The following is a 72,089-nucleotide window of genomic DNA, read 5'->3' as shown; positions in this document are numbered from 1 at the left end:
CATTTTTTCGAATAAAGACATGGCAAACTATGTAGGAATATTCTAGTATTCTGTCAAGAAAGAACTAATTAAAGAAGTAAAATCAATCTAACATCTGGTGCAACGTTTTGGTAATATGGACTGTTTTCTGATGGCTTTGTCGTATGTAGATAACATGAAACAGTTCAGGTAGATCATAAGTATAGACGTTTTGAGACAGAATTTTCATATAATTTGCCAAAATGAAGATTTTACTATGCTTTTTTTCAAAAATATAATAAAAAGTATGGGTCACGGTGCTATTTTTAAAGCTATGACTCATTGAGTCGTTGAAAATTGCCAAAATTTGGTTAGTTCATGAAAAAACACATATGTGTGCATAAAAAAATTCTATGAGATAGATTTTTGAAATAAATTGTGAGAAGATAGGGTTTATTATATGTTTTAAGAAAATAAAAGAAAAATTGGTGTCACTTGTTTTCTTGCTACAAGTAAAAATTAAAACAAATCTATATTATTCCAGTATATTTTTTTTACTAAAAGAGTTATCTCCCCTTAAATTGCTCATTTGAAAAAATGATTCTAAAAACAAACAAAAATTATATTCATTTAAATATTTTGAATATTTCAATAATCACAAAGTTTTCTTTATATAAATAAAAAGTCTAACCATTAAATTGAAAATACGTCTCCAAATTTGTAGATATGGGCAAATAACTAGATCGGTTTTGTACTGTGATTGTACAATCAAAGATGGCGGTATACCATGAATATACCTTAAATTGGTTTCTAAATTGCACCACAATGTCGTACCAGAGTAGGTAACCATTCGATACATCTTGCTCTCTAGAGTATAAGTCAGTCACCTGTAAATACTACTAGGGTGGTGTTTAACTACTTTGGCTTCCAATGGGGTATCGCACTGTTGGATCTGAAAATAGTCTATTTTCAACTCTTGGAGTAATGCATCCGTGTAGCTATATTTTATTATTAATTCTGTGTTGTCTTAAACAATCGTTATTTTTTATTCATCATTATGATGTTTAGTTAGTATTATGAGTGTTTTATTTTCTATTCAGCCTTATGGACAGGGACCCCCACCACAGTACGGACAGGGACCACCCCCACCACAGTATGGACAGGGACCCCCTCCGCAGCAGGGATACTACCCTCCTCCACAACAGCAACAGCAACAGTCAACCACCGTCGTAGTAGCCGGGGGTCAAGGAGGATCTACAGTAGTACAAGTACATAAAGAACGGTAAGATCCATGGAGGTACAAAACTGTTAAAGATGGTCAGATATAAACTATATTAGTAAACGTACATAACTATAGTAGTAAACGTACATAAGGAACGGTAAGGTACACTGCAGAAAAAGGTAGTCAAGTAAGACATACAGTAGTGCAAATACATAAAGACCAGTAAGATTCGTGGTAGTAGCAGATGGCCACATAAGAACAAGTACATAAAATACGGTAGGATCCACGATAGTAACAGACGGTCAGGTAGGGGCGACAGCAGTACAAGTACATAAAGAACGGTACCATCCATGATAGTAACAGATGGCCAGTCAGAACCTACAGTAGTACAGGGACGTAAAGAACAGTACCATCCATGATAGTAAAAGATGGCCAGTCAGGACCTACAGCAGTACAAGTACATAAAGAACGGTACCATCCATGATAGTAACAGATGGCCAGTCATAACCTACAGTAGTACAGGGACGTAAAGAACAGTACCATCCATGATAGTAACAGATGGGCAGTCAGGTCCTACAGCAGTACAAGTACATAAAGAACGATACCATACATGATAGTAACAGATGGCCAGTCAGGACCTATAGTAGTACAAGCACATAAATTACAGTAAGATCTATGATTTTTATAGCAACTGATGACCATACATGACCTACATTATTACAAGAACATGAAGAACGGTAGGTTCTATGATAGTAACAGACGATCAGGCAGAACCTTTAGTCGAACATGCGCAAAGTAAAATTAGTGTTTTAAATGTTGACATGAAACCAAAGAAAATGTCAAAATTAAGAGATAACTGTATTGTATTTGAAGCTTTAAGGACGTCCATCGGTAGTTTTACTGTCGCAAATTTAGTTTACCTGGAGACGCGGAGCGGAGACAGGTAAACGGGTATTTGCGACAGTAAAACTACCGATGGACGTCCGCAAAGCTTCAAATACAATACAGTTATCTCTATTCTAATGCAAAACAAGTTCATAATTAAATTTCAATCATAATTTCAGTGTAAAATCTTCATTAAAAAAAAATCCGCGAAAAAATGTTATCTTCTTTGGTCCCTGCACTACGTGACGTCATAGGTATGCTTCCGGCGTAAAACATAAACAACGGGCGTTTTCTGGCTTCTGTGCCGCTTCAGAATGTAATAAAATTTGATAAAAAGAAGATTTTTAGGCGCAAGAAGTGAGTTTATTGTTTATTATTGTAGAAATAACATGTCAATACATTCCGAAATTCAAAATGTCGGCTTCCTTAGTTACAGACAAGGAGATAGAGAATTTTACGCTTGCTGTCATCCAATCAGAAAAATTGTTACAAAATAATTGCATTAGAATCATTCATTTACTTCCATTTAAATTTTATTTGAGATTTAAAACTTACTTATATGTTTACTGTAAGTTTAAATCATTGTGTTATTGTAATTTGATTTCAGGTGTGCTGACAAAATCTGTCTGAATATCTGCCTCACTATCTTCTGTCCATTTTGGTTGTTTATTTGGTTATGTTTGGTACGTAGAAATAAACATATTACTTTTATTGTTGGATTGCGGGAAAATACATAACTTCTATGGAAAACTAAAAATCCGTATTTAGTGCTTTTTGCATTTTTCAATTATCTGTCTTTGAACATATTTATATCCAAAAGAGGGACGAAAGATACCAGAGGGATCGTCAAACTCATAGATTGAAAAATAAACTGACAACGCCATGGCTAAAAATAGAAAGACAAACAGACGAATAATAGTACAGAAGACACAACATAGAAAACTAAAGACTAAGCAGTTCGAACCCCACCAGAAACTGTGGGTGATCGTCTGTATACTTATAATTATATACTTGTTCGTGGTACATTTTGTGTACTTTTGAACAGGTGAATTAACATTTTAAACATCGAGAATAAATGCACTATAAAACACAACGGATTTGGGCTCTCGGTACAGCAGATGACATGGAAACATAGATTAAAATGTTCTCTTCACCTTAAACAAATCATTGTATTGCAATTACAATTGGAAAGTCTGAAACCCAGAGAAAATCTGCTGTATACGACAGAGAGAAAAATGTTTATAGTAACAACAGGAACAGATATTTAATTGTATATGCCGTACCGTTAGCCTCAATTAACTGTATTTGATACGTTTATCTGTTCTTTGATTATTATATTGGATATATAATGAATATGTAAATATTGAAAACTGAAGAATATTTCAGTACAAATCAATGAGACAGCAGATTCAAAAAGACAAATAAAAGTCGTGTTGTCAACATTTTGTCTTCAAAAACATATTTCTTGTACAATCAATATAACATTTCAACCTCTAAATCGTCTAGTCTTAAAAGGTTACGGTAATATGTATGATCAAGGAGTTTATAGTTATCTAATATAACCCCCTTGGTATGATAGAGACAACACAAGATAATTAGTTACTAGATATGATGGTGGCTGTTGTTTGATTTTCTAGAACAAAGTCTAGAACAAATAAATTTATATAATATCAAATATAATTATATTAAATATTTTCATTTCCAGTGCTGTTGTGAAAAATGATTGGTGGACAATGGACATCGCTTAAACATTTTATTTTATGTTTCTCTATTAATTATGATCATGTTACAAAAATGAAAATGCTATGAATGCTCATACATATATATTTTTTTTTTTAATTTGATTGTTTTTGTGTTTCGTGGATATATAATATGAGGTAGCAACCCAAAATAATTATCAAAAGAACTCTGTAGAATATGTGAATGTATGAACACACAAGCCTTGTAATCAACAAAACATTGTCAGATTTTACCATCTATCCACCTTTTGTGATGCCCACTGCACCGGTTCCAATCATTAATAGAATTGAATGCATTTGAGTAACATTGTTTAAAACCATGCAGTTTGTCTTCTTTATCTTTAATCGGTATCCTTAGTGTATGGTGCCTTCTTTCAGCAATTGTCTAGTTGATATTTAATCCTTAGTGTTTGGTGCCGTCCTTCAGCAGTTGTCCAGTTGATATTTAATCCTTAACGTTTTGTGCTGTCTAGTTGATTTTCAATCGTTAGTGTTTGGTGCCGTCCTTCAGCAGTTGTCTAGTTGATATTTAACCCTTAACGTTTTGTGCTGTCTAGTTGATTTTCAATCGTTAGTGTTTGGTGCCGTCCTTCAGCAGTTGTCTAGTTGATATTTAATCCTTAACGTTTTGTGCTGTCTAGTTGATTTTCAATCGTTAGTGTTTGGTGCCGTCCTTCAGCAGTTGTCTAGTTGATATTTAATCCTTAACGTTTTGTGCTGTCTAGTTGATTTTCAATCGTTAGTGTTTGGTGCCGTCTTTCAGCAATAGTCTAGTTGATCTTATACCCTCAATGTTTGGTGCCGTCTTCAGCAATTATAGTCTAGTTGATCTTATACCCTCAGTGTTTGGTGCCGTCTTTCAGCACTGACCTTACTCTAGTTAAGCTTCAATCCTCGGTTCTCCGCGCTGTCTTTCAGAAATTGTCTTGTTAAGTTTTAATCCTCGGTGTTCAGTTCCCTCTTCCAGCAAAGGTGTAGCTGATCTCCATTTTCTCAGTGTTGAGTGTCGTCTTTCTGCAATTTGATTATACAATGTATGTTACGATAAGTTATGATCAATATAGAATATCTTATTACATTTAATGACATCTTTGTTAAAATAATCTTCATGAGCATGACATACTAGTTTTGTAAAGGTAAATAACCAAACTTTTTTTTATGAAAGTTTAAAGGGTATTGTTTTTCCCGCCATAGTATATGCTGTATATTGCTATATTCACTGCTTTATATACTGTTATAAATGTTTAATCTTGTTCTTACTTTCTTTAATAAAAATATTGTCACGATTGTATTGTATATCGATGCCTATCAAGTTTCTAGTTTGTTGAACTCTTAAGGCTAGGGGGTAATAATTAGTGTATTGGCTATCGTATTCGTTAATATGAAATTTAGAATGGGAAAAGGGAATATATCAAAGACAACAATCCGACCAACGAGCAGAAAACATCACAAGACCACGAAAGGGTCTTCAACTCTACTAGATAATCCCGAACCCGGAGGCGGGCTTCAATCATTTTTATTATCGTTGTCTTATATGTAAAAACAAATTCATAGCTGAATATAAACAAAAATGATCTACTGAGGTCCGTGTATATCTGCGTCCATTCGTTTTTCGTTTTGAAATATCAAAAACAAAAAACAAAAAACGAAAGTGTTTTCATTTTTCGTTTTTGATTTCATAAAAACCAAAATGAAAAACGAAAGTGTTTTCATTTTTCGTTTTTGATTTCTTAAAACCCGAAACGAAAAACGAAAGTGTTTTCATTTTTCGTTTTTGATTTCTTAAAAACCAAAATGAAAAACAAAAGTGTTTTCGTTTTTCGTTTTTGATTTCACAAACAAAAAACGAAAAACAAAAGTATTTTCATTTTTCAATTTTGATTTCTCAAAAACTAAAATCGAAAAATGAAAGTGTTTTCATTTTTCATTTTTGATTTCACAAAAACAAAAAACGAAAAACGAAAGTGTATTTATGTTATCTTTCCAACACAGTTTAATTGTCATTCAAAAAATGACAATGTTGTCATTTGTCATTCATTTAAAGGTCGTTAAAGTATACATGCACAGCGGTTGTCAGATCAATACTACTTTAATCGAAGATAATGTCGACGGATGCAAAAGTCTTTAGCAATCGGATCAATATGGGTGCGTGAACTTTATTACTTTTATGTTTAGAAAGGTCGATCCAAGATTATTAGAATTGATGACCAAGATCCATCTGCCAGTATTTTACGAACCACGAGGACGATAATGTATTTTGCTTGATCAAATTTTCAAAATTTCCGCAATTTCACAATTCAAACTGGGATATTAAATTGGTTTGTCATTAGGAGCCTATAAGGTATTAATTTTGCTTATTTGTGAAGACTATAAGGTGACATTTTAAAACTAGAGGTCGTTGATGGGGGATTATGGAATTGAGAATAGTGGACAAAAAATATAAATAATAGAGACAATGGACCAAGAAATAAATAAAATAGCTAGAATAATGGTGTTAAAATGTAATGATAAGAGAATAATTGTCAAAAAGTATAAAGAATAGAGAAATACGGCATAAAATATCAATGAATACAGAAATTAAGAACCCCGAATCCAGACCATCATACTAGTTGCCTTAATGAACGTTAGTTTGTCTCTGGGAGATTGCTCTTTGCTATCATATGGTTTCTCTTTATTTCTATGTCTATTAATTAAGAAGCATGCTTTCATTATTTACCAACATTTTACATATCACATTATAAAAAAAGACTATTATTTTGCAAACTACCATAGATTTCCGGTAATTGTTCTGCATAGACCACACCACATTGGAGTCCCTGTAAAAAAAAATTTAAGTGGACCTCAGTTACCCACCCTACCCCATCATTACATAAAAGTTAATAAACAAATGTTTACGGAAATACTTCTGTCCGAACAATGTGTAAAGGGGAGCTTGGAAGCTGATGTCTGCTGGAGAAAAAAATCAAGGTTGCTGTTTAGCTTATTTTTTGTCAAAGATAGGTCCAAAGTTGGAGTCGAACACCGAACCCCATCCTTACCGAAAATGTAATAAAAATTGTCCTCACTAGATGCAAAGGGAAGCTGGGTAGCTGGGGTCTACAGTAGAAAAATCCAGGGTGTTGTTCTGCTTAGTTTTTTTTTCTAAAGTAGGTCTAAAGTTGAGGTCGTATACCCTACAAAAACCCTTACCAGACAGTTAATAAAAAAATTCTGCGGCAATACTTTTATCTGCTCTAGGTGAGAACGTAAGCTAGAGATCTAGGGCCTACTTGATAAAAATTACAAGTTAATTTATAGCACGGATCAATCTTTTTTAAGCTAATAAATAATTTTCTTGCCCACCATACTTTGAATACAAAAAATAAACCTTTTGTCCAGTCATATTTAAGCGAAATCCACTAGTTCAGAGGTAGAATGTTTTGTAAAAACAGTTTTGTGTGGCAAAAAAAAGTTAAAGCACGAGTGCAACTTTCTTTTCTTTTAATGCAGAATTATTATTACTTTTCATGAACTATTTGACAGGATGCCGATAATAAGGAAAGCTTTTTCACCCAATAGTGCAATTTTGCCATCATTAAAAAAAATCATAATTATTTACGATTCTATAAACACTCCAAATGTTGACTATTTAAAATGTAAAGCGGGCAGTACGCTGTGTAATATATCGAAAGCGATTGATTTTGGCTTTATATAACTAATAATAACATAAGATGTATATTTCATTATAATTCGTTATTCTGATTGGCTAACTGCACATCTCATGTTACATTACACAACGAAAATCATTATTCATGATGACACGAGGTCCCACAATAAAGTGCAAAGGTGAATTTAATAAAAACTTGATAAAAATCGTGTTTTCATGATCCTAGCTGAAACATGTAATTATAAATATTGAATGCTTCTTTTTGTAACTTCATAGGGTTGTAAAAGCGTTGACAGTGCGTACATTTTCAGAATGAAGCGCTTCCGCTTTTCATACAAAATGTATTTCGGTCATCGCTTTACACCTCAATGAAGTAACAAAAAAAAGCATTCAATTCTTAAATAAACCAGAAATGAAATTTTAAAATTCATTGAAAAGTGTCTTTGACTGCTTAATTATATTTTAAAAACTGATGATATAGTGGTTATATATTAATAAAAACATTGTAAGTACGTTTGAGTCTCATGCAATATTTGTTTTTATATATTTGAAAACTGACTGCTACCGACTGGTTGCTTGAGCCTGGTCTCACAAACTCCGCATTTTCATTACAGCCGATTACATTGAGTGTGTAGACAAAGGTTATATCTTTGGATCGCTTGTTTGTTAGCTGAACTATGAAGTAACTAGGTAAGGTATACAACCCGTAGAAGGAGCCTAGTCCTACAGACAGATTGATTGGCTATTTGTCGAAATAGTCTACTCTTAAAGGAGGGTAGTTTACCTTACCTAATAATACAAGCAAGCTAACCAATGATAGGCTACCTTTGCCTACACACTCAGTGCAATCGGCTGTAACTTTTTTACATTACAGGTTGCAACACCTTGCCAAATCATTAGGTTCCAATAAATGTTTGGAAAATTTAGTTAATGTGCTTTCCCATAGGGTTTTATGCAGAACAATTACCGGAAATCTATTATGGAAACTTGCAAAAACAATATCAAAATCGAAATCTAAATGAACAATGAAGTGACTCACATTAAAAAAGGTTGAGACATTAAAGGCCAAATATGTTTTTTTATTCTTGCGTGTCTTATTATAATCAGACGGTAATTTTAGAGTTTACACAGACATTTAATATTAAGACAAACATTAATGTCGAGTTTCATTGGTGAAATTAACACTACAATACAAATAAAGGATTCTCAAATGATCATGACTTTTGCTTGTAGTAAAATGATCAATCAATCAATCAATCAATCAATTGATCAATCAATAAAATTGAGAATGGAAATAAAAAATGTGTCAAAGAAACAACAGTCAGCCTAACCAAAGAGCACAGCCGAAGGCCACCAATGAGTTGTCAACAAAACGAAAAAATCCGGGCTTCAGCTGGTCTCTAAATAAAAATATATACTAGTAATGTGAAAATGGACGTCACACTTTACTTAGACAAAAATAAACATAAAAAAGTAACAAAGATCAGAGTCTACTGTCTTGGGACAGGTGCAAAAATACGACGGGCTCAACATGCTTTGTTAGATATCAACCCTCCCGCTATACAATTATATCTAGCTCATGTAGAATAAACAAACACACAACAATATGCACAGAGAAACTCAGTTTAAAAGAAATCCGAGTCCGATGACAAAATAGTAAACAAAAGAAACTACACAAAACGAATATGATTCATAAATTAACAAAGAACTACTAGCAGTAACTGACATGCCAGCTCCAGACCCCAATCAAAAAAATCGAAAGAATATATAGATAAAAGAAGATGTGCATGGTATGAGTGCCAATGAGACAACTCTCCATCCAAGTCACAGTGTGTAGAAGGAAACTATTATAGGTTAAAGTACCCTCTTCAACACGAATCATTGGCTCACACCGAATAGCAAGTTATAAGGATCCTCCAAAATGACTAGTGTAAAACCATTCAAACGGGAAAACCAAAGGTCTAAACTCTATATATAACTAGAGGCTCTGAAGAGCCTGTGTCGCTCACCTTGGTCTATGTGTTTTTGGTGATGGTGATGTAGATCTTACTCTACAAAACATTGTTGATGCCTACAATTATCTCTATCTATAATGAACTTAGCCTAGTAGTTTCAGTGGAAAATATTTTGTAAAAATGTACAAATTTATGAAAATTGTTAAAAATTGACTATAAAGGGCAATTACTTCTTAAGGGATCAATTGACCATTTTCGTCATGTTGACTTATGTGTAGGTCTTACTTTGCTGTACATTATTGATGTTTACAGTTTATCTCTTTCTATAATAACATTCAAGAAAATAACCAAAAGCTGCAAAATTTTCTTAAAATTACAAATTCAGGGGCAGCAACATAACAACAGGTTGTCTGATTCATCTGAAAATTTCAGGGCAGATATATAATGACCTAATAAACAATTTTACCGGACACATTTGTTATACTAGATATCCCAATGATGATGGTGGCTAAGTTTGGTTGATTTTGGCTCAGTAGTTTCAGAGGAGAAGATTTTTGTAAATGTTACGACGACGGACGACGGACGCCAATATATAAGAAAAGCTCACTTGACACTTCGGGCCAGGTGAGCTAAAAAACGAGAAGCGAGAACGACAACTACTGTTTTTTGTGTGATTTTTTTATTACTAGACCAAATATTTCATGATTTTATATTATCTAGGACTGTATTTTTGATTAACAATTGATAACCAAGTTTAATAAAAGCATATGTGTACATAGCAAACATATTAACTTTGGCTTGAAAGACGTCTATTTAATTGTTTTCGACTCGCTCTGCTCGGTCGGGAAAATTGACAAGAATAAAATCCTAAGATTGAACGCGTTCGTTCAACAATCTTATTAAAATTAATATATATATTAATTTTCTCATACATATAAGTATTACGAAATCAGAAATATACATTTTGATTAGATTAGTTCGTCTAATTTACAAATATAGTGTTATCTGTAGTAAATTTACTGACTTCTTTAATAAAGGATTTGAATAAGAATGTGTCCATACCACATAAATACCCCACTCACACTATCATTTTCCATGTCTAGTGGACCGTGGAATTGAGGGTCAGAACTCTATATTTGGCATTGAAATAAAAAAGATCATATGATATAGAATATGTGTACTGAGTTTCAAAAAAAATATATCTGTACATTAACTTCACTTTCAAGTATAGAGATGAGATTTTTTTCTGAGACAAGTGCTTGTGACAATCCAAAAGAACTTGCAGTCATTCGATGTTCAGTACTTCAGTACTTTGATTGTTTGAAAACGAGGTAAAAAATACCCTGCCACATTCGGTATGTGTTTTTGTTAGACCTTTTTTTCCTTCTGTTTTGTATCGATCTCATACGTTAAGCCCTTTTCCACTGACTTGTATAGTTTGTTCTTATGCTGTGCTGTAACAAAACTGTCCCGGCTGTTTACAAGCATGTTAAACGCCACAATATATTGCATGTGCCTGCTCCAACTCAGGAGCATGTAGTTCAATGGTTTTCGTTTGTTGATGTCTTTTATATGTGTTTTTCGTAATTCATGTTGTTTTAAAATAGGCTGTTATTTTTCTCAATTGAACTGTTTCATATTTTTCAATTCATGGACTATTGTAGCCGACAATACCGTATGTTTTTTCTCATTGTTGAAGATTATATGGTTGCCTATATATAATTGCTTACATCCACTACATTTGAACTTTGTTGGATAGTTGACTCATTTGCATTAATACCAAATCTCCTTATTAAAAGTTGAGGGGTGTGTGTGTTTCTTTGGAAAATTTCAATGTTTTTCTCCCAGGTCACCCAGTTTGAATAGAATATTTTGACATTTTGCTGTGCTCTTAGATTTGAGTTAAGAGCCAATCAAAGCTCACGGCCTGTTGGTGAGTAGTTGATGACTATATGGTAAGCTCTGGATGTCTTTTTGAGTATTGCATACGGTGATTTGGTGATGTCTTCATGCCATGCATTGTCCTATTACTTTATATAGACAGCTTATCAGTCAACCTGATCTATCAAGTAGCTCTCCTCGCCTTTTGTATAGTCAGACGAAAAACAAGATATAAACTGACTTAGCTTGGTATATACATGTTTATTTAATATACTCATATAAATATAAAAAAGAAGATGTGGTATGATGATTGTCAATGAGACAACTCTCCACAAAAGACCAACATAACACAGAAATTTTCAACTATAGGTCATCGTACGGCCTTCAACAATGAGCAAAGCCCATATCGCATAGTCAGATATAAAAGGCCCCGAAATGAAAATGTAAAACAATTCAAACAAGAAAACTAACTTATTTATGCACAAAAATTGAACGAAAAACAAAAATGTAACACATAAGCAAACGACAACCACTGAATTACAGGCTCCTGACTTGGGACATGCACATAAATTTTGAATGTGGCGGGGTTAAACATGTTAGCGGGATCCCAAATTCCAGTCAAATTGATATTTGAAAACAACATAAAAGTTAAAAAGTGTAAAAAAAAAATATTTTAATAAATGTTGAAAATATTATTGTGTTTGTGAGTGGAAAACTACTTAAAATTGTAGAAATATTCAAAAGTAGCTCTCGCGTTTTTGTTCTGTGGCTACGTTAACGGAACATCAATCAAGTAATCGATCTTCATGACTATGGCTTCAATATTTAATGGTATAAAATATCATATTCTGCTTGTCGTAGACTCAAAAAGACTTCAAGTTGGAATAGATCTACGAAGACTAAAGAACGTTCATGTGTGGTTTAGCAATTGTACATGCCCACGAAACCGACGTCCAGATATTGTTCGGAAGATGTTTTGGGAAGTTCCGATGCGACCGGACAAGTAAAATTAAACTGTTACAGTATATTACAGAACACAAAACTGGCTATCTTTGCTGTAAATACAAGTTAAAAACCTGACATGGTTTACATTAAACCTAAAAATCCCAATCCCACGGCATCAAATAATTTAAAAAAAAACATATGACCTTTAACATTGGAGGTTTAAAATAGCATTGATCCGTGTCCAGGTCCGAAATAGAAAATAAAGAGATATGGAGTAAATGTACACGGGACAAAATCGCACACAATATATAGAAAAAGTACAAATTATTAATGAACAGGGCTTTTATGCCTGTTCTTCATCTTGAAAGGAGCTGGAGGGTCTTCAACGAGGAACTAGACCATTGATCCTCATTATACAAAAGTAACATAGGTTAGTGCATCGGACTATACAAAAACATAAGTTCCTGGTTCGATCACCGTTCCGGTGAGAAAATTCCCAATCCACTATTAATAAATATGTTTAAACTAACAATAGCCACACACTTGACTTTGTGGATTACATTATTTTTTTCATCATCCTACATATGTCTTTTGATATTGTTCATACATGTAAATACTAAAAGTCTTACACTGTATCTATACATTTTGCTCCGAGACCAGAACGTAATAAAATAGATTAATTAAAACATGCGCTTTAGATTAAGAAAGGGTGTGAAAGATTTTGTATCATTTTTTCCAGTTCTTCTGGAGTCCTTGAGCCCTTCCCTCGCCAACAATATATAGTTTGCTTTATTTGTAAAAGAGGCTAGTTGCGCTACAATATTATCATCTTAGATTAACCTCTCCAAACTTAAAAGTAAAGATCACACACCATTATTGTTTAGATTGATAAAAACTTTTGCATCCGTCGACATTATCTTCGATTAAAGTAGTATTGATCTGATAACCGCTGTGCGTGTATACTTTAACGACCTTTAAATGAATGACAAATGACAACATTGTCATTTTTTGAATGACAATTAAACTGTGTTGGAAAAATAACATAAATACACTTTCGTTTTTCGTTTTTTGTTTTTGTGAAATCAAAAATGAAAAATGAAAACACTCATTTTTAGATTTTAGTTTTTGAGAAATCAAAATTGAAAAATGAAAATACTTTTGTTTTTCGTTTTTTGTTTGTGAAATCAAAAACGAAAAACGAAAACACTTTTGTTTTCATTTTGGTTTTTAAGAAATCAAAAATGAAAAATGAAAACACTTTCGTTTTTCGTTTTGGTTTTTAAGAAATCAAAAACGAAAAATGAAAACACTTTCGTTTTTCATTTTGGTTTTTATGAAATCAAAAACGAAAAATGAAAACACTTTCGTTTTTTGTTTTTTTGTTTTTGATATTTCAAAACGAAAAACGAATGGACGCAGATATACACGGACCTACTGATCAGTGTAAAATATCGAATACTCAGTTTACAGTACTAGTAGATATGGTAGATATAAGAAAATGTGGTAGGAGTACAAATGAGAAAATTCACAATCCAAGTCACAATTTGTAAAAGTAAACCATTATAGGTCAAAGTATGGTCTTCAACACGGAGCCTTGGCTTACATCGAACAGCAAGCTTTAAAGGGCCCAAATAATGACTAGTGTGGAAACATTCAAACTGGAAAACCAACGGTCTAATCTATACAAAAAATTAGAAATGAGAAACAATTGTGAACCACATCAACAAACGACAACTACTGAACATCAGCATCCTTACTAATGACAGTAGCAAAACTCAGCTGTTTTAAAAGATACCAACCTTCACCTTATCTGAAAAATAGTGTAACATCACAACATAGAAAGACGCACCATGATTATCAGATACATCAAATGAAATGGCTTAACTCAATCAAAAGACATATTAATGTAAGTACAAAATCTGTAAAATAAGGGGTGAATAGATAAACACAACATTAGTATACCGCTGTGAGATGTTATACAATTACAGAGAGAAAAAAGCAAAAGCATTGAACAAAAAGCCGCCAAAAAAGAATAATGTACACAGGTAAATAAAAATAATTGTGCTGTAAGGTATATTAATATTGGACAGATAAATACACTTATCAAGCTTGCTTTCGTCAAGCGTAAAACGGTCTTAGGGAGAGGAAAAAACACAATTTATAAAACGATAAAAAGATAATCGGGTTTTCTACGTATAGATCGTAAAATATCAGCCGCTCGACACACTGTGAAACTTTTTAGCTCGTTCGCTACGCTCACTTGCCAAAAAGGTTCACATTGTGGCTCGCGGCTGATATTTTTATTTCAAACCTATTCTTGAACTATATCCTATTTTTTTATAAATTTACCTGTGACGTCACTTTTATGCGTCTCTGGTCGGGTGACATATAATGCGTGGTTCGGCTGAGATGTTTTTATGTGCTGACCTAAGTTGTTTACGTGTTCGTTATTATTTTGTAGTTAGTCACTACTTCGGTGTTGACATGCATATCAATGATATAGTCATTTTTATAATTTTACAGTTTGAAAAAGTATGATATTCTAAGTACTAGATTTTCTTATCCCAGGCAGATAACCTTAGTCGTATTTGGCACAACTTTTTGGAATTTTGGATCATCAATGCTCTTCATCCTTGTTTGTCTTTCATTAGTATTTTGACCTGAACATCACTGATGAGTCTTGTGTAGACGAAACATGCGTCTGGCGTATAAGTTATAAGCCTGGTACCTTTAATAACTATATATACATGTATTATCATGTCGTAATGTTCTGTTGTATTGTTTATTTGTATAAATGGTGTTGTCCTGGATATTATTTGATGATACCGATATTTTCTAGAACAATATTGCACATACCGTTTCATAGAGGGACTTTTTTTAAGGGTTTCTACCTTGATCTTCAGTCTATATCATTAGTGTAAATATCATTGTATGCATTGTTTTTAAGTTAACCAAATATTTTTTGAAAGCTAAATTGTTTGACAGATGACCAGGGATATGTTCAAATTGTTGTTGTCGTAACTATAAAATTTCGCCCCTTTTCCGCGAATGTGACCTACCGCAATATATCACTGGGTGTGTAATAACATGAGCAACACGACGGGTGCCTCCTGTGGAGCATGATTTGCCTACTCTTCCGAAGTTTTGGTGGGTTTCATGTTTCTCAGACTACAGTTTTCTATGTTGCGTTTTGTTTATTAATGTTTTGTCTATTTGTCTTTTTCTTTTTTAGCCATTGGGTTTTCGGTTTATGTGTTGTTTATGAGTTTGAATGTCCCTTTGGTACGCTTTTTCAACTCTCTTGTACGATTGTACTTATTGGAGATTTGAATGCTGATAAATCCAATCTCTCTAGACTTTATTTTCCATTATAAATTTTCATTTGTACATTAATTGGGATTATATCAAGTATTCATTACTGCTAGAGGCAATATATCATGTATTAATCATGACTTTTTGTATTGAAATTGATCTCGGAGATTCACTTACCAATACATGCATAAAAGTTGGGTACACGGTTATAACTGACAGGAAACTCAAATTTATATTAAATTTGATAATTTAACTATGATTTTTCATGTGGTAATATCAACTCTATTACAAGGTAAGTTGTTGTCAAGGCTGTTTAACAACTTTTAAAATTTATGTTTAAATTTGCTAATCCATTTTTAAAAATGAAGAAAAACAATTGTCATATGATAAATGGTTACTTTCAAAATCAGGATTTGAAAAAAAATTTAAAACATATATCTCGATTCCTAATTGCAACGTCTGCATTTGATTTTTTTTTCTAAATCGAAAAAATAATTTAAAAAGACGCACACATCATTCTGACATTGTCATGAACACGTTTTTGTTAGGATGAAACTCCCTCCTTTACATAACGATAAGTATAACAAATAATTATATATTATAACATGTTTATTCAATAATAATTAGTAGTGGACGGGAACTTTCAAGACAGTAACTATTCTTCTGATTTTTATTTTTGTTGTGCTTTTCACTCGGAAGAAACTTTTTTTTTAAATGAAATGAAAATCAAGCAATTATTCAATAACATACAAAATTCATTTTTTTTTGTTTCAGTGCCGTTTTGAAAACATTTTGTTTTATAGATGCAGATTCTATAACTATTTATTAAAAAAAAAACAAGCACTTACAAGAGATGAACGATCCATGTTTAATACATGTACATTGATGACTAACGTAACGATTGAGAAACTAAAATACAGAAGGATTCAAAAGTCATATATCATGAAGTCAGTGTTTAACTTTCATGACGTCATATTATGCTTACTAGTATTAGGCCGCATTTCTTTTTAACACAAACGATGTAAACGGCTAAGCTCGCACATGTTTTGATCATTTCTTTCAAACATGCGTTTGCAAAAATTACATAAACTTTGACAAACTATGCACACGCTAAAAATGCGTCTGCAGTTTGTCGTTTGTCGTTTGTTAGTATAAACGTTATATTTGTTTCTAGCTTCAACCTGATTAAACGAAGTACTTCATTCTACGTTTGTAAAAATTCTGTCTCCCAACAACATGTGCATACATTGTTGAAAGTTCAAACAGGGTCAGTAAAGACGTATTAAACGATGTATTTGTTTCTACTTTTGTAGCATTTAGAAAACAACAACAAATGTGACACAACGTTTACAAAATTTTGGTTAGAAAGAAATGCGGCCTTAGTCTGTGTTTTATTTTCAGGAAGTTATATTGTATTAGTAATTAGTCCGTGTTTTACTTTCAGGTAGTTATATTGTATTAGTAATTAGTCTGTGTTTACTTTCAGGGTGTTATAGTGTGACTACTCAGTCTGACTCGTGGACGTATGAAGTGGTAGAAGCCGATTTTTCTTGGGAAGAAGCTCGTAAAATCTGCCAACAAAATGTCACCGAACTAGCCGTCATCAAATCTTATAAAACTGACTCCGAACTAAAGCAAATTATGATAGATTATGAAACGTAAGGTTTTTTTTAGCATCATTTTTGTATAGAGTATCTCTCTATATATATGTTGGTATCCTAGAATTCTAAAAGTATTGCAATTTATGGTAAGTTAGTTAAACTTTTTTTACGCGGAGTAAAAAATGTTGGAATACATTTGTAGTTGTCCTCCACAGTGACTATGTAGTCGAGTGGTTTTCTTGTAATAGTAATAGGTTCACTTTGGTTTTCTTCCAACTATCAGTAAAACGTTACCAAAGTGGGGAGTTCATTTGGATACATGTGCGTTATATACAAGTACGCAGCTACGTCCGGCGAGACTGTTGTTTGTTTGTTAAATCCGAAGTCCCGTGAAAAAGGAGTTCCACGCTCTCGTCATGTTGGGAAACTTTACAGGAAATCTTTATAAATATAAATAGTCGTCAACATAATAATAACATATTTACATACGATATTATACGATTAATCACATATTTGTTACGAATACGTCGGGTTTTGCATATATATATATGTAATAACCTCAAAATTGCCCGGTGCAAAAAAGAGGTTATTGGTTATTGTGCCCTGACGTCATTGTATCCTTAACGACACTTTTGGATAAAATGTTAAAGAATTTTACCTGTTAGTGTTCATTAAATTGTTATAATTGAAATTTGTTTTCTCTTTTCCGCAGAACTTAAATATGTGATAAATAGATTATAACATGTCTTTTCCATATTGGCCCTGGTATCATCCCTCGACCCATATCGGCCCTCGGCTAAAGCCTCGAGGCCGATATGGGAGTCTCGGGATGATACCAGGGCCAATATGGAAAAGGGCATGTTATAATCTATACATATTCACAATAAACATTTTATATAGATATTAATGAAAAAAAAACATATTAATTTCCCTATTCATGAAAATTGTAACATTTTGTTTTAAAAGATACAAGTGTACATTTATTACTCATTCTTATTTCATTTAGTGAACTGTTCCATATTTGAGAACCATTATGACCTTAAAAAAATGTTCATCGAATTAAGGATTGAATTGCAAAATTTATACATTCTCACCCTTTTTATAGTCGTTTTGCAAATTATGATATAGATCTACATATATGTCCCTCAGTCCTTTGGAACTAAAGGAGGATTCCAGCGTATTAGAAATTAACATGCAATCAGTTTTACAACGCTCTTTTTTTCTTTCTTTCAAATATAAGTATATATGGTCATCTGTCTGTCCCAGTAAGTTATTGCACTTTTATGATGATGTAGACAAATTGTATAGTGACCTTTTCATTGATAAAGACTGTACAATGTCATCAACATGTTTTGTTATGTTTGTATAGTGACCTTTTCATTGATAAAGACTGTACAATGTCATCAACCTTTTCATTGATAAAGACTGCACAATGTCATCAATATGTTTTGTTATGTTTGTATAGTGACCTTTTCATTGATAAAGACTGTACAATGTCATCAACATGTTTTGTTATGTTTGTATAGTGACCTTTTCATTGATAAAGACTGTACAATGTCATCAACCTTTTCATTGATAAAGACTGTACAATGTCATCAACATGTTTTGTTATGTTTGTATAGTGACCTTTTCATTGATAAAGACTACAATGTCATCAACATGTTTTGTTATGTTTGTATAGTGACCTTTTCATTGATAAAGACTGTACAATGTCATCAACCTTTTCATTGATAAAGACTGTACAATGTCATCAACATGTTTTGTTATGTTTGTATAGTGACCTTTTCATTGATAAAGACTGTACAATGTCATCAACCTTTTCATTGATAAAGACTGTACAATGTCATCAACATGTTTTGTTATGTTTGTATAGTGACCTTTTCATTGATAAAGACTGTACAATGTCATCAACATGTTTTGTTATGTTTGTATAGTGACCTTTTCATTGATAAAGACTGTACAATGTCATCAACCTTTTCATTGATAAAGACTGTACAATGTCATCAACATGTTTTGTTATGTTTGTATAGTGACCTTTTCATTGATAAAGACTGTACAATGTCATCAACATGTTTTGTTATGTTTGTATAGTGACCTTTTCATTGATAAAGACTGTACAATGTCATCAACATGTTTTGTTATGTTTGTATAGTGACCTTTTCATTGATAAAGACTGTACAATGTCATCAACATGTTTTGTTATGTTTGTATAGTGACCTTTTCATTGATAAAGACTGTACAATGTCATCAACCTTTTCATTGATAAAGACTGTACAATGTCATCAACCTTTTCATTGATAAAGACTGTACAATGTCATCAACATGTTTTGTTATGTTTGTATAGTGACCTTTTCATTGATAAAGACTGTACAATGTCATCAACCTTTTCATTGATAAAGACTGTACAATGTCATCAACATGTTTTGTTATGTTTGTATAGTGACCTTTTCATTGATAAAGACTGTACAATGTCATCAACATGTTTTGTTATGTTTGTATAGTGACCTTTTCATTGATAAAGACTGTACAATGTCATCAACATGTTTTGTTATGTTTGTATAGTGACCTTTTCATTGATAAAGACTGTACAATGTCATCAACATGTTTTGTTATGTTTGTATAGTGACCTTTTCATTGATAAAGACTGTACAATGTCATCAACATGTTTTGTTATGTTTGTATAGTGACCTTTTCATTGATAAAGACTGTACAATGTCATCAACATGTTTTGTTATGTTTGTATAGTGACCTTTTCATTGATAAAGACTGTACAGTGTCATCAACATGTTTTGTTATGTTTGTTGCCGCTGTCTCATTGAGACACATACTTGATCTTGAATGCTTTTGTCATTTGTTGTTAATGGCTATTTTTCGTCTCTGTTAAATTTGTTTACAAGTTTCTTTTACTTTAGACCAACCTGCACTTTGACACTTGTTCTTTTTTATGTATTGCATATCCTACTTTTAGACTTATTAAGTTTATTTTTTGCTTCATCGGGTTGCTGTTTGATTTAATCCCATCCACCTCTATTGATTATCAACTTTTGATATTTAATTAGTAGTGTTTTTAAAGCCTTGTCATTCTCGATTAATGTAGCGTCACAGAGTGTTTATGGATTGGTATGCTATACAGTCCAACTGAAGACGTGTTCAAATGGCTGGATGGTGGAGTTGCAGAAAATATACCGTGGGCTACAAGTGAACCTAATTGTGAAACCGGAAGTGATCGGAACTGTCTGAGGGGAAAAGAACATTGCGTTGCAATGAATCCAACACTGTCTATCAAGTCAAGTTTTCTTACTATCTCTTGCCAGCAGAACTGCATGGGACTTTGCCAGAAACAATGTATGCCTTTACATTAAAGAGATAACTGTATTGTATTTGAAGCTTTAAGGACGTCCATCGGTAGTTTTACTGTCGCAAATTTAGTTTACCTGGCGACGCGTAGCGGAGACAGGTAAACGGGTATTTGCGACATTAAAACTACCGATGGACGTCCTTAAAGCTTCAAATACAATACAGTTATCTCTATTATAATGCAAAACAGGTTCATATTCAAATTTCAATCATTACATTATTTCGGTGTAAAATCTTCATTAAAGAAAATTCCGCGAAAAGATGCTATCTTCTTTGGTCCTTACACTAGGTGTCGTCATAGGTATGCTTCCGGCGTCAAACATCTGGCTTCTGTGCCGCTTCAAAATGTAATAAGATTTGATAGAGAAGATTTTTAGGTGCAACATGTGAGTTTTTGGCTTATTATTGTAGAAATTACATATTTTTTGTTACATCTTCTGACATCAGACTCCGACTTCTCTTGAACTGAATTTTAATGTGCGTATTGTTATGCGTTTACTTTTCTGCATTGGCTAGGGGGTTGAGATCTCATAAACATGTTTAACCCCGCCGCATTTTTGCGCCTGTCCCTCTGGCCTTTGTTAGTCTTGTATTATTTTTAATTTTAGTTTCTGGTGTACAATTTGGAGTTTAGTATGGCGTTCATTATTTACTTAACTAGTATATATATTGGTTTAAGGGCCAGCTAAAGGACGCCTCCGGTACGGGAATTTCTCCCTGCATTGAAGACCTGTTGGTGACCTTCTGCTGTTGTCTTCTCTATGGTCGGGCTGTTGTTTCTTTGACACATTCCCCATTTCCATTCTCAATGTTATTACACTAGTAATTTTTGGGGCCCTTTATAGCTTGCTGTTCGGTGTGAGCCTTGACTCCGTGTTGAAGACCGTATTTAGACCTATCATGGTTTACTTTAATTACAATCTAATTAAAATATTGATCTCTGATTACGTTATACTACATATCAGAGATCAATATTTTAATTAGATTGTTTTAATTAATTATGACTTGGATGGAGAGTTGTCTCATTGGCACTCATACCACATCTTCATGTATCTATAGAGCGACGAACGCAGTGCGGGCGGTGTTGTATCGATATCTCAATAGCATTAGTTCGAATCCCGGCGAGGGAAAAACTAAAATTTGCTTTTGCAAATTTGCAGATTTAACATTGATGTGCTGTGATGTAGAGTAATTATGAATACAAAATGTTTTTTTCAGCCGTGTACCGTGGTGATCAGATTGCATTCATCGGTCGAACATTGTCACTTGTATTAAGACGTTAATATATATATATATAGATTTAACCGCTGGTGCTCCTGTTTGAATTGTTTTACACTAGTAATTGTAGGACTTTTATAGTGTTGTTTGGTGTGAGCCAAGGCTCCGTATTGAAGGCTGTACTTTGACCTATAATTGTTTATTATTCACACATTGTGACTTGGATGGAGAGTTGTCTAATTGGCACTCATACCACATATTCTACCACATCTGCTTATTTCTGTAGTATGTATGACTTATAGTTGCTTACATCCATGTTCTTTAATCTCTGTTTGATTTATGTCTCATTTATAATGATATTATTTCCCTATATTACCTGTATAATACTTTTGACCTGTAAGCTGCTGTAATATTTATTTCTTAAGCAGATGACATTGACAGAGTCAAAATAACAGAACCTTCTGTAACAACCCCTTTGACAGTTGTTCCAGTGACAAGCACGGAAACCATAACCACCACCAAGACGCCTACAACTCTGTTTGAATCAAGCAACACACATCTTTTCTATCATCTTTTCTTGGGAGATGTCAGTTCTAACGAAGCTGCAGATATATGTAACTCATTCGATATGAAGATAGCAACGATAGAATCAGAACTTATCTATAACTTAGTGAAGGATTATCTCGATGGTGTTGACAGGTACGTATAGACAATACCTTCATGACATGTAAGTATAGACAATACCTCCATGACATGTAAGTATAGACAATACCTCCGTGACATGTAAGTATAGACAATACCTCCATGACATGTAAGTATAGACAATACCTGTCAATTACATTGTCGCAAATATAATTGTAATCGATCTATTTCATATACACTACATATGTCACATCCCCAATTCACTACAGATGTAACTCCACCAATTCACTACAGATGTCACACCACCAATTCACTACAGATGTCCCTCCATCAATTCACTACAAGTGGCACACAACCAATTCACTACAGGTGTAACACCATGAATTAGTTGCAGATGTAACACCACCAATTCACTACAAGTGTTACACCACTGATTCACTACCTATGTCACATCACTAATTCACTTCAGATGTTACACCACTGATTCTCTACATATATCACATCACTTATTCACTACAGGTGTTACACCAGTGATTCACTACATGTGTCACATCACCAATTCACTACAGGTGTAACACCACCAATTCACTACATATGTCACATCACCAATTCACGACAGGTGTTACTCCACCAATTCACTGCATATGTCACAACAGCAATTCACTACAGGTATAACTCCGCCAATTCACTACAGGTGTAACACCACAAATTCACCACAGGTGTCACATCACCAATTCGCTACAGAGATCATTCCATCAATTCACTACAGATGTGTTACAGATGTCCCTCCATCAATTCATTACAAGTGGCACACAACCAATTCACTACATATGTCACATCGCCAATTCACCACAGGTGTCACACCACCAATTCACTACAGGTGTTACACCACCAATTCAATACAGATGTCACTCCATCAATTCACTACAAGTGACACACAACCAATTCACTACATATGTCACATCACCAATTCACTACAGGTGTCACACCACCAATTCACGACAGGTGTCACTCCATCAATTCACTACAGGTGTTACATCACAAATTCACCACAGGTGTCAAACCACCAATTCACTACAGGTGTTACACCACCAATTAACTACAGATGTCCCTCCATCAATTCACTACAAGTGGCACACAACCAATTCACTACAGGTATAAATCCATCAATTCATTACAAGTGGCACACCACCAATTAACAACAGGTGTCACATCACCAATTCACTACATGTGTCACGCCACCAATCTCTACAGGTGTCACTCCATCAATTCACTACAGATGTCCCTACAGCAATTCACTACAAGTGGCACACCACCAATTCACTACAGGTATCACTCCATCAATTCACTACAAGTGGCACACAACCAATTCACTACAGGTATAAATCCATCAATTCACTACAAGTGGCACACCACCAATTAACAACAGGTGTCACATCACCAATTAACAACAGGTGTAACACCACCAATTCACTACAGATGTCCCTCCATTAATTCACTACAAGTGGCACTCCACCAATCAACAACAGGTGTCACATCACCAATTAACAACAGGTGTAACACCACCAAATCACTACAGGTGGCACTCCATCAATTCGCTACAAGTGGCACACCACCAATTAACAACATGTGTCACATCACCAATTAACTACAGTTGCAACACCACCAATTCATTACAGGTGTCACATCACTAATTAAATAGAGGTGTAACACCATCAATTCACTACAGGTGTAACTCCACCAATTCATTACAGGTGTCACACCACTAATTAACTACAGGTGTAACGCCATCAATTCACTACAGGTGTAACTCCACCAATTCATTACAGGTGTCACATCACTAATTAACAACAGGTGTAACACCACCAATTCACTACAGGTGTCACTCCATCAGTTCACTTCAAGTGGCACGCCACCAATTAACAACAGGTGTCACATCACCAATTAACTACAGGTGTAACATCACCAATTCACTACAGTTGCAACACCACCAATTCATTACAGGTGGCACACCACCAATTCACTACAGATGTCACACCACCAATTCACTACAGATGTCACACCACCAATTCACTACAGATGTCGTTCCATCAATTCACTACAAGTGTCACACCACCAATTCACTACAGGTGTCACTCCATCAATTCACTACAGATATCCCTCCATCAATTCACTACAAGTGGCACACCACCAATTCACTACAGGTGTCACTACATCAATTCACTACAAGTTGCACACCACAAATTCACTACAGATGTCGTTCCATCAATTCACTACAAGTGTCACACCACCAATTCACTACATGTGTCACTCCATCAATTCACTACAAGTGTCACACCACCAATTCACTACATGTGTCACTCCATCAATTCACTACAAGTGTCACACCACCAATTCACTACATGTGTCACTCCATCAATTCACTACAGATATCCCTCTATCAATTCACTACAAGTGGCACACCACTATTTCACTACAGGTGTTTCACCACCAATTCACTAAAACACATAAACAAACGACAACCACTAAATTACAGGCTAATGTGGCGGGGTTAAACATGTTAGCGGGATCCCAACCCTCCACCTAACCTGTGACAGTGGTATAACAGTACAACATAAGAGCAAACTATAAAAATCAGTTGAAAAAGGCTCAACTAATCAGATGGACAAAAATACAAGTGGACGTGGCCGGGTACTTGTACAACAAAAAGACACTAGGAACAGATCTGAGAGTTCTCGCAGTTATCTGATAGCTAGTTCAAAGCCACTAACAACTAATAAAAAAATAGAAAAACATGACCTTGTGCAATGCCAAGTTACAGGTATCGACAGATTTTAGATTCATGAAAGTGTACATGTATATGTATATAACATACTAGTAATATTTTAGTTTGCTTTAAATTTACTGATCATAACAAAATCAATATTTATACCAATTAAATAAAACAATATTCAATGATCTTATTACAGTGTTGAATTGGTAACCTTTTAGAATAAGTTTATTTAAAGGAGCGATAAGTTTACAAGGATCATTTCTAAATTTCCGGACACGGTTAACAATATTTCCGTAAAAATGAGGATGTGCTATCCCGTTTGAAGTAAGTTTCTACAGGTACAACCAAACTTCAAAACCAAATCTTTATATCTATGGAAAACTTTAGTAAAGATTTTAAGTAATTTATGGTAACGATATCCCTGGTTTAATAATTTACCAGTAATACATAGATTGCGTGCGTTAATATAAAAAACGTCACAACAGACAAGGGCATAGCGAACGAGCTGTGAAATATAAACACCGTAAGATGGCGCCAAAGGAAAATCACGATCTGAAAATGGAAATATAACAATAGTGAACGAAAAATTGTCCCTTTTGTCGTAAAATTTAGTGTGGAGTTTCCCGTTTAAAGGCGAAATATCTAAATCCAGGAAAGGACAGTTATTTCCGTATAAATTTGCTTTATTCAGAGTAAGTTCCTTGGGGTAAATTCCAGCAGTATATTGAGAACATTCTTGATTATTTAACGAACAAATATCATCAAGATAATGGTAAGTGTAGTTGAATTTTCCAATTAATGCAATTTCGACGTGTCTTTACTGAGTTGTAAAAATTAGTCATAAACTGAGATTCGTAAAAGTACAAAAACAAGTCTGCTATTAAAGGGGCTCAATTAGTGCCCATGGGGATACTTACAACCTGTCGATAAATGTATTTTCCCGCGTTTCGGAGTATAGCGGGAAAATGTTGTCTAAAAGGAACGTTTTATAAGAACGGTATATATTTTTGTCGGGTTTTGTTATGTGTAGTTGTACACGTGGTTACGTGGACCAATCATTTGGATTGTGGTGAAAGCGGGTTTTTAATTTTCATGTGTTTTAAAATCATTCTAGACGCAGACGTTCAAAACTAAACTTCAATGTTTCATAATATTTCATATTGTATATTATTTTGCTGTTTTTTCTTGTGATGGAGTTTGGCATCAATGTCCCGAGGCGTGCCTTGCACTTGCTCCGAACACAGGTTTCCATATCAATTTTCTTTAGTAAAGTTTTTTGATGGTTTTTCCTGGGAGGCGAGGTTACGTTAAAGACGGATATATATACATACATACATACATACATACATACAAAGAGATATGGGCTCTTATTGATTCAGAGTAAACTTGTTTCAGATGTTTATTCTTTCTGTGTACCTCATTTGGAATGTATTTGTATTTCATATATGTCATGATTTATAATATAAAATATAAATTAAACGCCGGCTCTGTTGGTCTGCACGGCTAAATGCAATTTGTGTTTGTTATTATTGTAGTGTAGTTAAGACACTTTGTCGCCGAAACGTACATAAATATTATCAAGGAGAAAATTAACAGCTTCAATAATCTCATAAAGTAGTAATATTCTGATAAAACATATTTAACATGCCAGCCTTCACACAACTACGAACACATGAATCAGACCTTTAGAGGCTATGACTTAATAACTGTGTGAATGTTTTGTAGGGTTACACGTGCAAACAAATAAATTTCCTGAACAGGAACACACATTCCCGACAATCTCATGGTGATAAAACATTTACAAAAACAGAAATATGTAAGAGTTCTGTCAAAATATACGATTGATCACCGATTTATGATCCAATGAAAATACTTCTATCGCCATTTGCAATGTCCAATATAATTGCATCGAACATCGCCTTTACTCTCCCATAAAACTGTAAAACGGGCATTCATTTCTTACCAAAAAACATGAAAGTCGTTGATCTTAATGAAATAAAATAACAAAGTAAGTTTCCACAATCTTTCATGAATATATTTGCTTTGTTAAATTTGCAGGTTTTTTTTATTGTTTTTTCTCGAATATGTTTCCCCATTTCAATAGGAATAACAACTTTAACTTGCCATTCATCTTGTTTTAAGGGGAAGTGGATGTATGTGGATCGGACTCTATTGGGAGCTACAAACATTACGTCACGTGTGGGACGATGGTGAACCCCTTACCTGGGCACACTGGTATACTGGTGAGCCTTCTTGTACGAATCCAACGTATGATACTCAATGCAATGGTATCGAAAGAAAATGTGTGTCCTTCACTCAGGAATTTAATTTCAGAACTAAGGATTGCAATGGAATGTGTAATATGTTATGTGAAAGCAGTGAGTTTATTTTGTTTATAGTTAAAAACGTTAATATGTACAAATGCAACATATACAATTTTTATTTTACCAGTATTATCGGTATAATTGTTGTAAATATGTAACTCACAAATAGATGAACTATAATATTTAAAACGAAATCTAAACACTGATGAAATGACACAGAAACAAACACAAGAATTACTCTGAAGGTTGGATTCTACTTTCTTAAATCCCTGGCTTTTTGAAGGGTCATGGGAGTTTTTTCATATCCTTTTGCATCAGTCGTCCATAGTTTTTACAACATTTAATGTTCTGTAACAACCGTACTTCGTTTTTGACAACCACTAAAGTTTGCGTTAGACGGCTTGTTTATTTGATTTATCTTACAAAATCGCATACTCTGTATATTGGGATTCACTGTGGAAATATTTCCAGATCGGATGTATGTCGTGGATTTTTAAGGTTTCTCGTAAACTGAATGTCGATATGATGGATTTATAGCCTTATCCTTCTGATTCAGGGAGTGGTTAATACCTACCACCATGCCACATTCATGTGTAGTTCACAGCATAAATTATTAATTAAATGTTCAGAAATACAACATAATATTTATGCATTGAGCTGGTACACTTTAAATTTTAAAAATGACAGTACTAGATAGTAGATAAGTCTATAAACAGAAGTTACAGTGTAATACCATGTAGTTTAACCTTTTGTGTGAGCGTAATGCTACCGGACCAGTTGAATAGAAAGAGATGTGCTGTGTGCGGTAATGGGGTAACATCCCAACTACACAAATTATCAAAAGACATATAGGGTCAACATATAGTCTACAACAAAACACAAGTCAAATTACAATTTGAAAAGTTATTAAAAGCCCCATAGTCTAACGGAACTTGTAAATAAAATTCAAATATGGTTTTGACAATCTTTTCTTCAGCAACGAATAGTTTCCAGTGCTTTGTTTTTTGACATTTTTGTCAGTTTTTAAGAAAAGACTGTGGTAGAAATATAAATAGAAAACGGAAACATTTACATACAATCGAAATCGGTGAATGAAGGATTTTCAGAAATGATTTTCTTTTCCAAACATTTCCCTGATCATGCAAACAATCCTATATAAAAAGTAGGGATAACAACCTAATCTGGGCATGCTATCAGCTTGATACAGAGTCCTCCTGATTTACAAATTATAGAACAGACAAACAAAATCAGGGCCCTCATTTTGTATGGTAGAATTTTATCTACAAACTCTTGTCACATTACGCGTTTAAAGTGATGCAAATTAAAAACACACACACACACAATGTGGAGGGTGTTACATGTAGAATGTGGGAGTAAGGTAATTGATTTTGATGTTCTACTTTGTTGTTTTGATTGTTTAAAAAAAAAAAATTGTCCTCAATTTCTCATCGGTCTTTGAGGAACAAAACCTTTTTGCTAATAAGGACCTTGAAAAAGAAAAGTTGTTTAATTTTAAGTGTTGAACTTGAAGCATTTCAATTGAAGAGTTGTACTCGTGAAAAAAAAATATCAAAGTAAAAAAACCTGGTTTAAATGTTGGAATAATGTTCGGTTTGGTAGCATGTAAGGTTTGGAAGCCTATTATAAGTTTACAAATTTATTTCTGGAAATATCTGGTGTTATATTTGTTCCTGAAGACATCCTTTTTTCGTTACAGACAGGTCACGTATAGAGATAACAACAAGTAGTAATAACTTGACACTGTCGTCAGCCACACCTACAGAGATAACAACAAGTAGTAATAACTTAACACTGTCGTCAGCCACACCTACAGAGATAACAACAAGTAATATTAACTTAACACTATCGTCAGCCACACCTACAGAGATAACAACAAGTAGTAATAACTTAACACTGTCGTCAGCCACACCTACAGAGATAACAACAAGTAGTAATAACTTGACAATGTCGTCAGCCACACCTACAGAGATAACAACAAGTAGTAATAACTTGACACTGTCGTCAGCCACACCTACAGAGATAACAACAAGTAGTAATAACTTGACACTGTCGTCAGCCACACCTACAGAGATAACAACAAGTAGTAATAACTTAACACTGTCGTCAGCCACACCTACAGAGATAACAACAAGTAGTAATAACTTGACACTGTCGTCAGCCACACCTACAGAGATAACAACAAGTAGTAATAACTTAACACTATCGTCAGCCACACCTACAGAGATAACAACAAGTAGTAATAACTTGACACTGTCGTCAGCCACACCCACAGAGATAACAACAAGTAGTAATAACTTGACACTGTCGTCAGCCACACCTACAGAGATGACAACAGCCACACCTACAGAGATAGCAACAAGTAATATTAACTTAAAACTATCATCAGCCACACCTACAGAAGAATTGTCTTCGACAACAGAGATTACAAACGTTATAACAGCATCTCCGGCTTTGAACACTTTATGGAAGGTTGGAGCATGGTCATTCCATTACATTCACCTTGATAATAAAGACGTGAATTTGACCCATGCACGAAAACTATGTAAAGAGAAGAACATGGACATCGTTATGATCAAAGATGAAGGTAGATGGCAGATTATAAAAGATATCATTCAGTATCTACAACTTACTGGGATGTAAGTATTGTAATTATCATCACTGAAATATTTCCTGTTACCATTTTGTTGTTGTAAGGTGTGGTTTATATTTTCTGTAGAAATCAACCAAAGATGAAGAAACGAATCTTTTTTCCCTTTACTGGATACTTTGACTATATAAGGGTCTTTCAAAAAAACACTTTAATGGTGGATCTGACAAAGGCTCCAAAAAACCTGTTTCCAATTCATTTACATTTTTTCTATTTTCGCAATTAAGACTACACTGCGGGTGATCAGAGTTGGTAGATTTATTCCAAAAGAAGTTGAGATTTGCGCAGATATGTTAGATATGACTTGTGATATACACAAAGAAATGGAATATACAATGCAAACAATGACAAATACCTTATTGGTATGCTGTACCAACAAAAACAACTCAAAACCCAAGCAACAGTATTCAAAACTGAGCAAATACACCTAAGGTATGTAAATATATCTAGTGGGATATATATTCTCAAGGTACATATGTATAAACTGTACACAATTATCATAGTAGGTATACATGTATAAACTGTACACAATTATCAAGTTAGGAATATATGTATAAACTGTACACAATTATCAAGGTAGGTATACCATTGGTGGCCTTAGGCTGTTGACTGCTCTGTGGTCGGGTTGTTGTCGCTTTGACACATTCCCCATTTCCCTTCTCAATTTTATGTATAAACCAAGAGAAGTATACATGTATAAACTGTACAACTATCGAGATAGATATACATGTATTAACGATACAACTATCAAGGTAGGAATACATGTATAAACTGTACACAATTATCAAGGTAGGTAAACATGTATAAACTGTACAACTATCAAGAAAGGTATACATTTATAAACTACAATTAGCAATAGAAGTATTCATGTGTAATCTGTACAAACTATCAAGAGAGGTAAACATCTGCAATCTGTACAACTATCAAGTGATGTATACATGTGTAATATGTACAACTATCAAGAAAGGTATACATTTATAAACTACAATTAGCAAGAGAAGTATTCATGTGTAATCTGTACAACTATCAAGAGAGGTATACATGTGTAATCTGTACAACTTTCAAGTTGTGCATACATGTATAAACTGTACAAATTCAATGTAATGTAGACAGTCAAACGCAGTCAAATTTTATTACTAATAAAGTTTACAGGTTTTTTTATAGGACCGCAAAATTTTTTGCGGTCGTATATTGGTATCACGTCGTCGTCATCGGCGTCGTCGTTAGCGTCGTCCGAAGACGGATGGTTTCCGGATAATAACTTAAGTATAAGCAGTGGCGGATCCAGAGGGGGGGTTCCGGGGGTCCGCACCCCCCCCCCCTTTATTTTGGCCGATCAATGCATTTGAATCGGGACATATGTTTGCACCCCCCCCCTGCACCCCCCCTTTGCCCTGGGCTAGCACCCCCCCCTTTCGAAAATTCCTGCATCCGCAACTGATAAGTTAATAGAAATCATTAAAATTTTAACACAATGTTTATTACCACAAAAGGAAGGTTGGGATTAATTTTGGGGGTTATGGTCCCATCATTTTAGGAATTAGGGGCCCAAAACATACATTTATCTAGTTTCAGGATAATAAGTTGTATAAGTAATTACTCTGAAATTGTACCATAATGTTCATACCATTAAGTAGAAGGTTTGGATTTATTTTAAGGGTTATGGGGCAAACAGTCTAGGAATTAAGCTCCAAAAAAGGCCAAAAACAAGCATTTTTGAAGTTTCGCGACAATAACAGACTTACTTATGTTTAAGTGTATGGATCTCTCTGACATTGTACCACAATGTTCCATATAACGAAGGAAATGATTGGTGTCAGTTTGGGGTAAATATCCCTGAACATTTAGGAATAAGGGGCAAAAAAAGGGCCAAAAAAGAAGCATTTTTTCTAGTTTACAGACAATAACTTGTGTTTATTATTAATAAGTGTATGGATCTCTCTGAAATTATACTACAAGGTTTAATACTACAAAGGAAAGGCTGGAATTGAGTTTTGGGGTTCTTGCTCCATGGGGGTTTCAATGAGTGAGGGGCCAAAAAAGGGGCCCAAATAAGCATTTTTGTAGTTTTCAGTCAATAACTTGTGTTTAAGTTAAATCTCTCTGAAATTATACCACAAGTTTCCATACTACAAAGGGATGGTTATAGGGGATAATGGATCAAATCATGAAGCAATTAGGGGCAAAAAAGGAGCAAAACCAGGGTTTTTCTGGTTAAAGGACAATTTAGACAATTTAAAAGCAGTGTAAGAGAGGTAATCCATTTCCAATTAAAATTTCAAGAATACTGTTATATACATGTTTGATTACTTGATTACCTCCCTTACACTGCTTTTAAATTATGTTAACGGAAGTGATAATTGTCTTGAGATGTGTAGCTGTAAATTTATTTTTAGAAGTTACTGATACTTAATATTAATTTTAACCATGACTAAGTTATTTAAATAAGTAGTTATTGTTGCCGACTTAATTAGAAATTTGAATTGAGATTATTTTTGGAATAAGGGATTGGAGGAGGTGAAAAAAAAATGGGGAGGGGTGAGGGGTAAAATTTTTCTCATTTCAGAAATTAAAAAGAATTTTTCATTTTTCTTCAAATTTTTTTTGTTGTTGAGGGGATTCATTTTCGACAGCATAGTTTTAGCAAAACTATTATTAATTTAAGTTCATGAGACCACATTTATTCTGTGTCAGAAACCTTTGCTGTGTTAACTATTTAATCACAATCCAAAATCAGAGCTGTATCAAGCTTGAATGTTGTGTCCATGCTTGCCCCAACTGTTCAGGGTTCGACCTCTGCGGTCGTACAAAGCTGCGCCCTGCGGAGCATCTGGTTCGATAAGTATAATTATTTCAGTAATAACACTGGTTATTGGATTGGTATGGTATGGCACGAAAACCTTCAAAAGCACAAATGGCTAGACAATCACACAGTTACATGGACTAAATGGTCCGATGAAGAACCGAAATGCATGGGAGGAAGGAGGACGTTGTGGTCAGCAGTGGGAGTATGTCAAGGAAAAATACAAAATTGTGTTGTTTCTAATGGCTCTTTTGTCAGGACTAGTAACTGTTCTAATCTACATAAAGTCATTTGTCAACAGTGTAAGTTATTTTTAACGTTATTTGAATTGTATGTTGTCCTTCTAGAAATATACGGTGTTCTCAGACTGCTTTAAGGAAGTTTTAACTACCAAACATCTCATCATATTCAAATGATAAAAATAAACCATTTATTATATCGACGGATGGTACATGTACCTCCCTTTTAACAAGTTAAACATGTATATTTTTTATGCCATAAAATGTAACACAATTTCAAGAATGGAATTTCATCTGAGCATAGAGTACACAGTATTGGTTACCTACATGTACCAGAAGATGCGGTTATTTGTGGTTTTGTCCATTCGTTACTGAAACTACTGTATTTTCTGTACTCTCTGGAATTACAATAATTTATGAAGTTGTAGCTCTTCGACTCAGCGAATGATTTATATAAGCGTTCTGAGATTACCAACCACCTAATGATCTCAAATTCATTTTGTGTATACACAGCTACTTTTGCATAGGTACTATTTCTGTACTAAAAATCTGTAGTACTTGAAATTTACTTTTAATATTCAGTACCATTTTGTTACTCTAAAATTATTGTAATATTTAGGTACCTGTATTTTACAGTACTTGATTTGTACTTAAAATTTAGGTACTACAGATTTTTGGTTACTACCGTTACATTTTCAGCATTTTGAAAGTTTTTATATTTCAGATTTCTTAAAACTATGATTTTCAAACATGGAATATTGTATTATTTCTGTACCAAAATATTTAGTACAAATTAAGTACTGTAAAATACAAGTACCTAAATATTACAATAATTTTTAAAATAAAGAAATAGTACTAAATAATGAAGGTAAATTTCCAGTACTACATAATTTTAGTACAGAAATAGTACCTTTGCAAAAGTAGCTGTGTATCAGGGTGTTTAGGAAATGAAGCATCAGTAGTACGTATACCGGTGTTGAAAAGTCACAAATCCGATTTCATACTAAAACCGAGGGAAACACCTCAACTATAAGATGAAGTGCAACAACAAAAAAACGCCGATATAAATAGAAACGAACTATTTGATAACAACTGCCATATTCCTGACTTGGTACAGGACATTTTAAGAAAAAATGGTGGGTTGAAACTGGTTTATGGCTAGATAAACATCCAGCTTTTTGACAATGTTAAAAAAATATATCGCTTTTATTAAAATGACAACACTACATGACAGAAACACAGCTCAAACACACGCAAGAATATTCATCACAGAGAAAGTTAACGCACAAACAAATAATATAATAGTCGATACAACATGCATATAGCAAAAACGTTGAATTTGCCTCATATAGTGGACGTCATCTTGTATTCATTAATCCTTTTAAGTTATAACCTTTTTATCATTTCCCCCTTAACAATAAATAGGCTTTGAGTTAAAAAAAAAAAAAAAAAAAACCTTTCAGAAAATCTTTTTACAATTACGCAATGAATAGAATTTACTTTCTTGATTCTTTAAAAAATAATAATTTTGGAGCATCAATTATAATTAAGCAATTTAAGTGTATAAACACCATTTTTCGGTTTAGTGTTCGAGTTTTTTATATCCATGTTACAAAAAAATGTCCAATCACTGAAGATCCATTAATTATAAAATTGGCATCTGATACAGTAAAATTGGTACCGTTAAAGTACTCATCGCGCACACAGACAAACGCTTTCATGTTCGATCAAACTACACAAAAAACACACACACACACACCCAAACTTTGTATCAGCCTCAAACCATAATCCTTCAGTGGATTTGATATTGTCCTATATGATATATTTTCTTTCTGTCTTATTTTACTTTCTTTTTATCTGTAATTATGAAAAAAAGGTGTGCTGTAATTTCCAATGAGACAACTCTTTACAAGAGACCAAATAATACAGAAATTAACTACTATAGGTCACCTTATGGTCTTCAACAATGAGCAATGCCCATACCACATTGCAAAATTTTTACGACGTATACATATATTAAATATCATAACAACATGACCAGACCGCAAATATAACCAACAACTTAATACATTTTTAATTTTGAACAAAAACCTAACGAACCAGACCATAAAATATATATAAAAAAACCTGCAAATTGAATCAAACGGCCCTCCACACCAAATAACGAACCAAATGTAACTGTGAAACGTTAGTACCCTTAAATTTATGTATGCGTAAACACATGGTTTACATGGATATAGAAATTCAAATATAATTCTTGATATTTTAACATTACAGATATACCTTTGGTTGCAGCATCAACTGATGGTAAGAATTCTTTAAAATATATGTAGCTGATATTTCATGGAAATTGGGATTGTTAGAAAAAATGCTAATTTCAGTCATTTAAAAATGTATTTAAGTCTTTGAATGGAGACGACCGTAAGAGCACAGTTTGTGCAGATTTTTAATATATTTGGTTATTTTTCATATTTAGAATCATATCTTATCTTTCTTCTTTGATGTTTGGCATTTTACCATCTTCTTATCATGCTTAGGTTGGTGTTATTCTATTAGCTGATTTATAATATAATGCTTAGCTGTAGGTATTAAAGCTGAATTACCTACATATATAAATAATAGCTTAGCATGCATTATAAATCAGCTAACTCTTACCATGTTATAATATATTAAAGTGCTACATCTTTTGTGCTTGCGCCTGCATTTGGAATTATATATTTCACAGACGATACAATATTCAGGAGCTTGCTTTTGCTATTACAATTTCCTTTTTAGAGATACTACCAACGAAGCTATTAAATTAAGAGTTCCAATTGGCGAAGTTGAAATACGAAAACTTTAAGGACACAATCACAACGTTTATGTTTCACGTTGACAATTGTCGTAAAAATATATCTATTGTCATAATACTAGTTTACACATAATATGTGTAAATAAAAAGGCCATATATTTGTTATTTATATATATTTTCATGCCGTTGTGTTACATAAAAAAAACGGCTACCAAGGAAAGACAGCATTTTTTCGCTGTGTTGAAGAACCATTAGTGGCCTTCTGATGTTTTTCTGCTCTTTGATCGGGTTTGTGTCTCTTTGACTCATTCCTTATTTCCATTTCCATTCTCAATTTTAGTTTGTATACCAATAAATTAGCAAATTGTTCAGTTGTAGAGACACGGCCAAAACTTCTCAACTGTAAATGTTCTATGCAGAAAATAAATCAGAAATGGCACTTTCTTGATGGAGCTAACATTTCGGAGACAAAAGTTGAAAACTTGGTTCAGAAAGACTTTGAAGATAATGTAAAGGGAAAAATAAGTGTTAACAAGTCATCACTGTCAAGTGTATTTCAGAAAAGGAATTCTATAGATGATAAAAGACCTGAATCTAAAGCAATAGGATGGTCGGCAACACTGTTTGTAGCAATTCCAGTTACCTTTATTATAATAGTTGATGTGATAGACATGATGAGATATTTACGTTCGCCATAGATTTTAATATTTAGGAATTCAAACACCATATGACAGTGTGTAGATTTAAATGGTAGGCTAGACATGCGCAAGAGACCACAGAGAGAGAGAGTTTATGCTATGTAAACTATTATTTTTAAAAAATGTCATGACTTTCTTAAAAAGTATAAATCTATCTATAAAATCTTATAACAACCAAATGCATTTTGATATGAACGTCATTTGTTATGTCTGTTTAGTTCACACATCATTAATCCACCATTTTCTACATTTGAAAATGCCTGTACTAAGTCAGGAATATGACAGTTCTTGTCCACTCGTTTTTGATGTTTTTTGTCATTCGATTTTGCCATGTGATTATGGACTTTCCGATTTGATTTTTCTCTGAGTTCAGTATTTTTTTTATTTTACTTTTTATCTGACATACTCCCTTCATTAATTTACTTACAGAACAAGTTTGCAGTATTGCATTCTCCACTGAGTATAGTTGATTATGGTGTAAATGTGACCACCGTTCGACTAGATCAATCTTCAATGGTTTTCTAATATCAGAGAAAAATAAACCATGCATCTCTGATGATACCGAAAACAGTGCAATTTCACACCAAATACATTTGACATACCATAAGTGGTTGCCCATAAACTGACATAAAAATAAACTTTAAAATTCAAAAACTCCATAATATATAAACCATAACTGTGGGGCGGTGCCAAACAATATTCATGTATTTGTAATATGTCAATGATTATGCAAATGCATACCAATTACCATTGACCAACAACTAGTTGTTCTTCTTGACTTACTTATTAACTAATAAATTGCTGACGTTACCGCTGCCGACGCATCTCCTCCTGAAGAGAATGGATCGGATATAACCCTAGGCGTGGCAAAGAAGAGGTAGACAGAGAGTTGCATAGCTTTCTATATAATTTTTAAAACAAAAAAGCAAGAATAACAATTCGTTTATAAAAAAAAAATCTATTTTAATCAGGCAATGAATCTTGGCACAAACGTGTTCAACAAAAGAGGTGTTAATAGAACTAGAATATAATAATAGTAAATATGAATCAATTAGACCAAAAAAGAACGAATACCACAAGTTTGCTTTCTTTTTTATACTTGTTTATTAAAAAAAATATGTCAATAAGATAGGTAAACTACAGATAAAAAAAAAACCAACAATGGTATAAAATAGCGGGAAAGAATCCATCAATCTAAAATGATTCTGTTGTTAAATTTTCATTATAGCTATAATAGTTGATGTGATATTTTTGTAATAATCATATAGTAAATGGTCCTTCAATGAATCTTTTAAATACAACTTCAGATTTGGTTCTTAATAAGTTACCATTTTAAACGTTATAATTTACATTGGTTATACAGTTTTTCTGTGTCTTTGAGTTGAATCCTTGGATGTCATCATCGCCTTTTGGCAAACATTTTTATCCCATTTTTAGCTCTTCTAACTGCAGCACCTATTCTTTCTACTGTATGATCTGGATCAACTGTCAATTCATACCTTTAATGTAGTGATAATCATTAATAAATGTTTATGAGGAGTAAAACGTAGATATGACAGCAGAATTTAACCACTTTTACAACAAACGAAAACAGACATCTGGATGTCACCATATGGTCTGGGTTGTAAAACAAACAAAAACAATTACATTGCAACATTTAAATCTCTTTATCAGAACTAAAAATTTAATGATGAGAAAAAAATATATAAAGGGAGGACCATGAAAATAAAATCAAGCTATACGACAATGATCACTTCACCGAAAGATATTCATGAAAAAAACAAGCAACGTGACCAGAAAGCCTGTCATTAAACATATAAGAAAAAAGAAGTCTATAAAATAAATTTAGTTTAACCTTAGTAGAGCTCTTAGTAATCCTTCCTATTAATAGAATCAAACAAGATGAGTTTTGCTTATTGTGTTTGTAACTGTTATGTTGACATTATACGTTTGAACTTAAACAATTAATATTTGATCTGCATGTTGCCATTTATCAAAATATTCTTTCAATCTATTGTTGGTATCCTCGAACTATTAAAAAAACGTATTTTCTGCTCTTACTTTGGCCAATTTTTATAACTGTGACCATGGCTTAGTATCCTAATAATCAAAAAAATGTTCACACGATTTTATATGACAATATATTCAAACAAACTAAGGTTGTATGGCTATTATATGACAATCCCCTTTCTCTCAAAGGTTTTATTTTTTGTTACTTTGACTTTTAAAACGATGTGTTATTAAAATCGATGCATATCTTTGTAAATACAACGTCCTGCAAACCATTTTCTTATCAAAGAGAGGCAGAAGATATATGAGGGATATTCAAACTCATATTTCAGTGAAAAAATGGCATGGCCATGGCAAACAAACAAAACAAACGACACAAAGACAACAACAGTTGTTTTCCAACTCTGAAACATGACCGAATGTGAAATACTTAAATTGAAACACGTTTTTCATGACAATGTATTAATAAGAATGTTAGCGTTATAAACAACACAGACATTGCAAACGTTCAGTAGCACAAATAACACTTAAAACTATTGCAAGAGCAACAGGATGCTCTTAGATAGTAGGGAGCTAAACAATCGATCAAATCGAAATCAGTAAACCCGATCATATCAAAAACTGGATCAGTGAAGTAAAAAAAGAACATATGTGAACATAGAATTCAGAAAGTGTGGATCACGCATAAAAGTAAAATAACCTGTTCATGACCAAGAGACTGGACTCCAAGGAAAATTCAAAATGAAAATTCCCTTATCAAATGGCAAAATCAAACGCTCAACCCATATCAAACGAATGGAAAACAACTGTCTTATTCCCAACTTGGTACAGGCATTTTCTTATGTTGAAAATGATGGATTGAACCTGGTTTTAAAGCATAGATTTTCATAACATTTCCTATAATTATTATTAATCTGTTGGTGCTAGGACAAACTATTAGAACACTCGCTTCATACTGTTCTTTCCCAATAATAATTCGTGGCACTAAATGTATGTTTTGCTATTTACCCTTTTACATTAAAAGTATCAAGACTTATTAAATTAAATTAATGCCATATCATTTTCAATCTAGTCCCCTCTTTTGGGGTCTTACCGCTTTAAAATTCTTGTAAGAACTGTTTTTTCCTCATTCATAGCAAAGTTCTGTCCTATACAGTTCCTGGTAAATAGATTATACATATAAATCAAACGATATATAAACAGCAATCCCATACTCTACTTAGTAGTAAATATATACTTTCAAATACTGTCTGTTGTAAACATACATTGGCAATCATTCCACAACTTCTTGATTTTTTATGTATGCTTGTTGTTTTCTATTTTAGCGATGTTCAAAAAGTAAGTCGAAAAAAAATTGACAACGCCATGGCTAAATAAAGGCGAAAGTAGTATACCGCTGTTCGAAATTCATAAATCCTGGTTACAAACTAAAAGAGTAAATTCACATATCAATTGAGAAAAAGACAAATCAAGGGAGATAACCAAAACAGGGAAATCGCTTGAACCTGGAGTACGTTGACTGGATTACTATCTTCTGTTATAACCCGCCATGTTATCCTTCTACTAGAAGGTTGTTCCTGATATACAATATGGTTGGGGTTTTATTTCTGTGTGGTAAATTGTGTCCTATATTATGAACTTTATGCAGTCTTTGCCGTATGCTATTGTTTGAATAGATTTTGTTTTGTTATCTATGATGAGTATTAATTACGAACCTGTCTTTAGCGCGATTTGTCATGTTGATGAAACGTTAGATTTTGGTAGAATGTGGCAAACAATTTACAAAGTATGTAGTTGTGCTGTGTTGTAGATGATATTTTTGGTATTATTTGATTTGAGATGTCAAACGAGAATGTATATTTATAATAATCATAGACTACCACTATATAGATAAACTATCAATGAAACAGTCCCTGATTACTTTGAATATATCTAATGCGTGTACTTTCAAGAACTGAACTATAGAAATGAGTAGAAGAGAACCAACATGTACATGTTAAAATGTATGCACGTTCCAGTAATTAATTATGCAAACTTTCCATAAAAAAAAACAACAAAGACTTTATTGGTATCGGACACCTCTCTTATGTACGTCTTAATCTAGAACGTTAACAGTGAATGCATGGAAACACTTTTTAGATTAGATCACTGACTGGAGCTGTAAACTTATAAGTTTCCTTACAATGACTATTACCTTGGACCAGCTGAGAAAGGCACAAATGAATAAGTATATCCTTTATTGTTCATAATATTTTCCTTAGAAAATCTCTCCGGGTCATACTTGTTTGGCTCTTTCCAAACTGTTGGATTAATATGTACAGAGCTCAGACTTATAGAGAAGTTTGTCCCAGGTGGAATTCGGTGGCCATCAATTTCAACTTCTTTTGTGCTTCGTCTTTGTATAAACGGTACAGGACTGTGAAGTCTCATCCCTTCCTTGATACACATAGTAAGGTACTCGAACTTGGACAAATCATCCCTGTAAAACATTATCAATAAAAAAAGATGTATTAACACTTCTTGTCTACTGAAAATGAACAAGTGGGCTATAGTCGAGACACCGTTCATGTTCAACTTATAAAAAGGGAGACATAACCACTTGGTCCATGTCACTACTTGATTCTAACGAGTCTTACGTTAACGGCCTGGTATCATTATAATAAATGACATCACAAAAACAAATGACATATAGATGTAGAAATCAGTCTTGACTTATAGGACAGGCATACTAGCATTTAGAGGGATAGAATACATCTGGTTGGTACTCTATTCTCATACTTTGTTTACCTTAATCTATATAAAAGGAAAGAGCTAAGAAAAGAACGCACAATAAAAGACAGGCGAAAGATACCAAAGAGACATTTTAAATCATACGTCAAACCCAAACTGATATAATTGTTTAGACGACATTGCATCTAACTTGCTGTGGAGGCTCTTACAGCATACTATGAATTTAGCAATTTTTAAGGCTGTTCTGCAAACTGTAGTTGTTGTATGCTTGTCCTTTGGTCTTTACACTACAGATGTTTTCATAGCACCATACATATCTTTATGTTTAAACTACGTAAAATGGTAGGATATGGTGCTTAATCAATATAAATTTATTAGCTCTCATATTCAGAATTCAATATTTAGTTCATGCAAACAAAGCATTTTTGTTTGAAATATTTTCATTTGGTGAACAGCAATGCAATTACAGTTTTCTGTACTTCAGCGAACATACATTTGTTTCGTGCATTGTAAAACAACAATTTTAAAGCACCTCCATGCCAAAACATGTTTGGCTAACAGAAAATGTATTTTGTGGCTATCTACTCGCTAAAAGAAATACTCGATACGATGTGCTTGCTCTTTATAAATAATATTTCATACCGGTATCACTTTTAACTGCACAACATGCGCAATCACGACAAATGATATCTCTTCAGTTATGATTGAAGCCAAAATAAACAAAAAGAAAAAAATTATACAAAAACAATATTTATGTATTTTTCTATCCTGAGTGTCTTGCATTTATTTGTACTGTATTCCTGTTACGTGATGTTGTCATTTTAACGGTATTTTTAACATTGTCATGTAAGCGGGAGATTTCGGTAATTATAAAACCAGGTTGAACCCACCATTGTTTCTCACCATTTTTTTTTTTAAAGTTCTATACCAAGTCAGGAATATGGCAGATGTTATCAAATAGTTTGTTTCTATGTATATTGCATTGGCGTTTGATTTTGTTGCACTTCAGTGTTTCTGTTCTTCTGTATGTGTTTCCCTCGGTTTTAGTTTGTAACCCGGATTTGTTATCGTTTAATCAGTTGTGAGCTCAGGTATATCAAGAAAATTGAGTATTGTTGTTACATCTTATGTGTAATTTGTTGATAATGTAAGCCTATATAAATCCAAAAGCTTGGCTTTCAGGATTCATTTCTACATTTTGAAATACAATCATGTTGGCATATAAAAGTCAAGCATGTGAACTTATAGATGGGCATATTCTAGTATTCAATGAAAAAATACCAAGTACCATTCACAACAGGTAAAAAAAATAGTCATATTCATGTATTTACACATCCTTGGACACAAATAGTTAAATCAATTACAGTATTCGAATTTTCGTCTGTAATATAAAACACTTACCATTTAACAAAGTTATTATTTCTGAGTACAGAATCTACTTCTTCTTGACATTTGTTTTGGTAATCCTTTTCCTTGGACAATGAGTATAAAATCCAGGATATTGCACTTGCAGTTGTATCATGACCTGATTTAAAAGAAAATAACAAACAATAAGAAAACAATCCCTTTTCTATAAGCAATCACATGTTGACTTGATTTGAAACTAGATAATAGTACTCAAACTCATAAGTCATAAATCTAAAACAATTTGACAAGTACAATGGCAATAACGAAAAACGATCAAATAACAAACATTAATATAAAACATAAAAAAAACATTGAAAACAAAGAACTGCATATGTTGTTGATAAGATTCAAAAGTAAGAGATTTTCATTTCCAAAAATAGAAATATTTTCGATCTGACTGCTTGATTTTGTTTATTATTTTTCGAACTAAATGTTATATAACAAGACAAAAAGTGTCTGAAATTGCGCCTTCTCATACAATTAATTGAGGTAACATATATATATACTAAATAATCATCTGAAAATTGCCTTTCGTTGAAACCAAGTAAACTTTGACGAACATTTCCGTGTGCAATGAGTCGTAAAATTACACGCTATTGGCAAACATGAAGTGACTGCAATGCAGATGTAACAAAAGAAAACGCTGCAAATCTACATTATTAAGCTGCAAACCCCATAAAAAGGCATTTCTTTTCATCGAAAAAAAATAAATTCAGACGGATAGACTCGAGCGGTTCATATACCTGCTATCACCGTTAGCGACAAAAGTTAACATGAAACAATATTTCGTTAAACTATTTCAGAATTGAATGCTTAGTACAACTTCATTGGGATGTTAAAGCGTTGCTCGAAGCACAACAACGTTTTTTTTGCCATTCATACTTACAAAGTCAAGGCTTTAACAACCCTATAAATTCATAAAAACAAGAATTCAATTCTTATAATGACATTTTGTGGCGACATTCATGCACTTCCGAATTGTTTCAAGCTGTTAGTTTTTTTTCTTCGCATTATTTTAGCATTGTAATGGATAATATGTGCAGTCATAGTTGTATTTTATACGGTAATATAAAAAAAATATTGGAGTGTCTTTACAGATTTTAATAAAAGGTAAAATCACAAAAATACCGAACTCCGAGGAAAATTCAAAACTGATAGTTCTTAATCAAATGGCAAAATCAAAAGCTCAAACACACAAAACGAATGGATAACAACTGTCATATTCCTGTCTTGGTTTAGGCATTTGCTTAAGTATCAAGTGGTGGATTTAGGTAGATAGGGTGTCTTCCTCCATCTTGGATTTTGAAATACCAGAAACCAAGGACTAGATCTTTAATAGAATGTGCAAATTTTTAGAGTAGTAGTTAATTCATGTGTAAGAACTTCCACTTCTATATAGAAAATGACATGTTTTATCATATGTATGGTTGTATTTTACAAAAAAACAGAAAACTTTTGTTTGATCAATTTTTTTCCAACTTTGCCACATAAGGGGAGGCAACTCAAATGCAAGGGCAGATAATTCAGATTAAGGTACTTTTACAATAGAATGTGTTATGAATTTCTCTATTTTATTATGTAGCAAGAAAACGGGTCCGGTGACCCCATTTTTTCTTTTTCTTAACTAAAAGATTACTAATAAAGCTATCTTCTCATATGTTATCTCAAAATTCTATGGTGTAGTTTACGGTTTATTGCAGAAAATTGGGTTTTCCATGCATAATCTATACAAAATTTGTCAATTTTGAACACCGTGTAGCATGAAAATAAGTTCGGTGACCCATTCTTTTTATTACTTTTTTTTTAAAAGCATAATATAAACTACATTTTGGCAAATTATAAAAAAGTTCTATGGATTATAATTTAGACACCCCATCTACCTTAAACCTGTTTTATAGCTAGCTTAACCTCTCACTTGTATGACAGTTGCATAAATAAAGTCAACAGTAGTATACCGTTGTTCGAAAGTCATACATCTATTAAGAGAAAACAAATCCAGGGCACAAACTAAAACCGAGGGAAACGCATCAACAATATGAGGAAAACACCGAAACAACAGAAACACTGTTCAAAGTGGAACAAAAACAAATGACAAAGTAAAACATATTCCATTAAAATGACAACGGTGTGTGAACAAAACAAACAGACATAATTGGAAAAAAGGTTAAAAATAGGGGTACAGAAGTCAACATTGTTCTATAATCTTAAACACTATAAAAACAAACAAATAAGTATCAAAACATTCATGCCGTTATGTAATTCTAATTCATGAACGGACAAATCAGTATCTTATCATACAAAATTTATTAAGTTGGCCGTTTCAATGCATTTTGTTTTTATGTTTAATTTCCAAGTGAAGGAATTTAAGAACTCAATAAGCTATTTGAATGCAGTCAAATGTCAGTCGCATCTTTGCTCTAGATCTTTATCTGTTTCGAACCCTTGTTAAACTCTTTTTATAATTGTTTAACTTCCAGGGGTTAGAGCTTGTCGCTGTCTGATCATTTAGTAATATAGACGCCTATTTGTAGCTCTTACATATTTCCATACTAATCCGTAGCTTTGTATCTGTGCATTAACATACACTTGAGTCCATAAACTTTCGACATAAAGAGCAATAGACATGGAATTTTTTTTAATATGTACTTGTAATGGATAAAGTTAAATTCTTCAAATGTTAATATAAATACCTTCGAATAGAAATGTGTCGACTTCATTTCTAATTTCTTGTTCTGTTAGACCTTTGCCGTCATCGTCTTTTGCAGTCAATAAAATATCTAGGAAATCTAAACATTTCTTTTTACTAATATCCTCTGTTTCCTGGTACAAATAAAACGACAAAATTTCATCACTATACATTAAATAGTATTTTAAAATAAGAAGATGTGGTATGAGTACTAATGATACAACTGTCCTTCCAAGTTAACAATTATTAATTAAAGTACGGCCTTCAACACGGAGCATTGGCTCATACGGAACAAGCAATTACAAAGGGCCCTAAAATGACTAGTGTAAAAATATTCAAACAGGAAAACCAACGGTCTAATCTATTTATTACTATATAATAAACGAGAAATGAGAAACACTTATGAACCACACCTTCACAATTGACAATTACTTAACAAAAGGCTTCAATAGTTTTAAATATGGTTGGAAATGACCATGATGATTTGAATGCAATCTACCTTAGTTGATTATCCATTAAAAATTCTAAAAACGATTTCACTCAAAAACCTATTTAGCATCTTGAATCATCATGGTTACTTAACTACATATCGTGTATAAGAATTATTTATATTCTACCAGTTGATTTATTATAAAATTGTTCGTTTCCTGAATCTATGTGAAGTCTTGAATGATAGTGAAACATTAGCCACTTTCAAAAACAACAAGTGAATAAATGTTAATAATTTGTGTTTCATTTGAATTGTTTTCTTGTTGGGACCATATGGAATAAATACAGGTCAATATATGCATGTGCATGACTTACGTGTCCATTACATGCAACAGCTTACTACATATCATTAATACTAACCAATACTTTTCTTCTGGCTTTTATAATGTCATCTGCCACTTTATGTACATAATCACAATTCTTTGAAAACTCTCTACCAATGGAAGTCAAGTAAAATATTGTATCTGGAAACAACCATGGTGATCTGTGTAACAAAAAAGAGTTCTCAAAACATTAACAAGATTGGAAAATAATAACATCACCACTAAAAACATTAAATATTAATACATACTAAATTAACTAAAAAAAAAACATATGAAGTATATTGATACTCGTGTATTATCGGCTACAGAAAGGTAAATAAGACAGATAATATGCTTGGATACTAGGTAAAAATTAAGGCCACGGTAATTTAAAATCTGGGTTTAATAAAAAAAAAAAAAAAAAAAGAAGAAAAAGCAAGGTAAAAAAACAAAAGAATCGAATGGACTCCAATAACACATAGACAAGGTGAGTCGACGTGTTTAAATGTCTACTGTCCAGTATGTATTACAAGGCATACAAATTCACATTCAAGTCAAAACGTCAAAATATCACAGTGAACAAAATAACCACAAGCGGTAACATTACAGGTAAGACGATTATCATGGTTTCTAAAAATCGAAGACTGCAAAAAATATCTCGCTGGTGAGTTTACACATAGATATATCATATCAGTCAAAAAATTCGTAATTGTGGTCGTTAAACTTATGTAGTGTTGATTACAGTCTTACTCAAGAAGGCTCCTTACTCATAGTGTTGAATTAAGCGATAAAAGTATATGATCTTAAACTCAGAAAATAATGGAAACAACACTCTATGAATTTCATGCGTCCAAAGCGCTCTCCTTGATATACCTTCTTTATCAGGAACAATCAAAGCCGAATATTTAAAAGCCAATAATGACCAAAAACAGACCAGAAAATTTCAAGGGAGAAATCAGATACCATATTCGAATAAAAACAGACAAAACCACGAGAAAAAGGACAAGTCATCAAAAAGAATGATCAACAAAACACTTCACAGAAAATTTTAAGTTGATTTTATTTTGCAACAGATCAAATGCCTATAACTGCATTTAAAAATTCTTAATTTGAACAAAATGTATCGTTTAGAAAGACGCCATTTCAATGGAAAATATAAACTGAAACAGCTTTGATATGTTTTAGTTCAGCGTGTAACCCTGGTATCTGTAAAATCTTCTTCAGTTATTTTCACTCAGTTAATTTAAATTATCTTACCAATTTATGACAATTTCGACTGCTACTGGAGAGCGGTATTTAAATTATATCTCGATGCAAATTACTTCCACTACAAAAGTTCAGATTCCTCTCATACCTCTGTTCTACTTAAATCAAACACAAATAGTTTTAATATAATTCAAACCGCTTTCGTTTTGTTCAAATCGAGAACATTTGTCCTTATATGGGACATATATTTATCATACCTGCTTCTTGCTGCCCAACACTTTGAAATAATACCAACAGCCTTACAATATGGATGAGATTCTCCACTTCTGCAATTTGAAAAGAAAAATTACATTATTCATCATATGCACATACCAGGCATCGGTAATATACAGTAACTACATATTTAACTTTCATAAGTAGTGCATAATACTAACACTTAATTAGAAACATTGTGTCTAGAAAAAGAAATCAGTAAAGTTATTGTATATACATGTATGCTGTAGTGTTTCTAAAAATCTAACAAAGCCATTGACAAAAAAATACAAACCATAATATTGCATTCATTACGGATAGGAAACATCCAATTCGATCTAATCTGATATCAGCCAAGCTATGTATGTTAAGCTATTTCCTACATTCTGCACCTTAATCTATAATTCCGCTAAATCAGAGTGACAGACGGTCAGAATATAGGATGACATTGATGATAACATCAGATTTTGTACACGAGTTTGACTTTGGTTACGGATTATCTTTCAAACGTATTACATAATACAACCACGTTGAACGTATCTATTCCATCTAACTTGAGATAAAGGATACAACAGATACAGTTAAGTCTGTCTCGTTTTAACATTATCATAAAAGTGAGAGGTTTAGCTTGCCATAAAACCAAGTTCAACACATCATTTTTGTACCAAGTCAGGAATATGACAGTTGGTATCAAATAGTTCGTTTCTATGTATGTTAGTGTTTATTTTTTGTTGCACGTTAGTGTTTTTGTTGTTTCTTTAGTTTACTCTAATAGTTGATGTGTTTCCCTATTTTTTAGTTTTTAACCCGGATTTTTCTCTCTCAATCGATTTATGACTATCGAACAGTGGAATACTACTGTTGCCTTTATTATTCATATATTGACTTACGTCTGGAAACTAACAATAAAGTTCGGTTAAATAAAAACTTTACAACAAAAGAGATGATTTCAGTTTTCCAATTGCGAGCTTTCCATTTCTATAATATATACGGAGTATTATCTCCTAATTGATACGACATTCTCGGGTTTTTATTTCCTATCATGATTTCGTCGATAGAGCGTTGCTGCTCACAAGAATGTAATTTAAGAACTAAGAGTTTCAATGGTGAAGTTGAAATCATATCTTCGCAAATATTGCGTTATATGGAATATCCGTTTCAGCTGATAGCGGATAATTATTTTGTATGTTTCTATATAATGTCGTTACTACAACCCCGCCCCCTTTCCACGAAAGTGTCCTACCGAATAAAACTTGTAACCGAGTTTGTACTATCATGAGTAACACGATGGGTGCCACATGTGGAGCAAGATCTGTTTATCCTTTCGGGGATCACCCCAAAGTTTTTGGTAGGGTTCGTGTTTCTTAGTCTTTAGTTTTCTATGATTTTTTTTTGTGTACTATTGTTTGTCTGTTTGTCTTTCCTTTTTGGCATGGGGTTGTCAGTTTATTTTTGATTAATGATTTTCAATGTCCCTCTGGTATCTTTCGCCCAAATTTTAAAGACTTAACCAGAAACATGGGTCGGGATAATTGAAATCAGTGAAGTTATTTTGTATACATATGTTGACTGTAATGTTTCTAAAAACCGAACGTAGCCATTGAAAGGGATATGAAACCGTTTTAATGTATGATTTTAAGAAACTGTAAACCATGAACTTTTATTCATAACGGATATGGAATATCCAATTGTATCTAATCTTATATCAGCAAAGATATTTAGCCTACAAGGTTTAGCCACTTCCTACATTCTGCAACTTTATCTATAATACCGCTAAATCAGAGTGACACACTGTCAGAATGTAGGACGACATTGATGATAACTTAGATTATGTACACGAGTTTGGAATACAGCTAAATCTGAGTAACAAACTGGCCCAATGTAGGAAGACAGGCGCTGAATCAGAGAAACAAACTGTCAGAATGTAGGACGACAGGCGCTAAATCAGAGTAACAAACTGTCAGAATGTAGGACGGCAGGCGCTAAATCAGAGTAACAAACTGTCAGAATGTAGGACGACAGGCGCTAAATCAGAGTAACAAACTGTCAGAATGTATAACGACAGGCGCTAAATTAGAGTAATACCCCAGTCCCACTAGGCCACGATCGCACTACGATCTGCGAAAAAAATACAAATTTTGATGATCGTAGTACGATCGTGTAGATCGCAGTAAGGTCGTAGCACGGTCGTGGTGAGGTCTTCAAGATCGTGATGAGCGTGGCCAACTTTGAACATGTTCAAAACAATCCTGGTGCGGTCGTGATGAAAACAGGTCGTAGTAGAAGCGTAATGAGAGCGCACTTAGGTCGTGGAAAGATCGTAAAGGTCGCTGTGCCATCGTAGCGAAAGCGTGATTCTATTCGGAGAGACTGCGCTACGATCTCACAGCGACGTTATTACGACCTCACTACGACCATCACGTTCTCAACGCGACCTAACTACGCTTCCACTACGACCATACCACGTTTACACCACGCTGTTCAAGACCACAGTACGCCGGATTCTAGCACGCCCTTGTCGTTCTCATCACGCTCTTCTTACGACCTCACTACTTTCATACTACGACTTTCATTCTTATTGTCATTTTCACATAAAATAAATGAAATCTCTCAAGGTTTTGTTTGTCTGTTTGTAATAAGGACTTCATGTCCATTTTCCAAACCATGCTTCTCGTTTTTATATAGATTAGACCGTTGGGTTTCCCGTTTGAATGGTTTTACACTAGTAATTTTGGGCCCTTTATAGTTTGCTGTTCGATGTGAGCCAATGTTCCGTGTTGAAGGCCGTACCTTGACCTAGAATGGTTTACTTTTATAAACTGTTAAGCTGGGGTCACACATTCACGATTTTTACTGCCGTCCTTGACAGGACCATTCCCGATTAAAATTTATCAAAAGTCTGATCAAGATCCTATGAATCGTGGATGTAAATTTAATCACGACAACAATCAGATATTGTTCAGGAAGCGTCGATATTCAACCGTTTCCAAGCGAATTTATCCCGATAATCCCGTTCTAAATCCGCTTCTAATCCGATTTTTATCTTTCGCCAGGTAAAATTCGACCGAGTCTGTCACGACTGCGTCCCGATTCTACCGAATGTAATCCGACAGAGATCATATAGTGACAAGACAAAGAACCGACGCTGACGGAAGTTATCCGTTCGAACAAATTTCTCCAGATCATTCCCGTTCCACAGGACACTGTCCCGAATACACAGAACATTGTTAGGAATTCGATCCGATACAGCAGAATCTGTCACGACATAGGCACGATTGTAATACGACTAGACAAAATCGGCTGAGTTTCCCCGAATGTTACGGGACGCACCTAACTGTCAGGGTGCTTTGCCGAACTATTCGGACCCTTCCCGACCAGTAGGAATCTGTTACGAACTAAAACGACTGCGTTCAGACAATAATAGGACATTCCAGATAATTGAGGATACTAATCCGACTTTTTCACTTTTCGTGTCGTATCGCTGTCTGATCTCAAACGGGAGTAATAATCGGCAATGTGTGAACCCCGCATTACTTGGATGGAGAGTTGTCTCATTGACTCATACCATATCTTCCTATATCTACTAATATTGACACATGTGTGTCATCTCTGCTATCGTTCACTAAAATATCGTCATTTGAGCTTGAAGAACCAGCAATAGGTTGTAATTTAGGTTGCATTGATCGGCCCGTCATCTCTGCTGGATCAGGATTCGTTACTATCAGAACTCCCTTTGCCTTTACATCAACCCCTACCACCACGCCCATGTGTTCTAGTAGGTTTTGGTGGCATGACCGTATTGTTTCAGAGAAATCTACGTATTGATCAGAAACAGAAGGAATGGAACTGTATTGATATGGAACACGATGTTGACGTTTTTGCTAAGAACGTAGTAAGATCGCAGTTTGAACGTAGTATAATCGTGGTAAGAACGTGCTATAAGCGCAGTAGAAACGTGGTAAGATCGTGTTGCAATCGGATAACTCGTGGTATGGTCGTAGTGAGAACATGATGAGCGTAGAAAGATCTTGATAAGCGTAGTTAGGTCGCAGAATAAGCGCGGTCAAAACGTCGTATAATCGTAGCGGGATCGTTGTAGAAGCGTTCTGAGGACGTAGTAGCATCGTGAAAGCAATGGAAATTCACATTTTCATGCCGCTCATACTGCGACCTCACCACGATCTGAATCTATTTTAGATCGCGGTGAGCGTGGTGCGATCGTGGTCTAGTGGGACTGGAGCTTTATAAACTGTCAGAATGTAGGACGACAGGCGCTAAATCAGAGTAACAAACCGTCAGAATGTAGGACGACAGGCGCTAAATCAGAGTGACAAACTGTCAGAATGTAGTATTGCCATAGATGATAACTTCAGATTATGTACATGAGTTTGACTTTGGATACTAATTATCTTACAAACGTATTACTCATATTTAAAGACTTAATCAGAAACATGTGTCGGGAAGTTGAAATCAGTTTAAAAAAATATTATATACAAGTAAACTGTAATATTTCTAAAAATTTAACGTAGCGATTAAAAGGAACATGAAGCTATGTCAATGCCAGAATTGAAGAAAGTAAAAAACCATGATATGTCATTTATGACGGATGAGAATATCCAGTTCGATATCATCTGATATCTGCGAAGATATATAGGTTAAGCTATTTCCTACATTCTGCTTCTTAATCTATAATACCGCTAAACCAGAGTGACACACTGTCAGAATGTAGGACCACATAAATAATAACATCATATTGTGTGCATGAGTTTGACTTCAGTTACTCTTAATAGTAGACGAACATTACAGTCCCTGAAAGTAACTTTATGATCTCCGACTGAATATTGCCTTTAACTTAAACAATGTCACCGAAGCCAATGTTAAGTGTGACATATGGTTGGTATACCATTTACTCAGTCTCTGCAAGACGTACAATGACAACACGATACCAAAATTCTATACATACATATTTTTCTGACAGTCTGTCTCATATGAGAAAGCACATCTAAGCATCACATCTAAGGTGTAAGCACTTATCAACTGGAATACTTCAAAACTGTCACCCGTCGCAGCATATTTATCAATATTTGCCTAAAATTACAATACGATAATTTTCAAAGCTTCCACCGTTTGAGCAAAACGTTAAATCACAAAAATACTGAACTCCAAAGAAAATTTAAAACGCAAAGTCCCTAATTAAATGGCAAGATCAAAAGCGCAAACACATCAAACGAATGGAAAACAACTGTCATATTCCTGCCTTGGTACAGCAATTTTTTTCATTTATTTTTTACATCGATTGAGTAATTTCATACTTCCTCATGGCTGGACCATTTATAGCTAACTATACGGTTTGGGTTTTGCTGAGATGTTAAAGATGGTAATGCGATCTATCGTTGCTAACATCAATGTAATGGTGTGTCCTTGTTAATGTCTTATTTACTACTATCATTTGTTAAATACAATTAATATTGTATGATTTTTTTAAGAGCCCATTGACGCAAAATGGTAAACACGAAATATTAACGATTGCGGTTATATTTTCCATGCATAATACAGTTATGAATTTTTAGCAAATGAAACCTAGCGTAATATCAATATGAATAATATATGTACAATGATTTCACTATCAACTATCAAGTATCAAGAAAATCAAAACAATAATGTTTATCAAGGCTTAACATTTATGCTTAAATAATTGATAAAGTAATATACAATCTTTTAGATATTATAAGACTTTTTCACATCTTTTATACTAAAATGTGACATACCGAATTATCATCGGGTTGGTGCTGATACCAGCAACACCACTGACAGGTGTCATGTCGGGAGAGCAGAATCTTCTCACCCTTCTGAAGCACCTGAGATCAAGTTTCGGGAGAGCAGAATCTTCTCACCCTTCTGAAGCACCTGAGATCCGGGAGAGCAGAATCTTCTCACCCTTCTGAAGCACCTGAGATCCGGGAGAGCAGAATCTTCTCACCCTTCTGAAGCACCTGAGATCCGGGAGAGCAGAATCTTCTCACCCTTCTGAAGCACCTGAGATCCGGGAGAGCAGAATCTTCTCACCCTTCTGAAGCACCTGAGATCCGAGAGAGCAGAATCTTCTCACCCTTCTGAAGCACCTGAGATCCGAGAGAGCAGAATCTTCTCACCCTTCTGAAGCACCTGAGATCCGGGAGAGCAGAATCTTCTCACCCTTCTGAAGCACCTGAGATCCGAGAGAGCAGAATCTTCTCACCCTTCTGAAGCACCTGAGATCCGAGAGAGCAGAATCTTCTCACCCTTCTGAAGCACCTGAGATCCGGGAGAGCAGAATCTTCTCACCCTTCTGAAGCACATGAGATCAAGTTCATCTACCTTAGTTTTGTTTAGAAGGGGTTTGTGTTGATATTGCTTTTTTTTGTTTTATGTAAAATTGTTCTTTGCGTTTTTATTTTCTTAAATGTCACTGCTGTTTATACCGGTAACGGTATTGTATATCCTTTAAAACCTGTTTCAATCTCTAAATTTCACATTCAGTTATGTTTTTTGTTAGAAAATTAAATTGACCGCTCGTGTATTAATTTGGGTATGTCTTAGGGTTAGATAAGAGCCAATTATCATGCCATCCGATATAGCGTCATGACATAACTTATCGTATAGAAGTAATAAGACGGGTGTCACATGTGGAGCATGATTTCCTTTCGGAATTACTGAGGTTATCATGGTTTGATAGGGTACGTGTGTCTCAGTCTTTAGTTTTCTGTGTTGTGTTTTATATACTGTTGTTGGTCTTGTGGTCGTTTTCATTTTCGCCATGGCATTGACAGTTCGTTTTCTACTCATCAGTTTGGATATCCTATCGGTATATTTTGCCTACCTTCTACATCGAATGACATTCAAAGAAATATTTTTTTGTAACTGAGAATCAATTTGCGGTTTGCAATTTCGATAGATTTTTGTTTGTTAATTTCCCTCTTGAGCAATTTGAAGATTGCAATTTGAAGACATTTATAGCTTTTTTTCCTCCTTATTTCTCTATTAACAATACTATTAACATACCAACAACAAGTCAGCCGCCTCGTTATAAATATTTTGGTATGGACGAAGAATATCGAAATGGAAGGCTGGTGTTAGTAATCGTCTTGATCTAGCCCATTTGGCACCTCCAGCTAATAACAATCCTTCTCCAAGCCAAGGTAAGGCATGTCTGTATGCTCCTCCCCACTGAACTGGTTTAGGTTCTAAACAACAATGAAAGTTACGCAGATTTGAGAGTTCTCATTGGTTTAAATGTTAGTCGTACAATTAGATAAGGTCGACTGAAAAGGAAGTTCTACGATTGAAGAATCTTGATCCCTTGTTAATGTGTACCAAAATCATATCCTTAAAACGAACAACCGGATAAAATATCAGACTAAAATTCATGCGTATCATTCTTTTTCTTTATTGCCTTTTTTAATTTCACTCTGTCCTAAGACGTAGTCTCAACTCTGTCCAGCTTTGTAAATTTGAATAGATGTATCATATGGACATATAGGCATAAACGCGACAAGACTATTGCCCTTTGGGTGTCTTTCTATAATTATTGTCGCATACTGAACAAGTGTCTCATCATGGCGAGTTTAGTCATAAAACTTCCCTTAGTTACCTTATCTAAAAGATCTATTAAAAAAAACTCTTGAAACGCATCGGAAAATCTTCGAAAACTCCTAAATAAAGGCAACAGTAGTATACCGCTGTTCCAAATTCATAAATCGAGTGAGAGATAACCAATCCGAGCTACAAACGAAAACTGAGGGAAACACATCAAATATAAGAGAAAAAAACGACACAATTAACAGAAACACTAAAATGCAACACACACAGGATATTTCCTGACCTTTTAGGTTGTAACTTTTACCTGCAGTCTTTAGAAGAACACTAGCAGTTTCTGGATGGTTCAACATTACACTCGGCCTGAATGGCCCTGTCCAAAAACAGTATATACGTGGTAACCTTCCAGTTGTTTCTTGTGCCCATCTTATCAATTTCTCTCCAGGTTCTGGAAGCTAAAAATCACCAAACATACAATTCTATATCAGGTATAGTATACATTATTTGGCCGGTATCAACTTCGTCATTAATTCGGGTAAAGTATACGTGTGTATTAACTTTTGGTAAAGTATTCCTTATTTGACTAGTACAAATTACCAATACAGAATTTGGTAAAATTGTGTTGTTTGACTGTATTACATCTACATGTGTGTTGTTTGACTGTCTGACATCTACTAGTGTCTGTTTCCATGATCAAAAAGGTATCCAAATACACAGTTTAAATCAAACAAACAGTCGATTTGAAGATAATCAAAGTCTTACATTTTCTACTCGCAACATTTACAAAAAAAAATCCAATTTAAAAAAAAAAAAAAAAATTATTTTACTTTTTCTTACCTTGAAATATGCAAGAGGAAGTTGAAACTAATAGATGGGGTTTACCAAATATATAAATAACAATGGATAATATACAGCACATAGAGATTAATGGGGTGCCAATTAATAAAGAATGGCTAGAAAATATACAGAACAGAGGAAAATTGTCTAAAGCATTTAAAAATTAAAGAATATAAAAACTCAACTTATCCCTTATTATATCCACCGGACCCTCATACATGAAGTATGTGTAATTTTTTATTTTAAAGTACAATTTATAACCTTTAAACTACAAAATTTTATTGGTCCTATTAAATCACATGTTTTAAGTAGACTGCCAATACATAAAATAAAAATAGCAATGAGATTTATGATAAGACAAATAATGAACCCTTGTAAGACTAGATTCCTAAACTTCATAGTACAAGTGATGACAAACAAATTTGCAGTGTCATAAGGTCGAATTAGAATATACAAACTTGCGGTGTCATGAGGTCGAATCAGAATATACAAATTTGCGGTGTCATGAGGTCGAATCAGTCTGAGAATATACAAATTTGCGGTGTCATGAGGTCGAATCATAATATACAAATTTGCGGTGTCATGAGTCGAATGTTCTTTAAAAGAGGGATTTAAGATACCAAAGGGACAGTCAAACTCATCAATCTAAAACAAACTGACAACGCCATGGCTAAAAATGAAAAGGACAAACAAACAACAGCACACACAACACAACATAGAAAACTAAAGAATAAACAACACGAACCCCACCAAAAAACTAGGGGTATCTCAGGTGCCCTGGAAGGGTAAGCAGATCCTGCTCCACATGTGGCACCCGTCGTGTTGCTTATGTGATAACTAAATAGTCTAATTCGGTAGGTCACATTCATGAAAGGGAAGGGGATTGTAGTTACGACGTAAGGAACATATCCGATATCATTTGTGAAACGGTTATTCCATAACGGTCAACCAAGTCGTGATGGCGTCCGTAAAATTTACGAAGGGATGATTTCAACTTCAACATTTGGAACTCTTGGTTTAATAGCTTCCTTGTGAGCAGCAACCCTCTATCAAGAAAATCATGAAAGGAAATGCAAGCACGGGAATATCGTATCAATTGGGAGATATATACCCCGTATGCAGGTGCTGCTGGAATGTTGCTACTTAGAAATGGAAAGTTCACAATTGGAAAGCTGAAAAGATCTCTTTTGTCGTAAAGTTTTGTTTTCAACCAACCCTCATTGTCAATTTCTAGATGTTAGTCAAGATATGAGGCCGACTTAACTGTATCTGTAGTATCCTTTATCTCTAACTCGATTTGATAGATGCGTTCCACAGTCACCAAATTTTGAATTATTTAGTGAAAGAACATCATCTATGTAGCGAAAAGTAGAGTTAAAGGATATTGCTAACTTCTTATCTTTCTTCCTAAGAAGTTCCTGCATGAAGTCAGCCTCATAATGATAAAGAAACAAGTCGGCAAGTAGAGGGGCACAGTTTGTTCCCATTGGAATGCCGACAGTCTGTTGAAAAACCCCTCCTCCGAATGTAACAAAAATGTTGTCAATCAAGAAATCAAGCACCTTGATAATATCAGTTTCAGAGAATTTTTTGTTCGAATCAGAATGATCCTTTACAAAGTAGGATTTATCCCTCCCTAAGACAAGATACTTGTATCTACGTTGGCCATTCTTTTTTACGAAGCAAAGCAATACCAACTCTTTCAATTTGTCTTTTAGTTTGGAATGTGGAATACTAGTGTAAAGAGTAGACAAGTCAAATGTTTCAATACTGTTACAAGATGAAAGAGAGTTAGATAATATATGACTTGTGATGCAGTTGGACTTGATTTGTGTCAAGGTGGATAAAATTAATCATTGGATTGTTTCGAACTACAGACATCTTCATGGTCAAAACAGTCTAACATTCTGATTAAGTTGTCGGAGTGCAGGATCCATCAAAAACTATTCAAAAATATAGACTATAGTCCATTATCATCAGTAGTATGTATAGGAATCGTCGCTACTTCCCAACAATGCATAGGTTCTCATTTTAATCAGCTCAGGATCTGCAAATAATCAGTAACGATTTCCCCCGAATGATGCAAAGCAGCAAGAAAATTGGTCATTGCCACTCGGCTAGATTCATCCATGGACAAAACTTTAGAACCTATTAAAGTTTTAAATAGTTTAACTTCTACTTCTACCAAAGTGTTTGAACCACAGTCACCAGGTTAACTTTTCTGTCACGTAAGGGTGTTCGAATGAACAAGCCAAACAAAACAAAAATTTAAAAAAAAATGATATACATGAATCTATCAGTAAGGGTTAAAACCTGGTGATCAAAGATTTTTTTAATCAGTCTGGAGTCTCTGACTTATGTACTGATTGATACGTCACTGAGTAGAGTAAGGCGTTCCAATCCCAAATGTTTCTTGGGTAGAACGAGTGTTGTGCTGTTTGTTACACGTTATGATTTGGATAAAGTTGTTATGCCAAACGTATGCCCCATTAAGGGGCAATATCCTTTTCGCTCGGTGCGTCTGTTCATTTCTCCGTCGTCTGTCCCGATTCATGTTATTTTTTTGGTCGAGGTTGTTTTTGATGAAGCTGGAAGTTCAATCAACTTGAAACTTTATACACATGTTCCCTATGATATCGAGTTTTTAACCCATTTTTAAGGTCCACTGAACATAGAAAATGATAGTGCGGCAGTGCATCCGTGTACTATGGACACATTCTTGATGACTATATTTTGAGAGGGTCTGTGTGATGGTACATTAGTTTTACGACTTGCTGCGATTTTACTTCCTGGTTCAGTGCTGATCTTATAAATCTAAACAGGGTTTTCTTATTTACTGTTACGATGTCAGTCCAATTTAGATGAAAAAATAGCGATTAAAGATGATCTGCTTCAGAACCGGTGTGTAACAAATCTTGATGATATACTTTGTATCATATATTATGTTACAACATTTATATTTATTAGCAATAAATTATTAGTAACATACATATGTACATGTGACATATATATATGCAATAAGTGTCGATGTGAAAAGGGGGTAATACTATTAATATACTTACCAAGTGAAGATGACCATACAACCAGTGCCTTTTTCCTGGTTCTGGTAAACCACTAAATGTTTTCCGTAAATTGATAAATCTAATAATTTCTCGCAGTACAACAGTTAAAATGTAAACAACTAACCCAACCAGTAAAGTCGCAGTAACAGATCCAGGGCTAACACTCATTCGCTCAAAATATTCGGAAGAAAACATTTCTTTTTTTGTTGTTAGTTAGCTAACTGAGCAGATCTATTCTTTTTAGTCATTTATAATCATATTTTTGTTATATAGTGGTCAAATGTAATCAGCTTGAATAAATAAACTAAACACAAGTCTAATGTCAACAATGTCAAAATTTAGAACAACGGACTGGACTTAAGTCATTTTGTAGTTGTCTCCCTTTGAATAAGCTATTGTAAAATTTTGTATTCTTGACATTACATTTTTGCCAAATAATATAAATGGGCATTGTCTGACTAAAACTGTATACCTTTTTGTGCTTCTTTGTTTTAATTTGTTGCGTTTTATAGGATTAAGATTAGTATATTAACACAATGTTGACTGCTGTACCACAGGCACTTGTCTCAGATTCCCCCCCCCCCCCCCCCCCCTATATACCTTATTATAACAGGCACTTGTCTCAGAATTTTTTTCCTATATACCTTATTATAACACAAGGTACTTAAGTTCTATTCATACGAAAACTAACAGTTTTTTTTAAACAATTTTTATAATAAATCATTTACTGCGGACGTGTATTGCCAATTCTTCAGCGGTTTGCAAAATTATTACGATTGACATACTTTTGGTAGGATTGCTACGGATGATTCAGGCAACAAATGTAGCCATGTTATACACAATTGTAAAGATAAATCAATTACGATTTACGATATAACAAGTTTTAGTGGGGTTGACAGCCTATAAAGCGGCATATAACGGAATTTCGTCACCACCTGACATTTTTTTCTAAAATGCAAGTTAATAAAAGTACCTTGTGTTATAATAAGGTATACAGGAAATTTTTTTCTGAGACAAGTGCCTGTGTGTTATAATAAGGTATATAGGAAATTTTTTCTGAGACAAGTGCCTGTGTGTTATAATAAGGTATATATAGGAAAAAATTTCTGAGACAAGTGCCTGTGCCTGTGTTATAATAAGGTACATAGGAATTTTTTTCTGAGACAAGTGCCTGTGTGCTGTACCCCAATTTGTGAATTTCCACCTATTATTTCTGTTTTATTTTGTTCAGTCACACATCGTTGTTAATATAATGGAATGGAGTTGAATGTGTTGCGACTGTCACACAAGTCAGAGGTTTAGCCAGCTTTATAACCAGTTTCTACATTAGAAAATGCATGTACCTAGTCAGGAATATGACAGATTTTATCCATTGGTTTGATGTTTTTTAGCTTTAATTTGCTTTTGCCCGAGCTTTTGCCATTTGAATAGGAACTTTCTGTTTAGAATTTTCCTCGGAGTTCAGTATTTTTGTGATTTTACTTTTTTCTTAATATTCTAAAACAAAATCGGGACTTTCAAATATAATAAAAATCGATGGCGGCGTGATTATTGGCAGAGGCGGATTAAGGGGGGCAGGGCCCCCCCCCTTTTTGGGAAAAAATTGTTAGTTTGAAGTTGCTTAAATAGGAAAACATTGAAGCGTGACTGGAGCGGGCCCCCTCTTTGGTCAGTCAGTGGGCCCCCACTTATGTAAATTTCTGGATCCGCCACTGATTGGAGTTTCAGGGAAAAGAAGTTCCTTCATAATATAAATTCCAAGAAGAAGAAATATTCTGTAAGAATATTTCTATTGGAACAAATATACCATAAATATAACATTATTTGTTGCTTACGGAATAAAGGGTATATATAATATTTATTCCAACAGGAACATAGATAATGACATTGTTTATAACAAAGTTTCTAGTGGACCCTCTGTTAGGTGGAACAAATATACGTTGACAGGCGCATTAATTATTTTTTTCATATATTTTTTTTTTAAATCTCATTTCTCAAATTTTTGAAATATTTTGTTGGACTGCTAAATTTTTATTCAATTAACTTGAAGAGAAGTCAAAGTGAGTTTTTTAATATCATGCTTACAAAAGGTATTTGCCAAACATATTAGATGAGAGGTAAACAAACTTCCTCAGTCGTTAGTTACAGACAGCTCGATAGAGGATTTTACTGTTCAGAACCATTGATACAAAATGACTGTAATTAGAACGACACCAAGTGCATGGTGACATTGTCTGAATGCATCACCACAGGCACTTGTCTCAAAAAGAAAATTTCCTATATACTTTAATATTGGGGGGAAAAAATAAAAGACAATTGCCAGTGTGCATCACACATCATGCGATTTCAATTTGACAAGAAAGGAACAAGTTTCCTGACCAGGGACCTTTTGTAAAAGAGTCTGATTAACAGTAAGATCATATTGAAAGTCATTTGTCCCCTTCTCCATATTTTTGATAGATGTTTTAAAATTGCGAAATCAGTAAAATACCATGATATGCGGGATAATTGTCCACGCTAAAATTTCCAGCATAAGTGACAACTAATTAGGTTCCTTTTGCTATATTGTGGTTAGGATTCAGACATGTTGATTTACTTTTACCACTACTTTTATAATAGTTTTCTGTTTTGATCTGTTTTATAACCGAAAAACAAATCTTACTGGTCAGTTGATGGAAGGAAGTGTTTGGATTATGGAGTCAGAAGCCCTTTAAGATAAAATGAGTGTTTTTTAACTGTGTATTCTGTCTGTACTTACTTTGATAACCAGATCTAGAGTAATGACATTTTTAAATAATTTTCCATATCATGCAACAGTTTACTACCAGTAGAACACAAATAAGTCGCGAGTTAAAGCAGATCATTCAAGGATAATAAATATATTTACCGATTAACAAATGGCACACCTAGTTTCATTATAAATTGCACTATAATACTGTCAGATGAACTAACGTCTTTTTTCGAGATCTCAATTTATTTATTGTTATAAATATTATACAATTTATGTCTTTTGATGTAAAATCGGATATTCACGTAGACAAATTACGTATTGCGCAGTGAATATACGTTTTCCTTAGGTTAGTATGTTCTGGTCAAAATCTAGTTAATATACTGTCGTACTGACAAAACTTATAAAATTCTATCAATATGGAATAAATACATTTATTGCTTTACATGCGCTGTTGACGTTTGGTATCGGACATTCTTCAAGGTTACATACTTTATAGTATTGAGCATACTTATTTTTATTAGCAATTTAACAATAAGTATAAACATTAGATATCGCCTCAATACAGTACCATATTACAAAGGCACAATTAAGGTTAATAAGGGAAAAATGACCTGAGAAAAGATAAGAGACGTTCTGTTTTCGAAATCAACCTTTCACGTCGTTCTGTTCTGACAATTGGATCCCTTCATAAATATTCATATCTTTACTAAAATTATTTAATAAACAAAGCGATTGGAGTCAAAAATGAAACATGAAATAAAAAAAAAATCATTTGCATCTCCCTAATAAAGAAAAATTAAATCTAAGCATACGCAAGAGAATATACGGAAGCGTATTAGCGCCACACATTTTTTTCCCTTATGTTTGCGTTCTAACGCAAACCTTTGTTTTATCTTATTTTTTATTTAAGATTCAAAGGAAACAGTAGTTATTAATGGAGGAGGCTATATATAATAAAATTTATCACCTTTGTAGTAATTGCAAAGTAAACTGCTTGAATAATTAGATCATATCAATGACTAATAATGAGCAGAATAATATAAGAAGATGTGGTATGAGTGTCAATAAGAAAACTCTCCATCTAAGTCACTATTCGTAAAATTAAACCATCATAGGCCGAATTACGGTCTTCGACACGGAGCATTGGCTCACACTGAACAACAAACTATAAAGGTCCCCAAAAACGATATCCAAGTTACTACTAGTATATATATTACTAAGAAAATTGAGTAAACTGAGGTTATACCTAAGAAAAAAATCAACCCTGCTAATATAGCTATAACCGAATATAAATATACTTCCAAAGTAAGCTCTCGTTTGAGAACTGTGTAAAGTAGGTTAGATTCAAACAAGCTACCCTTTGGCAATAAATGTATAGAATGAAGATGTTTTATTAATAAAATTATGTTCTCTCTATTCAAATTGCTACCCAAGCATCTTAAAAATACTTCATTATATTGAAATGAAAATTCAATGACTTTCTATCAAAGAATCTTGATCATATTCTGAGATTTAAAAAAAATGTTTCCTTATTAATAATTCATTTTAATGCAGAAAGATCATTTTGTCTATTTGACTTGGAGGTTTCACAATTGTATGACATTATTTTTGATCTTTCAATTTTAGTATGACTATATACTAAACTATATATCTATTTCTTGTTAAATTATATACTTTTCTGATGCACAAATCAGTCTTAATTTATGTATAATTGCACTTCAATTATTCCATTATTCCTATGCATATTTATTATAATGATTTGGCCTTGTATGTATGTTTCTTTTTTTATCTACTAGTAAATCACATCCGAAATGAATGACAGACGAACATATATACAAAACTTAATGAATAATTGAAATCAAGATATTTGCGTTATAACGCAAACCTTTATAACGCAAAGGTTTGCGTTAAACGCAAAAGGTTTGCGTTGTAACGCAAAGGTTTGCGTTATAACGCAAAGGTTTGCGTTACAACGCAAACATAGGAAGAAAAATTAAAAAAAAAAATGTGTGGCGCTAATACGCTTCCGTAAGAATATGTGTTCATCATACACCATGTATATTTCTTACATTAGGCCGGATATTTCCATACTGTCAAACTCGAGTTCTGACAATAAAAGAAACCATAATTTGGCATATATTTTCACATCATAAATACCATGTGTTCTAAGAATCGTGTTGAAACAACTGTATATATTATCAACTCAACTTAAACTGAATTTTGAAATGATGCGCCACTGAAGAAAGGCTACATATAGTTCTAAACCTAAATAAACAGCACTTTGGTACAATAAAACACTTGAGATCTTTGAAGAAAAAGCAAGGAAAAGGAATAATTAAAAGAAAGATGCCTTAATTAGTAAGGAACCTTGTCAATATATGACTGATGTCGTATTAATCTTTTGTGTATTTTGACAATTAGATGTTAATGGCAAATCACTAAATGTCTCCGTTGAATTCATTCACATACATTTTTATATGTTTCGGATCCGTCTAGTCGATTTATTTACCCGTCTATTATTGGGAACTATGTTGACCACTATAAAAATTATCACGGTCTATTGGTTAATATCTCGTTGGGTTGCTGTCCCGTTGAAGAGGACCCTGCATCTCCATCACTGCACATTCAATAAGTTTATAAGAGATACATGAGAAAATTGAGAACTTCAAACCGAAATTCCAAAGTGCATGCCATAGAAGATCATAGTTGACTATGATAATGTATTTTTATAAGACTTCAATATAGCGTTGAGCTGATAAAATATTAAAACTTAAGAAAATGACTTTTTGATAAACAACGTTCGTGATGTCTTATATGATATTACCAAACAAGAGCACTTCAACTGTAAAAGTGTATGTAACAAGTCTGGCTGTGGTGACACAATTGTTTCGAGTACGTGGTGACATGTACAAGTTAGATAAGTTATATGACCTGACTAGTCGATTCTTAACTTTGTGCTTCGTTTCAGACACACAGACAGCATACTACCCTTTTACCAACATAATTGAGATATGCACGTACCAATTATCTTAAATGAGATATACACGATCCAATGATCTTAAATGAGATATACACAATCTAATTATCTAACATGAAATATACACGATCCAATGATCTTAGATGAAATATACACGATCAAATGATCTTACATGAGATATATACATAACAATGAATTTAGATGAGATATACACGATTCAATGATCTTAGATGAGATATACACGATCCGATGATATCAGATGAGATTTACAAGATCCAATGATCTTTGATGATATATATACGATCCAATTATCGTAGATGAGATTTAAACGATCCAATGATCTTATATGAGATATACATGAACCAATGATCTTAGATGAGAAATACACCATCCAATGATCTTAGATGAGATATACACGATCCAATTATCTTAGATGAGATATACACGATCCAATTATCTTAGATGAGATATACACGATCCAAAGATTTAAGATGAGATTTTTAACGATCCAATGATCTTAGATGAGATATATACGATCCAATGATTTAAGATAAGATATACACGATCCAATGATCTAAGTTGAGATATACACGATCCAATGATCTACGTTGAGATATACACGATCCAATGATATAAGATGAGATATACATGTACCAATGATCTTAGATAAGATATACACGATCCAATGATCTTAGATAAAATATACACGATCCAATGATCTTAGATAAGATATACACGATCCAATGATCTTAGATGGATATACATGTACCAATGATCTTATATGAGATATAAACGTACCAATGATTTAAGATAAAATATACACGATCCGATGATATAAGATGTGATATACACGATCCATGACCAATGATCTGAGATGAGATATACACGTTCTTATGATCTTAGATGATATGTACACGTTCTAGTGATCTTAGATATCATGAGACTTACACGATCCAATGATCTAAGATGAGAAGTACATGATCCAATAATTTAAGATGAGATAGACATGATCCAATGATCTTAGATGATATACACGTACAAATGATCTTACATAAGATATAAACGATCCAATGATATAAGATGAGATAAACACGTAATTATGATCTTAGATGAGATAGACACGAATCAATGGTCTTAGATGATAGATACACGTATCAATGATCTTAGATGAGATATGCAAGAATCAATTATCTTAGATCAATTAATATATAATTATATACTTTACCATTTTTCAGGAGGATGCGCGTACATCTTTGAGAAGATTGAAAGGAAAGCATGATACACATTTCTAGGTGTATTCAGTAACCAAACTTGAATTCTCAAAAAGGTCACTGCAACTTTAAATCGACAAAAACATGGTTAATGCAACTACTAATACTAGATCATTAAATTATATTAAAGAGCTTTGCTTATAAATAATATGTTTACAAATATAATACGAACGAGGATATTTTATCATAAATTAAAAACTGTGGAATTTCTGATTCTGAGACTCAAAAGAATTTGCTCAACAGAAGAAAATTACAAAACAAGAAGAGAAGAAATAAAAACGCACCTAAGAAAACGTGGATACAATAACTCGTCAACTGAAGTTCAATTGAAAAAAGTCGACAATTTAAACCGAGAAGATCTATTACAGTACAAACCGAAGAAAGAAAACAACAGGGTACCTTTAGTAATTACTTTTTCCAAAGCGCTTCCAAATGTACATTCAATTCTTAGAAAAAATCTTAAAATGCTCCATCAATCCGAAAGACTAAAGAAAATATTCCCCGATCCGCCTATTGTGGCATTTAAACGTGATAACAACATAAAAGACATTTTAGTGCACAAAAAGCATAATTTACTATTTTATAAACAAACTAATGGATGTGGACCATGTAGTAAACATTGTGCATTATGCTCACATATAAATGAAACCAAGGTATTTTGTGACAACACCGGCAAAGAATATACCATTCAGGGACAAATAAATTGTAAAACCGTAGGCGTGGTATATGCAATTAATTGTACAAAATGTGAAAAAGTTATATATGTAGGACAAACGGGTGATACACTATATCAACGAATGCTATTGAACTTTTCAAAAATACGAACACAGAAAACAGAAGATCCAGTAGCCAACCATTTCATTCAGAACAATCATTCAATGACAAATTTAAAAGTTACCGCCATAGAAAGAGTATTTGGGACAGAAACTTACAGAAAAACCAAAGAAGCCTTTTGGATAAAAAAATTAAAAACTTTAGAACCTGAAGGACTCAACACAATGTATGAACGATAATAAAAATATTTATATTAAAAAAGCGAAAAACGCGGCAAATGAACGTCATAGAAGTTATTATAACGTAATGTATCCAAGCAATGTAATTGTTGTTTCAATGTTGTAATTTATTCCAATGAAGAAGGCCGTAATGGCCGAAACGTATGGGAATTTGTGTTATAGTTTTTATTATACAATCATTCAGAGACTTTACATATATATATATATATAGTCTATAAGAATCTACCAACCAGTAAACTTAATAGGTATTGGATCATCAAAATTGACAATACTGAGGGGGAGGACAGGGGGGTACCCTTCTCCCTTCTCCCATCCCTCTTCTCCTTTATCCTACCCCCGTTCTCCTTTCTCCCATTAGAATAAAACATCTCCTTTTGAGATATTTTTTCTTCAAATATTAGATCATTTTTTAAAAGGAGAGATATTTTATTTTTTCTCCTTTCTCCCAGCCTTCCTCCCCTTTCTCCTACCCCCTTTCTCCCTGTCTCCCTTACCCCTGTCCTCTCAGGGCCGTAACTACATTGAGGCAAATGAGGCAAATGCCTCATGTTTTAAATTTCAAAAAAAAAAAAAAAACAATAACAAAAACAAAAGATTATCTTCATATGACTAACTTCATATCAAATTGTGTCTTGCAAGAAGCAAGTTCTCTTCACTCTCTGATGTCGCCCCTGCATATTTCTCGTAATCCATGTTTCTATTTTACTTTTGGTTTTCAGAGTTGATGGCCTATTGTGCGTACTTCTGTGTCCCGGGTTTGTCTTTTGTTCATTTATTGTCCTATCTAATGACTAGTCTGAGTGCTGATTTTCATTTGTAAACGTGTCACACCGTTTAATATTGCATGTCCACCGATGTCCAGGCATTATGCGAGAAAATATTTTAATAATATACGATGCTACTTGACACAGAAAAAAGTGGTCGTTTCTGCATGGAGAATTGAACTTGATATCAAAGAATACGAAACTGCCTTTCTTGTATATAAAACCATACCCATTTTTTCTTAGTATGGATTGCAAAATTAGGTATTTTCTGTAGTTGAGATATGCACAGAAGTGATAGATATGTATTATAAATGTAGAAAATTGAATATCTTAATCAACAACAAAATAAAAAAAAAAATAGCTGTATCATATATCCAAGCGCCTGCACATATGGATAAAACTAAATAGCTGACATGGTTTAAATTAAAGTAAGAACACCAATTTCCCGGTATCAAATCATTTGTTGAAAAAACATCAATGTATTGCCGTATGACCTTTTACATTCAAGGGTTAAATTTGCATAAAGTCGTATTCAGACCCTTTAACAGAAAATAAAGGAATATGAAGTACACGTGCACGGGAGCTAATCGCACACAATGTCAATGTATAGAAAAAAAAATACAAATGATCAATTGTCAAAGTTTTTATTCCTGTTCTTCATCTTGATAGTTGCTGGAGGGTCTTCAATAATGAAAGAATCATAAATATCGTAAAACAAGGTCAATATGGTCCCTAGTGTCGACTTAAGCAGTACTAGTATTTAACGTATATTACTGCACTAATGACTGTCACTATATTTAAATCTAGTCATAAAAAATCTCAAGTCAGCACAATACAAGACAAGAACAGACAGACAGATCCAGTATTAATGCTTATGAGAATTACGATTTTTGCTTTATCCTACATATCAGTCTTTTAATGTCATTTTGTGTTTTGAATTTCCCTAAAACTTTAAAGTCCTAAATAACAATGAATCTATGTTTTTGCTTTGAGACCAGAATATTGTCGAAAAAATAGCTAAAAAAGATTTCCGTTTCTCTGTAACAAATAGTCCGGGAAACGCTCAAAATGCACGATTTTGCGTTATTTTTCTCAGAGCTTCTGGGGGCCTTAAGCGGCCCCCACACCCCTCGCCAAAAAAAATTCGCCTCGCTACGCTCGGTGAAGATATTTTGCCTCAGTATTAAAAGGGGCTAGTTACGGCTCTGCCTCTCCCTCAATACTACACAAACAGGAAAAATTATATGAGTCTGAAAGATTGTGTAACAATACCGATAAATAGATGGAAAACAAAACACTAAAAAGTGTTGAATATCCGGTGATTGCACAAAGATGGAAAAACTGAACAGATGATATAAATTATACAATAATTGCAAATATTTCGGCTCAACAAATGGCCTTCTTCGGTGACAAAAGTTTTAACAATAATGAGATATAATGTATAAGGTGTAAACATAGATCACTAATAATACAGGTAAGTTTTGGTCGATTGATTTTAATCCAAAATCCTGAATATAATAATTTACATCCCAGCTCCTTTGTTCTAACAGTGGTGATCTGAGCCGGATCAGCCCTACCAGATCACACCAGTTTGAGTGTCTTTGTTATGCATGCTTTCCTTTGTTCTGTAACATTTTGGCGGGAATGCCAAATCCACTATAAAACTTATAATTAATTATACGGAAAAGACTCTCTATCAAAATTCACGTAGAAAAAATCCAGTGTATATGCTGGGATTCGAACTCAAGACCTTTAGCATATCAAGCCACGACACTTCCACTACACCAGGACGACTGGATACAAATTATTAGTAATTTAACATACTTAAAGGAAGCAAGATATTTTATAAGTGGGGCGAGTTGGCAAACCTGTATTCAGTGGGGTTTCAACCCTTTTCGTTAATAAGTGAGTTGTCAGACTGATTGTTCAATTTGATTTTACACTTTTTCAAATTGGGGCGAGTCGGTAAACAAGAGTGGGGCATTTTTTTTTAATAAAGTGGCGATATAGTGTGGGCCGATTGGCCAGTGGGGCGAGTTGACATTATTTGATATCTGCTCATCGTGTTCGGGGGTCATTAAGGGTATACATCATATAGTAATATATAAATTATATTATAATGGTTGTGTGGCGTTCTAAACTAGATTTTATGAATTGTACAAATGGTTTTTCGTCTAATCTAAAACAGCTGGGATGTAAAATAGTTATCACATTCGGACTTGGTGTGTCAGTGTTAGATCACCCTCTGGCCTCCGGCCATCGGGGTGATCTTACACTGACACACCGCGTCATCATGGGATAACTATTAAATAAACACTAGACTGTAAATTTAATTATTTCTTTCTATTGATTCCATCTGGATGGAGGACACCCAGTGTTTTTATCCAAAACCTCTCCCGATTTTCTCTTTGCCTATTTTGCCATGTACAATCCTGTTCGATCACAAGGATCTTCATGTGATCAAAATCTTTCAGATTGTGATCTGGTAACCTGAAATGTTGGCCGACAGGAATATACGTTTTTTTTTGTGAGGTCACTCCTGTGGCCATTGAGGCGTTTGTGAAATGGCTGCATAGATTCACCAACATATTGGAGACCACATCTAGGACACTCAAGAACGTAAATCACGTTTGAGCTTTTGCAGTTGACATTGCAGAAGATCTTGTATGTCTTTTCTGTGGTCTTACTGTGAAATGTTGATGAATGCTGCAATTGGTTGCAACATTTGCAGCGCTTATCCCCACAAGGCTGACAATTACCTACAGTATGGTTAGGTTTGGAAAGGTCAGCACGGACAAGTATATTTCTCAGGCTGTTAGGTTGTTTGACCTTTATTGACATATACTACTGATTATCATTATTATTAAAATTTTAAGTAGATTGTTCAGGGAATACTGACGTCTTTACTATATGCGTTTGTCTGACGATATATGCGATATTTGGTATGAACATTTTTGCACTAATTTTTCGCCTACAAACTACAAAGATTGTAATCGTCCAAATGAAATTTCTGAGAAGGTGAAGGCTATCAGAAATGGTACTACTAAAGACACTTCAGCCAATTGGATTACTTTTGAATTTTCGGAAGTACATGACATATGTAATAAGCTAAAATGGAACAAAGCATGTGGTCATGATGACATTGCTTACGAACACGTTTCGGTGGCAAACTGTTAATGAAACACTTATGTTATTTATTCAATCTGATTCTGCAATATGCCTACGTACCAAAAGAATGGCACAAAAGTATGATTACCCTCCTGTATAAAGGTGATAACAAAAGCCGAACTGATACAAATTCATATCGGGGAATTTCGTTAGTACCAAGTATTACAAAAGTATTCGAAAAACTAACCGACATCAAGCTCTCCAGCATACGAACAGATTTTCCAAACGGACAGCAAGTATCGTATCAAAAGCTCTTAAGCAGCCTCAATGCGTCTTTTAATCTTCAAGAAGTAACTCTTCATCATATTGAAAAGAATGGGACTATTTATATTGTTTTACTTGACAGCGCGAAAGCTTTTGCTACTGTTCCGCATGATGGACTTCGTTTAAAACTGCACGAGTATGGAGCTCATGGTAAACTTTGGCTTTTGCGTGATAGTATGTACACTAATCTGTATGGTGCCGTGTCTTCAAATGGTAAATTGTCTAAATGGTTTGAACTAAAGCGTGGTATTCGCCAGGGAAGTTCCTTGTCAGCTAAACTGTACTTGATCTTTATAAATGACCTTATAAACGAACTAGAATCTTCAAAAGAAAGTGCATTCTTTCATGATTCTTATGCTAGCTCTCCAGTTCAGGCATACGATATTGCTATTATTGCTACAAACTGCGTTTCGACACAACGGATGGTAACAATATGTGAGAACTATAGTAACATGTGGGGTTTCACGTTTTCACCAGCAAAAAGCAAATTATCACAATTCGGTAAACGCAGGACTTCTACTCCAACATATCTATATCAAGAACCGATCAACTATGTAACTTCTGCTCGACATATTGGTATTCAACTAGATACATCTTTAAAAACAATGGACATAACTCTTAAAGCTTGTCGCACCTTAAGCTTGCGCTCGACAACAACATCAGTTATACGCCTTGGAATACACCCAGC

General features: G+C 33.8%; 3 protein-coding genes across 6 annotated transcripts in view; 2 read left to right on the top strand and 1 right to left on the bottom strand.

The window, feature by feature from the left end:
* The window catches only part of LOC139517875 (trithorax group protein osa-like), a 20,299-nt gene extending 15,208 nt beyond the window's left edge, over window positions 1-5,091 (top strand). The window contains exons 2-4 of the mRNA XM_071309363.1: window positions 1,059-1,240; window positions 2,673-2,748; window positions 3,771-5,091. Of these exons, the coding sequence (XP_071165464.1) occupies window positions 1,059-1,240; window positions 2,673-2,748; window positions 3,771-3,788 (276 nt within the window). The 3' untranslated portion in view covers window positions 3,789-5,091. The remainder of the gene's footprint in view (window positions 1-1,058; window positions 1,241-2,672; window positions 2,749-3,770) is intronic.
* A 15,724-nt stretch (window positions 5,092-20,815) lies between these two features.
* LOC139517873 (uncharacterized) lies at window positions 20,816-36,836 on the top strand. 4 transcript variants are annotated; one of them, XM_071309359.1, is made up of 7 exons: window positions 20,816-20,887; window positions 22,148-22,418; window positions 27,277-27,512; window positions 29,176-30,115; window positions 32,984-33,231; window positions 35,446-35,475; window positions 36,338-36,836. In XM_071309359.1, the coding sequence occupies exons 2-7, from the start codon at window positions 22,348-22,350 to the stop codon at window positions 36,655-36,657; spliced, it is 1,845 nt and encodes a 614-aa protein (XP_071165460.1). In that variant the 5' UTR covers window positions 20,816-20,887; window positions 22,148-22,347; the 3' UTR covers window positions 36,658-36,836. The 4 variants fall into 4 exon arrangements, with proteins under 4 accessions (XP_071165460.1, XP_071165459.1, XP_071165461.1 ...); XM_071309358.1 differs by having other exon boundaries at window positions 36,332-36,836; XM_071309360.1 differs by lacking the exon at window positions 32,984-33,231 and having other exon boundaries at window positions 36,332-36,457.
* A 906-nt stretch (window positions 36,837-37,742) lies between these two features.
* On the bottom strand, window positions 37,743-59,593 carry LOC139517874 (cytochrome P450 4F1-like). Its single transcript, XM_071309362.1, has 11 exons — window positions 59,214-59,593; window positions 55,622-55,769; window positions 54,781-54,962; window positions 52,703-52,827; window positions 47,745-47,813; window positions 46,340-46,463; window positions 45,495-45,624; window positions 42,799-42,922; window positions 40,862-41,146; window positions 39,761-39,826; window positions 37,743-38,156 (listed from the first exon to the last, which is right to left on the bottom strand). Exons 1-11 carry the CDS (start codon window positions 59,406-59,408, stop codon window positions 38,057-38,059), a joined length of 1,548 nt encoding a protein of 515 aa, XP_071165463.1. The 5' UTR covers window positions 59,409-59,593; the 3' UTR covers window positions 37,743-38,056.
* Window positions 59,594-72,089: the final 12,496 nt, after the last annotated feature.

The sequence above is a fragment of the Mytilus edulis genome, chromosome 3 (genome assembly GCF_963676685.1).
Source record: "Mytilus edulis chromosome 3, xbMytEdul2.2, whole genome shotgun sequence".
NCBI classification, from domain to species: Eukaryota; Metazoa; Mollusca; class Bivalvia; order Mytilida; family Mytilidae; genus Mytilus; species Mytilus edulis.
The sequence above is the reverse complement of the archived record's forward strand: the minus strand, read 5'-3'. Positions and strand labels throughout refer to the sequence as shown.

Bases quoted from the DNA above. Each gene is read 5' to 3' on its own strand.
- LOC139517874 (XM_071309362.1), bottom strand. From the start codon at position 59,408: ATGTTTTCTTCCGAATATTTTGAGCGAATGAGTGTTAGCCCTGGATCT. The intron at 52,828-54,780 runs GTATGTTAATAG...TTGTAATTTTAG, and splicing joins AGGCGGCTGACTTGTTGTTG to GCAAATATTGATAAATATGC. The intron at 38,157-39,760 runs GTAAGACCCCAA...ACTACATTAAAG, and splicing joins CTTACAAGAATTTTAAAGCG to GTATGAATTGACAGTTGATC.
- LOC139517873 (XM_071309358.1), top strand. From the start codon at position 22,348: ATGAAGATAGCAACGATAGAATCAGAACTTATCTATAACTTAGTGAAG. The intron at 27,513-29,175 runs GTGAGTTTATTT...TTTTCGTTACAG, and splicing joins TAATATGTTATGTGAAAGCA to ACAGGTCACGTATAGAGATA. The intron at 35,476-36,331 runs GTAAGAATTCTT...CAAATTGTTCAG, and splicing joins GGTTGCAGCATCAACTGATG to TTGTAGAGACACGGCCAAAA.